General features: G+C 46.7%; 7 protein-coding genes across 7 annotated transcripts; 4 read left to right on the forward strand and 3 right to left on the reverse strand.

Moving 5' to 3' along the window:
- Window positions 1-3,911: 3,911 nt before the first annotated feature.
- On the reverse strand, window positions 3,912-7,110 carry PtA15_11A287 (uncharacterized protein; the record flags this gene model as incomplete). Its single annotated transcript, XM_053161179.1, has 2 exons — window positions 3,912-4,153; window positions 7,053-7,110. The coding sequence occupies 2 exons, from the start codon at window positions 7,108-7,110 to the stop codon at window positions 3,912-3,914; spliced, it is 300 nt and encodes a 99-aa protein (XP_053025152.1).
- Window positions 7,111-16,596: 9,486 nt separating this feature from the next.
- On the reverse strand, window positions 16,597-17,234 carry PtA15_11A288 (uncharacterized protein; the record flags this gene model as incomplete). Its single annotated transcript, XM_053161180.1, has 3 exons — window positions 16,597-16,946; window positions 17,020-17,073; window positions 17,147-17,234. 3 exons carry the CDS (start codon window positions 17,232-17,234, stop codon window positions 16,597-16,599), a joined length of 492 nt encoding a protein of 163 aa, XP_053025153.1.
- A 7,372-nt stretch (window positions 17,235-24,606) lies between these two features.
- Window positions 24,607-25,032, reverse strand: PtA15_11A289 (uncharacterized protein; the record flags this gene model as incomplete). Its single annotated transcript, XM_053161181.1, has 1 exon — window positions 24,607-25,032. One exon carries the CDS (start codon window positions 25,030-25,032, stop codon window positions 24,607-24,609), a length of 426 nt encoding a protein of 141 aa, XP_053025154.1.
- Window positions 25,033-26,000: 968 nt separating this feature from the next.
- Window positions 26,001-28,554, forward strand: PtA15_11A290 (uncharacterized protein; the record flags this gene model as incomplete). The annotated part of the gene is made up of 9 exons (XM_053161183.1): window positions 26,001-26,401; window positions 26,477-26,751; window positions 26,836-26,880; window positions 26,970-27,376; window positions 27,484-27,667; window positions 27,737-27,836; window positions 27,914-28,047; window positions 28,122-28,261; window positions 28,357-28,554. 9 exons carry the CDS (start codon window positions 26,001-26,003, stop codon window positions 28,552-28,554), a joined length of 1,884 nt encoding a protein of 627 aa, XP_053025155.1.
- An 18,128-nt stretch (window positions 28,555-46,682) lies between these two features.
- PtA15_11A291 (uncharacterized protein) lies at window positions 46,683-49,198 on the forward strand (the record flags this gene model as incomplete). Its single annotated transcript, XM_053161184.1, has 8 exons — window positions 46,683-47,080; window positions 47,188-47,507; window positions 47,583-47,983; window positions 48,080-48,266; window positions 48,349-48,448; window positions 48,529-48,662; window positions 48,749-48,888; window positions 48,962-49,198. 8 exons carry the CDS (start codon window positions 46,683-46,685, stop codon window positions 49,196-49,198), a joined length of 1,917 nt encoding a protein of 638 aa, XP_053025156.1.
- A 1,958-nt stretch (window positions 49,199-51,156) lies between these two features.
- On the forward strand, window positions 51,157-52,329 carry PtA15_11A292 (uncharacterized protein; the record flags this gene model as incomplete). Its single annotated transcript, XM_053161185.1, has 1 exon — window positions 51,157-52,329. The coding sequence occupies one exon, from the start codon at window positions 51,157-51,159 to the stop codon at window positions 52,327-52,329; it is 1,173 nt and encodes a 390-aa protein (XP_053025157.1).
- A 265-nt stretch (window positions 52,330-52,594) lies between these two features.
- PtA15_11A293 (uncharacterized protein) lies at window positions 52,595-57,866 on the forward strand (the record flags this gene model as incomplete). The annotated part of the gene is made up of 10 exons (XM_053161186.1): window positions 52,595-52,642; window positions 52,716-52,817; window positions 53,833-54,092; window positions 54,174-54,362; window positions 54,427-54,620; window positions 54,710-54,851; window positions 57,043-57,094; window positions 57,199-57,327; window positions 57,407-57,671; window positions 57,760-57,866. 10 exons carry the CDS (start codon window positions 52,595-52,597, stop codon window positions 57,864-57,866), a joined length of 1,488 nt encoding a protein of 495 aa, XP_053025158.1.
- Window positions 57,867-60,948: the final 3,082 nt, after the last annotated feature.

Consider the following 60,948-nt stretch of genomic DNA (forward strand, 5'->3'; position numbering starts at 1 on the left):
CTTCACGCGCAGTGCGCGAAGTGTTTGCAAACTTCGCGCACTGCACAGTGCGCGAAGAGCTTTTCGCAGTGCGCGAAGTAAGTCCGTAATTAAAATTGGTTTTTTTGGTATTCTGATTGCATGATAATTTTGTTCATCATTTTAGACAAATTTTTATATTACTTGCGTTGCGTAGAAATGAGTAGAAAAAAAAACGGGTACGCGCACGGAAAAGGGGGTATGCAAAAACCGGGTACAAACGCAGAAAAACTGGGTACGTTTAGTAACCCCCTTTTTTTACCTATTTTTGGATGCTTTTACAACGGCCATTGCAGTTGCAATGCAGCGCGTGGTACCCTGGCAGTACCACATTCTGCTACAGTATTACCTCCGGATTTGATCCACTCCGGGGCGGGCTAACCAAACTACAGGACCACCTAAGGCTGTGGCCCGAACCCATGCCCTGGAGATTGAACCCCGGGGTTCAGGGCGCGGGACGGCATTCTGGAATGCCCCGAACCCCGGGGCATGGTCAGTTTTTTAAGGGGGGGGGGGGGGGGGGAGCACGCAGAAATGGCATTTGGATGGGTTTTTTGAGTTTTCTTGGGCTGCTTGGATTTGTGCATCAGCATCAATGGATATCAAGGACTATGTACAATGTAACTCCGGGTGATGTGATTGAGAAAGATTGAGAAAAGAACAGGAATAGCTAAAAGAGCCCGTCAAAAGCCTGATACCAATCCTTGAGGCACAGGAGCTGCTCAATACTACTTGGTGCAAGGGCAGATCATTGCCAAGAGACAATGCGCCGGCCCTTTGAAAAAACACGCTCATACAATGCACTTGTGGCTGGAATGGCAAGGAAGTGTTGTGCCATCAAAGCCAACTTGGGGAATTTTTTTTGTCGTGAATACCAATAGTTGAGTATCTTGATGTCTTCAGGTTCGGGATTCTCTTTTAAGTAGCAAGAAATCTCTCCTTGAATTCCGTCCACTGACGCAGTTGTTTCATATAGCGATGTACCAAAGAAGCTCTTCTTTGTTGTTGAAGTAGCCGGCATAGCTTGTTGAGGAGCGGGTGGAGTTGGCGGCGGAAGGGTCTTCTCGAATTCAACTGCAGTTTTGTGGAATGTAGCTTGGATTTGATTGATTGAGAGATCATAGTGCTTCATCATGAAGGTAGCGTGAACGTCCCAAAACGCGGATTTAAATCTTGGGTCCAATATCATTGCGCAGATATAAACAGGTTTTTTGAGAGCGCTGCTGAAATACTGATCGATCTTCTCTATCATGTTGTTTGCTGGAACAACAAGTTGAGCTTGATCGTACTAACCGTTCCGAACCAGATGAAGATGTTTGACGAGTGTTATGTAGACTGGAAGAGCAGAGTTTAACGTTGGATATTTTGAAGCACTGAGCATAGTGGTTGCATTGGCTAGGGGTTCAAGCAGTTCTGTAATATTTTTTACTTGATCCCACTTGATGTCCGTTAACTTGTATTTGGAAGCCTCTCGACTGTCTTCACAAAAGTGCTGACAGGATTTTTGGAGAAGAAGCACTCGCTGAAACATTTCATAGGTTGAGTTCCAACGAGTTGAGACATCAATTTCTAGACTCCTGAACCTCTTATATTCAATTTCGGGTTGCGCAAAGCTGAACGCCTTTAGAAATCGTTCGCAAAATTGGGGAGAGAACCGCACATAGGTGCACAAGCCGTGAACTCGCTTGAGAATAGAATTTGCGTCAAAATTGGCGCCATCTGGTTCGGAAGTAACAAATGAGATCACCATTCGGGGATTAGGTGGATCCTGCGGGTGAGATGATCCCATATCAACCAAGGATCAATAGCTCCTTGCCATCCAAATCTTCTTCTTCATCCATTTTTCCAAGGGCAGAAATGCCAGCCTTGGCCGCAAGATTGATTACATGAGCGATGCAACCAAGAAGATTTGTTGAGGTATTAAACTTCGGGATTTGAAGGGCAAGATCACGCGCCATTGGGGGCATTGTTGGCGGTGATAGTGTTCAATTTCCCAACGCAGCCATAAGTGTCAAGAACATCGTAGAAGAGTTTGGCAAACATTTGTCCGGTATGACTTCCTGGAGAGATGAATTTGAGAGAAATCAGTTCAAAAATCCCAATTTAATTAAATAATATTGTATTGTACCTTGAACATGCGGGACTGCCAATGTCAAGTCCATCACTTGGAATTTTTTGTTGATGAAATGAGCCGTTACTGCCATGAAGGCGGTACAGTTGGGTGCAGTCCAAGCATCCTGAGTGAAACAGAGTGTGTCTTGTTCCTTCAGATATCTCGCTTTGATTGTTTCCTGAGATTGTAGATGCACACAGGCAAGGTGGGTAGAAATTCTTGTCCTACTCAACTTGTCAACTAGGGGCATCACACTCTCATTGAAGAGACGGATCAGATTGTGGAAGGAATTTTGTTCAACTAGCAAAAACAAAAGGTTGCATTCAGCCAAAAAGTAAACGACCACATTCTTCAGGGATTCACTGTTGAGTTGCACCTAGATTGAAGATTTGGGATTTAACAAGTTATCAACACCCTGATCTCAATAAATATAGATGATAAGAATCAGAAAGTTAAAACAATGTACCTTTGGCTTGCATTCACCTTTCTTGGCCCAACTTCCAATATCCACTAGAGTTCAAAGCGGCTTCGCCGCTGCAGGGTAACAAGTGAGTACACAGCCCAATTGAAAGGGCCCCAGTCATGGGTGACAATATATACTGTGGTTCTGTTCAAGCTTGAAAAATCCAAATTTTTCATTGAGCTCAAGTTGTGGCTTTTGAGTGCACAGCAAGGGCAAAGTTTTGGTCTTTTTGCCCAACACACCTCCAACATTGTGATTCCAACCTATCCAGCACTTCAAGCTCATGCCCCCTCCCCCTCATGGTTCTTGATAACCATTTCAAACCAAGACACATTTCCATAATGGTTTTCTGATCTAATCCCCCAGCACTCAAGGCTGTGGTGGTTGGGGTGTAACTTGAGGGATTTACCAAATCACACATGATTCAAAACCCAGGAAATACAACCTCTAGGCACTCCTTCAAGTGATGTATGTATGCTTCTACAATACTAATACCTTGCTTGTCTGCTGTGAAAAAATCTCAAGCCCCATTAGTCCAGTTATCCACCAAATATCTTGTTGTCTGAATCCTTTGTTTAGCCTAGTAAAAAATGTGTCTGTAGCCTGTTATACATACTTCTCTGAAAAAAACATCAGCTGCATTTTTTCAGCTACATGTACAGTCCCAAGAAAAAAATCACAACCTGTCTGAAGCTGTTTTTGAAATGTCTTCTCTAGTGCAATGTGGGTCTTGATATTCCTATTGGCACAGACAGAAATTCAGAAATTTCTCTGGCATTGCGCTCTGATACCAGGTTGTTTTTATTGCAAGATAATTAGCATGATATAAAATAATCACAAGCAACAAATGAGTAAATGCAATAAGAAAAATATTAAAGAAGTAGCATTGTTTTGGTCACCTATTGTGATCAATTTTGATGTGTAAAGGAAGGCAAGGGTAAGCAGTTTTTTATGCGTGAGCTTGTTGAGGTGGACATGGATCTCTACCAGCCAAGTTGCCTGCCACTCCCATCTCTGCCTTCTCCCTCCCCACCGAGTTTCCTGTCGAGTCTGCCGGCGAGGTCCCTACCGGGTTGGAGCGGGAAAAGAGACGCCGAGCTGGCTGAGACTGTTGCATTTTGATATCACCAGTATTGCCTGCCCCACGCTCTTCACAAGCCCCGCGTACTTGTCCAGCTCGTTGTCCACCGCCCGATAGCGTGTTGTGTTGAAGATGGTGTGCGCGACCTGTCAATTCTGCATGTCAGTGCCAAGACAGCCGGGCAAGACGCCGCTGCCAAGAAATCACTTTGTTGCCTCATCACTTCCTGAAGATAGCTATCTAAGGAGAGGGTCGAAGGAGAACAAGAGCTCTTTTTGGGCCAACAAGGGCTTGTTGAGCTTCATGTAGTCCTGGGAAATCAATTGAATATAGGCGAGCAAGATCAGCCGGCCAGGCCCAGAGAGCAGCTTGTTGTTGAACCTGGCAAGCAGTGAATTGTGGAGTTCCTTGATGAGGATCCAGCCGCTGACAGTCAGGTGTTGTTCAACATTGCCAGGACCCATCGGATGGCCGCCATCTGGTGTCAGTGTCACCAAAAAACAGATTGTTTGGTGTGCAGGGAAGTTTGGGAACCTGTATTCTTGTGATTGGTGAAGGGTGAGAAGGTTGATTTCAATGTCTGGTTTGGTCAAGGCTGTAAAATATAGCAACTGGACCAGTCGACGTACAGGAAAGGTACAAGGGGCACGGTATGGCGGTGCAAGGGTACACAGTGGTCTTGCATCCAATTGTAGTGGCTGGCGTGGTCGCCATGGGATTGGTCACATTTATGAGGGCCGCCGCGTGGCGTTGCAATATAGACGTGCGCGAGTGTCCTGGCCTGGCAAGGTTGACATTTTTGAGGCAAGTATGTATTTATGTGGCCATGAGCTTATAAAAGGGGGGGCTTGTTGTTGCAATTAATCCCCAGGTGATTGGAGATGCTGCACTTCCAGCTATCCATCGTCCTCAACCCCTCTGCTGTTGCGCGTGCGCAGTCTGAGGGGCAAAGAGTGGGCCCCCCACGGGTCTGCAGCCTTTGCTGCGGGCCGGGGGCCTTCACGTCCATCACTTTTGACCTGTGCGCTTGACGCGGGCTGGGTGTTGAACCTGGGGGCACGGCTTTGCCGCTGTTGGAAGGCTGGGTTGAGTGTGGTTAAATTTTTGTGCATTTTCTTTGTATGTTTGTTGAGAGGCAAAGTTGCAGGATTTTTCTTTTTCATTTTTGTATCTTGGGGAAACCCTTGATTTTTTTTTGTTGTGATTTGATGTATTTACAGGGGGAACCCTTGATTTTTTTTTTCTTTCAATTGTGGAAAAACGGTGCCTTTAATAAACTTGGATATGGCTAGACTTCTTGGTCTTCTTGATAATATTTGGATCTGCTAGATGGTGGATTGTCAAAAGGTGTCCGTGGAGGTTTTTTGTACTTTGACTCTTATCTCTCTTCAACTTCACCCCGCAGATTTTTCCGTTTTTCTACTCAACCTGACAGATGACCTCATTTCCTGCTCCACTTGATTTGATGAAGTGGTTCCAGACCCAGCTTCTCTTCAACACCTGAGTAGTGGTAGTGAATTGAACAGATTTGCTATCACTGACATCAACATACTCTTCTTCTTGGTCGTTGATTCCAATAACTTTGTGTTGGCCAGGAAGCTGGGAAGATGCAGACTTGGAAGCTTTTGAGGCTGGCTGCATGAAAATTTTGGGAATTTGGTAAAATATTGAGTTCCTCCTGGAGTCCTGTGCCAACATTCAACGCTTGCAGGCAAGTGCCTCCTGCAGAGGTTGCACTGCGCGCGACCTCCTTGGAGGGACTGTGTTAATTTTGGGCTAACCCTGGCTCAACAAACCGCAGGTTTGATTTCAGGCTAAGTTCATCTACATTTAGCTAGCCTTAACCTGAAATCTAGCCTCAGGCTAGGGCCAACGCTGAAACAGATACTATATCTGCAATGTATACTATAGGCATGTATCTTTTCACGTGTCTGTATCCCAATGAAAATTATTTTCTGACCTATTTATAAGATTCAGGCTCATGCAATCCAACAAAAATGGTTTTTTGCTGTGCAATTTGGCAGAAAACCCCATGATAATTTATGTGTACAGTATTTGTTTCAGTGTTGCTAGAGCCGTCTCTGGCTCATTTCAGGTCTGTGAGCCTGAGTCTCTATAGTGACAACAGGACACAAGAAAATGAGGGGTAATATTTGGATTTCTTGGGATAAAGAAACTACAAATATAAGAGAGAGAGAGAGACTGAGCAGATTCAAGATTAAGCAGATATTCAAGGTTATTCTGGTGGGAATGCACGTCCACTGGCAATGCTACCTCTTTAGAAGAGTGCTGCCAAGCTGTGCTAGAGAGTGCAACAGCCTCCTCTCACCAAAGAAACGTAGAGGGCTTCTGGATTAGACAAGTTTAATCCAGCCACAATTTTTTAGCTTCCTTCTGGATAGTCAAGGTTCTTTAAAGGGAAACCTCTGTGGTTTATTTCTTACAAAAACCACAGAAAAAGAATGATGTCTAGCAGGGGCAGCCCTGTGATCAAGGATAAGGCAAAGGCCAGCAAAAGAAGAGCAAATCAAGCAGACACAGAGTTGTACATCTGAGATAAACAAGGTTCAGTGAAAGAGGTTACCTACTGTCAATATCCTAGGCACCTGTGACGGTAGGTATACTAGGAGCGTGGTAATCTCTTTGGTGGTGATCCTGGGGTTATCGGGGGTGTGGTTCTGGTGTGCTGAAGTCTGTCGATCCTCCTCAGGCAAGGGAGATCCTGACTTCAAAAATTATCAAAGTTTGCTTACATAATTACACATGTACAAGTGGTTGGCACGCCTGGTAGCGCTGCCACGTCACAGCTGCACATGCGTGCCATAACTCTCATTGAGTCGCGGGACTCAATCATAATTTATTGAGTTGCGGGACTCAATTGCCTGGTAGCGCTGCCACATCACAACTGTGCATGCGCGCCATACCTCTCATTGAGTCGCGGGACTCAATTGTAATTATTTGAGTCGCAGGACTCTATTGTAATTCATTGAGTCGCGGGACTCAATCGTAATTCATTGAGTCGTGGGACCCAATTGGAGGAACTGACTCTAAGGCTGACACAAGAACTTAAGGAGAAAGTAGGGTTAAAAAAGAAATGATAAGTTGTAACTAGGGTTAAAATTGCATGAGAAAACAGAATATGAAGTCAAAACAAGGTTATCTCTTAAGATGAAAAAGATATGAAGTAATTCATATGTAAAAAGTAGAAAAATGCAGACTTTAGGTCAGCTGAGTTGACTCTAAGGCTGACAAGGTCACTTTAGCCTGAAACTGACCAATCAAATGTGTTTGCCCACATGAAGGCAACCTCAGTCAGCTAACCTAACCACAAACTCATCTGAACCGCAAATCTAGAAAACAAATCTGAATGCTCTAACTTTCAGCCACCTTCACCATTGAGCCAGGTGCTGGACCACCCACCTCCACATACGCCATTGCCAGCTCTGCTCACACACATGTCATTGTAAAGCCAAGCTCCCGCATTCCATCCTCTCAATCCTTTAAGGGGTCACAAGGGGAGCAAGGCCAATGCCTGAGTTCTAGCTCCAAAAGATGTATTTGTAGCCACCAAGGATCTCTGTTGCTGATCCCTGCGTTTTCTGGAAAACTGAAGGTGTTCCGACGTGGATCTTTGCTCACGTGGATGACCTAGTCATAATCAGCCGCGATCCCTCGACTTTCCGCGCCAGGATGGAGCAGGAGTTTCACATCAAGTACATTGGTGAAGCATCCTTTCTTCTCAGGATGAAACTCGAGAAGCATGACACCGGTTATATCCTCCATCAAGCCCAGTACATCGAACAAAAACTGGTTGAGTTCAACGTAGCCGAGCTGCCTCCCTCCTCATGCCCAATCAATCCTAAATTCCACCTGAGTCAAGCCACCCAAGAAGACATCAACCAACTCGCGCCATTAAACATCAATTACCGTGCCTTGATAGGATTGCTCAACTATCTCAGCATACTAACTCGCCCAGACATCTCCTACGCCGTTAGCAAGCTGTCTCAATACCTGGAAAATCCCGGACTCTCACACTACTCGGCAGCGATTCAATTCTTTTTTTACTTAAAAGGCACTCGCAACAACGGCCTGTTCTTCAGCAAAACATTGCCCTCACCGCTTCAAGCCTCTGTAGACGCGGACTGGGCCAACTGTCCCGATTCAAGACAATCTCACACTGAATACCTCATCACGCTCAATTCGCACCTCATGTTGTGGAAATCGTGCAAGCAAAGCACTGTCTCCCTCTCCTCGACAGAAGCCGAATAAAAAGCTTTGTCGGACGCCAGCAAGGAAGTGGTGTGGATCACAAACCTCATCTCTGAAATCACCCTGGACGACCAACAATTCACGCCAACCATTTCAATTGACAATCGCGGGGCAATTGATCTTGCCATGAGCCAAGTTAGTCAAAATGGATTTCGCACTAAGCACATGGACCTCAGACTCCATCACATTCGCGATCTCATCAAGGAGAAGCGCATCAAGCTTCGATACGTCCACTCGCAAAGCAACACCTCCGACTTCTTAACCAAGCCGGTTGGCAGAACGTCGATTCGAAGGGCACTCAATGGCCTGACTCTTCAAGCCTCAACAACCTCTGCTTCTCACGTTGCCGCTCCAAGCATGGCAGCCTGTCAGATTACGGATCCGGAAGCAACCCGTTTCCTCAGCTGTAAAGTGTTCCTCTTTGGGAAAGACCAAGCTGTGAACGAACCAGTTTGAAATCCCAAACTAATATGATACAACTCGTATCCTTTGTTACCGCAGCTTTAGAAGGCGTTGTTTCAGCCCAAAACCCCGTTGTTTTACCGGATGTGGCGCAATCAAACCCTGAACCCTGATTTATCAGTGAGAAAGGATGCTCGTCCTTGCGGACTTTGTACCTGTAAGCACAGAGAATCTTGGCTATAAAAGCAGCCTCTTGGTTTGGCCAATGAACTAACTCAAGCTACCATTCTCCATTGAATTCACCAGACAGCACTTAGCCAATCCCCTAATCGCTTAAACTCTGTTTGTGTCAATCAGCGATCACAATCTATCTTCCACTCTTTGTCCTAAACCAAGAATTGTCCAAACGCCATCTTTCTCTGAATAATACTTGTGCATTCACTAGCAATAATTTTCCTTGTCAAAGTTCCTCTTATAATACTTAACTCTAAAAACATTTCATTTGCGTTCCGCCCTTTCTCCTTTTACTCTTACTCGTAACCTCTTGCTGTTTCTAACACAGTCTAGTAGCCTATCTACCCTTGCTCTTAGTCAATTGAAATCTCACAGTTCTCACCAGTGCCGGTGTTAGTTGGGTTGCGGCGTGGGGGAGGACGCGCGGGGAGGACCGTTGCAAACCCCCTGACACGTTTCGCAAAACAAGTGTAATCAAAGGGTGTGGCTTCGAGGAGCTCGAAGCGGACGACGTCAGCATGGAGCTCGGTAGTTAATCCTAGCGTGATCCACTGCGCAAGGTCTTCGTCCGAGACTTCTGGCGGGTCGCAATCGAAGTTGATCATGCGTTGAAGCGTCCGGGACCGTGTTTTGAAGCTGGTGAAGGTCTTGAGATCCCCCATTTTCATAAGCCGGATCTTTGCTTTCAGTTCAAAACACCAGCGGAGAGGGAGCGCTGCTTGGACGAGAGCCTCCTTAAACTCCTTCCACGTCTTGCCGATGTAGTTCTTTGCTTCATTGGAGTAGATCAAGAGTAAATTTGTCTCCTTGATCATGGTCCCGGTCAGGCAAACCTTATTGTCATCATTTAAGACGCCCTTTGTGTCAAAGAAGATTTGGACGCCGTGGATCCAGGTCAAAAACGGCTTGATTTTGTGGTACGGCCCAACAAAGACGGGCCCGTCGGACGTTTGGAAACGCTGGAGATCAATACGCCTCCCGTCGAGCGTGGTCTCGGTCGGTGGAGTAACTGGTCTGGCCGCCGTGCGGATCAAGGCCTCTTCTAGACGGGCGAAGCGTTCTGCATCTTTGTGTGCCCGGAGCTCGGCTGAATCCTGCGCTGCGCGCGCTCGTGCTTCTGCGGCTTGCTGCGCTTTGATGCTGGCTTGTTGCATCTGGAGGGTGAGTTGCTGCATTTGGGCAAACATCACAAGGGGGTCGGGGGTCAACAAGGGTTTGGGTGGTTCCTGTAGGGGGTCCAGTGTGTTGTTGTTGGATGCCGAACCAGCAAACTTAACTAAATCCGAAGGTGGGGGCACGAAGCGCCTCCACCGGAGGGACTTGTGCGGTATTGGTGATTTAGGACTGAGAGCAAAGGCCAAAAACGCTGATTTTGACAAATGTTCCCATAGCTCCTTCACCTCCGAGGATCCCAACAATGTTTTTGGATCAGATGAAATACCAACATCTTGTCCAATTTTTGATGCATCAATATCATCATGAGTCCTCCTGCCTCACTCACAATGATACATCAAAGATGGTGGATGGCAAAAGCCAACCCGGAGACTGTTAAAACAGCATTTTTAGTGCAAATCCATACACTTGCCTCAAGGAAAAAAAATGACAGGTATCCAGGACTCACTGCTCTGAAAGATCTGAGAATGTCACAAAGCTGCAGGATGCGTGTGGGAACATGCATTTTCAGCCATTCACTCAAAATCCCAAGGGAGCCAGTTGGAAAAACAGTGATCAATTATCTGTTCCAGCCAGGACAAGTTTTTTTGTGTTTACATCCCCTGTATCTCAAGTTTGGAAAGGAGAAAAATACACCAGAAGGTGGCTGGAGATAGCCACACTTCTGATGAGTCTTAGTGAAAATGTACAGGGTGATCACAAAAACACACCACCGTAACCTTAGCACAAAAAGGCAAGGATTTGGGGCATAACTCTCAGGCCAAAATCACCTGTAAGGCATAAGTCCCTCCCGGAGGGAGGCCTTTGGCCTCCCTCGGGAGGGAATTAGTTAAGTTAGCCGAACCAGTTGGTCTTTCAATCTGGTTGTTGGTCGAGGCGTCCCGGTCTGTTGGGTCCAATGTGCCGGTGTGGTGGCCCCTCTCGTGGCCAGCTAGTCAAGAGCATCACTGCCGCCAGCAACATCAAGATCAAGACCCACTCTCTTCTCACTCCTCAAGACTCAAGAATCCCCCCCAAGATCCTCAAGACCCTCAAGAGTTCACCTTCTTCCCATCTCTCCTCATCTTCCACCCCTTCTTTCCCATACTCCTTCCCCTGTCCCCTGCCATCTAACCCTTTTATTTTTCTTGGTCCTAACACAGCATGTGCTGTGGATTTATTCCCTGGTTGTTTCTGGTTCTTCCACTTCTGTTTGTTTTTGTCTGTCTTGAGTGTTTCTGTCTCCTCTTTCTTCTTTTCCTTTTTCTTTCCTCTGGTTCTTCTCCTTCTGTCCCATCTCACTTTGATTTCCTTATTTCTTTGTGCTGTGTTTTCTCTTTTCCTGCTTCTTTTGTTTGTTGTGTGTGTGTGCGTGCGTAGCGCTCGGAGGATGTGATGAAATGTATGTGACATGTCACCCGGAGTCCAAGTTCAGCTTGAACTTGGATGATGGGTGGCCATGGCATTCTGATCCCCAGAAGACGGTCCATCATTGAGTATATAGATCCAATCCTCAAAGTTCAAACTTTCGGGCTCTGCCCGCCGATCACGCTTCATCTAAGGGCCTGTACCATAGGGCATGAAAATTGAAATTTTCCAAATTTATTTGCCTCAAAATTTCTTGGGACAAAAACTGAGCCTGGCCAAAATGTAGGCTTGAGCCCAAATGTGAAGAATTTCAACATTTGAACCCTCCACTAGTTTTCAATTTTTGTGTACAGGGCAAAAAAAGTTGAAATTTTTCAAAATTGAGGCCCATGGTACAGGCCCTAAAGTTTCAGATCCCTTCCTTTCTTCCTTAAGATCACAATCCCCGACTCCCTCAAAACAAAAAACCGCCGCCGTGGATCCAAAACCCCGGCGAACCTCTCAAAACCACCAAAACCCAACAGCTATCTCAGATCCCCCCTCCCCATTTTTAGCGCTCATCTCTACGGACCCCCAGCCACAAGGGCAGCCTAAACAGCAAGCATCCCCTCAACCGACTGCCACCGCCTAGCACGGACAGGAGTCCCTCACCGGCAGGGTTGGCCATTGTTAAGTGGTTAGGGGAGAGGCATGGCGGTCTAGAGCCGGGGTGTAGGTGGGGTGACTCTCCGGTTGTGCAGTTGATTTTTTTCACTGGATCCGTGGGGTTGGGGTTTGCAAAGGATGGTAAGATGGGACCTGGAAGCTGGGGGCCCTGCGGAGGAAGAGTGAGCAGGGCGGAGATTAGGGGGTAAAGGGGGGACGTCGGGGGGGGAGGAATCCGGATCTGGGGCTCTTGGGTCACCGTCCAAGCTTGGACGGCCGGGGCGTTGTCTTTGGTCCCGGAGAATAAGGACGTATCCAAAGATCCGCGGAAGCCAATAGCCGGTGGGAGACTCCAGAGATCTGCAAGGGGACGCAGGGGGGGTTGGGGAGCGGAGGTTTGGACGGACAAGGGCTGAGCAGAGGGGTTAGGGGGGCCACTGGTGTCCGAGGGAGAGTCTGTGCCCAACCTCACAGGTAGGCTTGCGGCTAGAGCTCTGGACTTAGCTTCCTTCGCGGCCGTGCGCTTGGCTTTGTTGGCTTCTCAGATGATTTTCTCGGTGTCGGTTAGTGGGAGCAAGCTGTTGGAGGGAATGTTGCTCCTCATGGACATGCAAGTGGTCCAGTCTGTAGAGCAAGTCAGAGAGGCGGGCTGGAAAGTCAGGGCGGATGGTTGGTAGACAATTGGACAGGCAGGGCGGGCGGTTTTTGGACGATAGGCGGGCAAGGCAGAAAGAACGGAAAACAGGGAGAACAGAAAGGTTACGGGGTTCGGGCGGAGGCGAGTGGCTCAGTGGCGTTGAGGGTTGGTTCAAGAAAAAAAAAGTGTAAGCGCTCCAAATAGAGGGGCGCTTCACTGGTTGGAAGCTGGCACTGGGGACAAGGATGGCTGGGCCTTGGGAGCTTTCTAGAACCAAAAGAGCTGTTTTGATTGCAAGGGGGGCGAGCTAGCTCGGGAGAGATGACAGATCAATCTCTGTTAGTTCTACTTACAACATCATGGGCAGAACGGACAAGGGTTGATACGGAAGGGAGAAAAGGAAATAAGGGACTGGCTTACCTAGCTTGGGAGAGATGACAGATCAATCTCTACCGAGCTAGGAGGGGCGGGGGTGTGGTTGGACTATAGGCTAGGACGAATGGAGGCTTGTGATCCTTCTTGTGACAGCCCCAAGGCGGGGGGGTCACAGTGTGGTTTGAAACCACCCCTTGGTCCTGCACTCAACACCTGTCAAGCTCTCTGACAGCTGCATCAATAAAGGGCTGTCTGTGTTGGAGTAAATATACAATCACACTACAGGCAGACACCTGTTGCTCCTGCGCGCAGCATCACCTAATTTTGGTGGCTGCAGTAACTGCATGTGGGAACTTCACCTGTTTGCCTGTAGTATCAATGACTCCCTTTTCATGCAGAATAAATATTTCAAGTCCAAAAAATAAAAAAAAATCCCAAGTCATTTTCCCGGGCTCTCAGCTGGGATGGAGCCTTTTGAGATGGTTGTTGGAAGCCCAAGGTGTAATTAGTCCCGGGGGCAGCATAGAGGCGGCCACGGGGCGCATCCAACCTTACAAGACCTTGCCGCCATTGCTATGTGGTGGTCACAATGGCGGCCCGGCCGGGGCGCCCGGGGGCCGACCGCTGGCCAGCCCCTTGGACGCAGGGTCGGTCTTGCTTGGGCCACAGGGCCGCCCAGGGGGCCACGGTGGGGGCGCCACGTCGCCATGGTGGCGCAAATTAGGGTCCATGTGGCGTCTTTGGGGCTCTAACTTAACACAAGTCCCTTCCTTCCGAGGAGGCGCAAAGCGCTAACTTAGCTAATTCCCTCCTTGGGGGAGCGAAGCGACCTCCAAAATAATTCCCTCCTCGGGGGAGCAAAGCGACCTCCAAAGGAGGGACTTACGCGCTATGTGGACCCCGCGGCCTGAGAGAATTATGACTTTTGGTGGGGACTTTTTTACAATCACTCTCCCTCATGAGCCTCTGCACCATTTTTGAAATTGTTTACATTTCTGGGATGGCCCAAGCTGTCCCTATCTTTCTACTATTTTTTCCCATCCTAAACACCTCTTGTTGAGCTGTAATCAGAGTTGTAACATCATGAATTCCAGATTCTGTACAGTGCAACATGTGTGATATGGGATATAGCCAACTAGATGAAGTTGCAAAAAAAGACGTTTGAATGTCATTACATATCCCTAAAACAGGACAATAGGTGGAAAGATTCTCCTTGATGTTCTGCATCTTTTGTTCCCCTACAACTCAATCACATAATGTGATGTTATGAAGCTACGCAGGATTGAAAAAGGCCAAGTTCCTGATTCTCTCAGGCCGCGGGGTCCACTTAGTGTATAAGTCCCTCCTTTGGAGGGTCCCTGCGGGACGGCGTCCCCCCTCAGCAAAGAGAGGGACTTAGTTAAGTTAGCGCGAAGCGCCTCCAAAGGAGGGACTTGAATATAATGTCCCAAATCTCGCGTGAGCGCAACCAGCCATTTGGCTGGGGAGGGCATTACAACCTCAATATCCCCCACAACCACCCAGATTCATGTCACGCTTCCTAGACCATTGAACAGCTGGCCTTTTTTTGGTATCTGTACAGCCCTCAAAAGTCCACATACCCATAGCAGCTGGCAACTAGGGGGATGGATAAGTGTGACAGCTTTGAAAAATCCGCCAAATTCAGGCCCAGATACAATCCCGGATAGATCCGGTCCTTAGTGCATGAATAGTATAAGGAATTGCACAAGTCACGTATCATTACATAGCACAACCATTAGATTCAAAATTGGCAATCTCAAGGAAGCCTCCTCCGATCAATCAGATAGACTGCTCGCCACCAAAAATTCAGATGCTGAAGCTCATGGAAGCTTCTGATAATTCCGCGGAAGGCTTTGGACAAGTTATCGAAATGATCATCAATCAAATCGGCCTAAAGCCAGAGGAGTTTTGCTCGCGAGTTCAGCTCATTGATGGAGACCTCGGGACATCTCAGAACTTCAACTCACTTCGGACGCTGCGCACCCCAAGCAATTTTCCTGATCAATGACTTCACAACATCTCTTTTCAGCTGGGGGCTTCACACACCCTGTGGAACATTGCACAGAGTATCTTGACAGCACACTTCAGAGACCAAGAGAAATCAAATGATCTTGGCGCGTGGCAGTACTTGCATGCACTGGGAATGCCTCCGGAGAAGGCTATTGCTTTGCCTTTATGGATGGAGTGCTTAGAGTGCGATTTGCCGTTGGGATGCGTTTTGATTTTCTAGTCATTGTTGGCAGAGTTCAACTGTGAAAGTAGATTGTGGTACCAAATAAAAGCCAGCAGATTCCCAAGATGGGCAGCTATAACCATGCCAAAAGGCGTTTAAAAATGATTTTTTGTTTAGTTGGAATTCTGTCTTGAGTTTATTTTTTATCATTTCCCTGCCAAAATTTGGCTGTCCTCAGGCCGCGGGTCTGACTTTACAAGTAAGCCTCTCCTTTGGAGAGCGTCCCTTTGGGAAGCGGGGTCGGGCCCCCCTGACCCTCTGATTGAGAGGCTTAGTTAAGCTTGTTTGGGGCTGAGCCGCGCGGTTGTGGAGCCAGGGCCTTTTGAATTGTCTATTCCGCTGAGCCTCTGCATCCTGAAAATAGCACTGTTCACGTAAGCTAAACATCAGCAAGATTGAAATAAAGTTTATCCCATTGTGCCAGCCAATTTGGCTGGGAAAGTATGCTGATGTATATCTCTCACATGGTCATAGATTTCTCACGTGAACAGTGCTAATAATCCGCCCATATCCGCAGGTTTTGGAACCTTGGGTTTCAGATATCTTGCTTGATCCACAATCCCTCAACTTATCTACCGGATATCCCACGCGGGAATCAGGGATACTGCACCTGTGGCCACCCCTAAGCCCCCCCCCCCCCCTATGTACCGACCCCTGTGTTCTCCTGGTGCCTACAAACCACCTAAATTCAAGTACAACTTGTATCACAGTAAAGCCTAGGACACCGTGCGCTACGCGCACGCGGTTTCTTTGATACTTTGACACACAACATATTTCTTTCTTGTACTTGTACTTGTACTTGCACTTTTATATCACGTGTGAGAACATTTACCCTAGTGAAGTATGGATTCATAAAACTTTAACTTTGGACTCTTGGTGTTCAGATTTCCAATGTTTACATGGTCAACTTTACCACAGAGTCCTCTTAAAACAGATTGTATGAAACAAATATTATAGCGGTAATTTTGAGAGTCTACATTGGCATAGCTTAGTGTTGGTGTGAGATGTCTGCCAGATGCCACCTCACTACTAATAAAAAAACTAGTCTTGAAATTTATTTTGGTTGCAAAATTGTATTTCACTTGCCATTCATATAACATTGAGAAGGAATCAAATAGTATTGTAGCACAAGAAGAGTTCAAGGAGAAAACAATACAAGAGATGAAAAACAAGTGATAAAAGAATAAAACAATGATACAGGAGAAAAATTTGAGCAAATAAGCAACCAGAAAGAGAGAATTTCAGAGCATTTTTCTCAAAAATCCAGTAGGTCACCATCATCTGAAGAATCATCGTCATCAAAGTGTGGGCCGGTTTTGTCTGATCCGTCCTCAGATGAATGCTTGGCAAGGTTGTTTGGAGAAACAGCCCTTCTCTTCGTCAATGCGCGCTGATGGGAGGTTTGAGCTGGAGCTTTGTTGTCTTTCGAATTGCTGATGACAACACGGCGCTTCTTTGCACTGGGCCAATCTGAGTAGTTTTCAGGGAGCTTCTTGCCGTGAGTTTTGCTCAAACCGCGCTGCTTTCCTGGAGCTTTCTTGGTTCGAGACTTCCTTGCATCACCCGCTCCTGGCGCCTTGTTAGCTCAAGACTTTCTTGTGTTGCCCGCTCCTAGTGCCTTCTTAGCTTGAGAATTTCTTGCGCCTCCCGCCTTGCTTCTTCCAGTTTCGTCACTATCCTCATCTTCCATGACACCGCCAATCTTATCCGCTTGAGGAGATGGTGGTCCAGTCATCTCAACCCAACCTTCCCCAAATGCACATAAAACTTGCTTCAATTGATCCTTGTCCATATTGGAGGGACGACCACAAAAATCCTGAGGGGTGACACCGTGACTATTATTTTTGACCTTCAAGACAACACCCAAGTTCTTCAATGTCTCACTGGTCTTTGTGCCAGGCCAACCACTATTATAGGTCCCATGAGTGGCATCTTCTGCAAATAAAATCAAGAGTGTACCGTGTTAGCCAAATTACCCTGCCAACTCAAAATGCCATAAGAAGCTCACTCAGTGCCTTGGCCAAAAGCCCACGCACCGCATCCAAATTAGCTGGCTTCTTACCTAGAGTCATTGAAATAAAAGGTCAGTGAAAATCTGGGACCACAAGCACCAAACAAAAATAGTTTGAACTGACCCTTGCTATGCAATTCTAATAATTTGTCTTCAAGACCTTTTGGATTCTTTGTTGGTTTGACCAGAGGGGAGGGTTCAATTCCCAACATATCTTTAATTGCAACATAGCCACTAACAAAGGAAAAGAAACTTTGGAATGGGTTTAGAGTTTTCCAAGTCATCATATCAATAAATTGCTCTAAGCTTAAATACAGGTATTAGTTCTGATCATATTCAAGTAAAGTGTGCAAGAAATACCTACATAGCTGTCTAATTCCCCTCTTATTGTGATGTGCCAAGCGATGTGCTAATGAGCCCAGCCAATGGTTCCGGGTAGCATACCGTAACGGACTGACTAGCTTTGACAGGTAAGACCACATTCTTTCCAACCCTTCCCCATTGGAAAGTCCCCAGCCTTTGTTGAAGCGGGGATAGTAGGCCAGCTGGCACATCCAGTTGTGGATGTAAGCATGGAACACTGATGTGCCAAACTTGATGCGTGGGCGGTCTTCCGGGAGGATATTTCTCTTAAGATAATTATATTAAAGCAAGCTGTTAGAAACTCAAATATTGAGTGTAAAATTGAAATTGGATTTGTATGCACCAGATCAATAAACTTGTCCATTGAACACCCAATGTCATAAAGTATCCCCACTGGAAGATTTGGTTCCACAACTGAAATCAATCGCTGGATTAATGCCAGTGGGAAGCATTGTTGTTCGCCAGACTTGTGGATGTTGGCTAAATAAATTGCTGAATCATGTTGGCAGTAACAACCCATCAAACCGGTGTTGTCACATCCTTTCCAAGTTGACTTGTTTCTCTTGTCATCCGCAGCTTTATGTGACTCAGCGCATTGGTCAACCTACAGTATTATTGATAAGAACGGTGCAGGATGAGCAATTTCAATTAAAAAAACATCATTGACTATCTATAAACAGACCTGCTCAGGAGTGTTTTCTAACATTTCCTTTTCTCTGATAAGTTCTTTGGCTTTATCCACGTCAGTTTGCTGGAGAAATATTCGTGGTGTACGGAGTTGTTCATGATTTCGGCTGGCGTTTGAGTGGTGGTGGTGTTGAAAATTTCCGTCTAGACAAACAATGAGGCAATCCCAAGTGGTCTCCCGATACATTGAACTGTCCAGTGGTTGGGGGCCAAAGCAAGCTGGGCAGGAAAGGGATGCTAGAATTTTTTGATCATCCAAACAAAGAACGGTGTGGATTAAAGAGTCTGATTTTTCCTCAAGTTGCCAATACAGATCCACTGCAGCACTGAAAGGTTTACAAATGTCCCAAGCCTTAAAGAATTGAATGCAAATGCTGTCAGGTAAGAATGTGCAGCAACATGAAAAGATGAAAAACATACATGATTGGCTTGACCTCTTCTAACATGAAGTCTTTGAGATCGTGGTTCAAGAAAATGGGTAAAGGCTGTTGTGAATGGCAAGGCATCAACATGGCAATTGTTCCACAAGTGATTGTGAAGTATTAGAAGGGGGACCAAAAAAGCCGTCTGTGGATAGACAGGTGAGCCGGCCAAGTAACCCAGGTAGAGTTGTTATGAGCTGTAGTGCGGGCTCCACAGCGCAGACTCACATGTACATAGACTACACATACATGTCACGGACCATACTCAAGGTTTGAGAGGCTGGAGATCCAAGCCTCTTCCTCATCCTGCAATCTACCATCTTGGATCCAGAACCCCCAGAACCCCAGAACCCAGACCCCATCTTCCTCTCCACAGAACAGACCTTAACATATTGCAGGATCTACTTAACGGAGACGAAGACCAAGAACCAGATCACTCCGACTCCGAAACCTTGAACATCCCGACTCCGAAACCTTGAATATCCCGCAATCCACTCCTAGAAACCTTGAATATCCCGCTCCGACATCACACAGCAATACGATGGCTGCCTCCGAAGCCGCCAAACTCCGACAACAACTGGCAGACATTACTAAGAAGGCCAACGACGAGGAGGAAAAACGCCGCCAGGCCGAGGCCAAGTTGGAGGACGCACTCCGCACTCCAAATCCACCCCCTCCCCCAAGATTGCTCAACCCAACAAGTTCAATGGAAAACGCGGAGCGGTGGCGGAGACGTTTGCCCGCCAGGTTGGCATCTATATGACTGTGAACAAGCACTTGTTCCCGACCGACACGACACAAATCCTTTTTGTGTCCTCGTACATGACCGGACCCGCGGGCGTGTGGGCAGCCCCGTTCCTTGACCAGGCAGCAGTGGAACCACCCACCCTGACCTACGCGGAGTTCACGGCGGCCTTCCGGGGCATGTTTTTTGACCCGGAAAAGAAGGCAAAGGCGGAACGAGCCCTCCAAGCGCTGAAGCAGACCGGTTCTGGGGCGGACTACACCCACACCTTTGTCCAGCACGCCTCCACAGCGGGATGTGAAATCCCCACCCTCCTCAGCCAGTACCGCCAAGGTCTGAAGCGGGACATCCAGATGGCGCTCATTGTTTCCCGCACCGCATTCACAACCATTAATGAGGTTGCTACCTTGGCCCTGGAGCTTGATACGGCGATGAGCGGAGCGGAGGCCGGAACAGCGCCGGCTAAACAGAAGATCAACCCCAACGCCATGGACCTATCGGCGTTAAACGGACAACTATCCGACTCCGAGAAGGCCCGGATGATGCGGGAAGGACTCTGTTTCTGATGCGGAGCGCAGGGCCACATCTCCCGCGACTGTCCAACCAAGAAGGGAAAAGGCCGCGGAAACGCCAGGATTGCGGCAATGGAGGATCAGATCCGACAATCAGTGGAAGGGATGGCGGCAATAGGTGGAGGCGGACCAGCGGATAAAGGCGGAAAAGGCCGGGCTGACTTGTCACAAAATGGAGGCGCTCAGGAATGAAGGTTGTGCCTTTCCTGAGCGCGGCGGAGTTGTCTTGTAGTATTGGTGCTAGTCAAACTTTAACCAGAAATGAAATTGACCCCAGATGTTTCATCTCTCGCACCATCACAACTCCCAGAGCCACACCCCAGAACCCCTTACCCCCTGCCTCCTTTTTGATTGATTCCGGAGCGACCCATGATGTGTTGAGCGAGTCCTATGCCGCCGCGGCGGGATTACTCCACAACGCCACCGCCTCAAGGCGGACGGTGTCGGGATTCGATGGATCCACATCCCAAGCGGCATATGAGATTGACCTGACCCTGAATGAAGAACCCCGCCCTTCAAAATTCATCATCACCCAACTGAAAGACACGTACAACGGCATCCTTGGGATGCCATGGATCCGCAAACACAGACACCAAATTGAGTGGACCACCCGCACACTCCGCTCCGACCACTCCGACATTGCAGCTGCCTCCGCAGCTTCGTCCACTCCAAAAACATCCTCAACAGAGGGCCAAGGGCCCATGATGGGGAAAGCTAGGATTTGTGACGAGGGGGTGTGGGTTTTACCGCCCCCGCAATGTGAGTTCGATAGACTACCCTCTTCCATACTCCCTGAAACGGCTGGCAAGCTTTTTGTCCCCGTAGATAGTACTCCGCACCCCGACTGGAATCCCGCCCCCCCGCAGCTGGAATGGAACCCCGCCAACCCCACCAACAATTTTGCTGACGCTTTGGCGGTATTGTCCACTCCGCAAACATCCTCAACAGAGGGCCAAGGGCCCATGATGGGGAAAGCTAGGATTTGTGACGAGGGGGTGTGTATTTTACCGCCCCCGCAATGTGAGTCCGATAAAGGTTCTCCGCAATCATTTTCCGAAGCAGCTGGCAAGCCCCTTTCTCTCCTAGAACTGTACACTGCAGAGATTAGCGCCGCCAAGACATTGTGGTCGACCTCCGCCCGGCTAGCAGCAGCGGGAAAGGCCGCTATTGCAACACGGACCGTCGAGGAACTTGTCCCGCAGTGCTACCATCGATTCATTGACATGTTCCGGAAATCCAGCGCTAAGAGCCTACCGCCACGAAGAAAGTATGACTTCCGTGTTGACCTAGTCCCAGGAGCTACACCGCAAGCAAGCCGGATCATTCCGCTTTCACCGGCGGAGAACCAGGCACTTGACACACTGATTGCGGAAGGACTGGCCAGCGGAACAATCCAGCGGACCACGTCACCATGGGCGGCCCCAGTTCTATTCACCGGAAAGAAGGACGGAAACCTTTGCCCCTGTTTTGACTACCAAAAACTCAACGCACTGACAGTGAAGAACCGGTACCCCCTTCTGCTGACCATGGACCTAGTTGACAGCCTGCTAGACGCCGACACCTTCACAAAGCTGGACCTCCGCATCGCCTATGGAAACCTCGGAGTGGCGGAGGGAGATGAGGATAAGCTAGCGTTCATCTGCAAGGCGGGGCAATTTGCTCCGCTCACCATGCCGTTTGGACCCACAGGAGCACCGGGATACTTTCAATACTTCATGCAGGACATTCTCCTTGGAAGAATTGGAAAGGACACCGCCGCATACCTGGATGGCATTATGGTATACACACAGAAAGGCTCCGATCACACGGCTGCGGTCAACGGAATCCTGGAGACCCTGAGCAAGCATCAATTATGGCTGAAACCGGAGGTGGAATATCTTGGACTCTTGATTGCGTGTAACCAGATTAGAATGGACCCCGCAAAAGTGAAGGCGGTGACGGAGTGGCCCGCACCGCGGAACGTTACGGAACTTCAGCGGTTCATTGGATTCTCCAACTTTTACCGCCGGTTCATTGACCACTTCTTGGGGAAGACCAGACCTCTACACGACCTGACCAAAGCAAAAACCCCCTTTGTCTGGGATGAAAAATGTAACTCCGCTTTCAAATGCCTAAAGACCGCCTTCACCTCCGCTCCAATACTTAAGATTGCGGACCCGTACAAGCCGTTTATCCTGGAATGTGACTGCTCCAACTTCGCGCTTGGAGCAGTCTTGTCTCAAGTCTGCAACAAAGACAAAGAACTCCACCCCGTCGCTTACTTATCCCAATCATTGGTGCAGGCGGAGAAGAACTACGAGATCTTTGACAAGGAACTATTGGCCATTGTTGCCGCTTTCAAAGAGTGGCGGCAGTACCTGGAAGGAAACCCGCACCGCCTGACCGCCATTGTTTACACGGACCACCAGAACCTAGAAAGCTTCATGACCACCAAGGAGCTCACTCGGAGACAGGCGCGGTGGGCGGAGACCATGGGTTGCTTTGATTTTGAAATCATCTTCCGCCCGGGCCGCCAAGCCACCAAGCCCGATGCCCTATCAAGAATACCGGACCTAGCCGCCGCCCCTGGTGAAAAACTGACCTTTGGACAGCTGCTGAAGCCCAATAACATCACGGAGCAGACTTTTGCGGAGATATCGGAGTTTGAATCCTGGTTTGAGGACGAATCAATTGACTTGGCGGAGGCGGAGCACTGGTTTGAGGTAGACGTACTGGGGACAGACGCGGAGCACGGAGTGGAAAATGAACTGGCAATGGCTGATGCGGAGATCATTGCAAGAATCAGAGAATTGACCCCACTCGATGCCCAACTGACCGGATGGATAGAATCCTTGAAAACCCCCACAGGTAACCAGAACAGATACACGGAGACTGATGGCATCTTGTACGACAAAGGGCGGATAGTGGTACCGGCGGACCAAGATCCTGAAGAGCCGACACAACACCAAAGCGGCGGGCCACCCAGGCCGATCCCGCACCCTCACCCTGGTCTGACGGATTTTTGTGTGGAACGGCCAGAAGAAGTTCGTCAACCAATACGTGGATGGATGTGATTCTTGTCAAAGAGTTAAAGCCTCGACGCAACAGCCATTTGGGACACTGGAGCCGCTGCCAATTACGGCGGGGCCGTGGACGGACATCAGCTATGACCTCATCACAGACCTACCTGAATCCCGCTCCCACAACAGCATACTGACTGTTGTTGACCGTCTGACAAAGATGGCACACTTTATCCCCTGCAGGAAGTCCATGAATGCGGAGCAGTTAGCGGACCTGATGGCGGAGCACGTTTGGAAAATCCACGGCACTCCGAAGACTATTGTTTCCGACCAAGGGAGCATTTTTGTATCCCAAATCACCCGGGAATTGGACAACAGACTTGGCATCCGCCTCCAACCATCTACGGCGTACCATCCAAGGACAGACAGACAGTCGGAAATCGCAAACAAAGCGGTGGAGCAATATCTCCGCCATTTTGTGAGCTATCAACAGGACGATTGGGCTCCGCTCCTGGCAACGGCGGAATTTGCTTACAACAACAACAATCACACGTCAACAGGGGTGTCACCATTCAAGGCAAATTACAGTTTCAACCCATTGTACAGCGGAATTCCATTGGCAGGACAGTGTGTACCGGCGGTGGCGGAGCAACTCCGCCAGCTTGCGGAGGTACAGGACGAACTGAAGCACTGTCTAGAAGCGGCGCAGGAGGCCATGAAAAGCCAGTTTGACCGCGGAGTGCGGAAAACACCGGAATGGAACAGTGGAGACAAGGTTTGGCTAGATGGGCGGAATATCTCGACAACACGCCCCAGCCCCAAATTGGAACACCGCTGGCTTGGACCATTCCCAATAGCTAGCAGAATTTCAACCTCCGCTTACAAACTGACCCTTCTGCTTTCCATGCAGGGAGTCCACCCAGTTTTTCACGTGTCAGTACTCCGCAAACACAAGCCCGACGAGATCGCCCACCGACAGCGGCGGACCCCGGAGCCAGTAACAGTCAACGGCGGAGATGAGTGGGAGGTTGACGGAATACTGGACAGCCGGCGGAGAGGGCGGAAGACTCAATACCTTGTCAGCTGGCGCGGATTTGGACCGGCGGAAAATTCTTGGGAGCCGGAGGCAAACTTGAAGAACAGCGGAGACCTATTGGCGGAGTTTAACTCAAAATTTCTGGAGGCGGCGGCCAGGCATTGGAGGACGCGGAGAAGAAATTGAGAGGGCAAGCTTTTTCCCACTGGGTTTTTTAATGCTGCCCGGGGACAGAATGCAGAGCCAAAAGAGGAGGATTTTTTTTTTTTTCTCATTGACCAACCAGAAAAGGGGGCGGCTTGGGCATTAAAGGGGGGATACTGTTATGAGCCGTAGCGCGGGCTCCGCAGCGCAGACTCACATGTACATAGACTACACGTACATGTCACAGACCATACTCAAGGTTCAAGAGGCTGGAGATCCAAGCCTCTTCTTCATCCTGCAATCTACCATCTTGGATCCAGAACCCCCAGAACCCCAGAACCCAGACCCCATCTTCCTCTCCACAGAACAGACCTTAACAAGAGTAGTCGCACAGGATAACGTGTGCATCTGCAGAATTCAATGTTCACACGGCGCTGGGCTAATTGTAAGTTCATGAAGCAAATTTGAGCCATCAGTTATAACACAGGCAGGAATCTCTTGGAAAAAGGGAAATTTACAGACCATTGATATCTATCAAGTCAACAGAACGTTGAGTTTTAGCTTGTGGTCCGCACTGGCAGGGAAGCCAAAAATCGTGGTACGAATTGGATCCGGCTCAATTAGATGTCTTGAATTTTTGAACCATATATGCCGGGTGGAGGTAATCAAGGAGTGACTTCCAGTTGAATTCCCTAGCTCGCTGTCGGTGTCTCTCGTTGCTAGCTTGGACCATGAGATCTATAGCATCAGGTTCCTCTTTGTCCAAAGTGACCCAGGTTTGCCACTGACCATCTTCACTGTCATCTGCATCGTCTTCAAGTCCTGGTTGAAGATTGAGTTCTTCATTGCAATCTTCAAAGGTATCATTGCGGTGGTTAAATAATTCGTCTTGGTGAGGGGGGATGGGTCGAGAGTCTTGGTCGGCTTGGTTCATAGAATCTTCCAGGCGTCGAAGAGCTGCTAGATCATCTGCTTCATTCAGTTGCCTTCGACGGCGATCCTCTCGGCGGATAGCTGGGCCCCGGATTCGCTGTCGCGGCATTCTGTCAATAGGATGGGTGAGTTGAAACAAAGATGTGGGTGTTTTGCTTGATGAGCCAATGCGCAGTGAGATGTAGTTTTGATGAGAGGGTAGGTGATTGGTGTTGTGTATGGACATGTGTATGTAAAATTGGACATGGTCAGGGGGGCGTACACAGCTATGTATTCGGACTTATGACTTGGCGTGTTTTCTGGGCCTTGAAAACATCCCCAGAGTTGGGGACTCTAGGGTTGCTGTATTTCAGCGGTATTTGGGTGGTTTGCGCGCATCAGGAGGGCCTGGGGGTTCTTTGCATAGGAGGGGGTTTAGGGGTGGCCACAGGTGGGATACTGGCTATCGGTGAAGTGATTGTGGCAACCACAAAACCTGGCACAGTTAATCTCAATTGTACATTTACTGTTCAGTCCTGCCGCCGTTGGAGCTGCCTCCGGCCATCTGGCCAGGGCTGGGCCCGTTGTAAACCTTCAGCTGCTATTCCATCAAGGGTGCGACGTGGCAAGTTCAAATGCTCCCAAACATTGAATTGTTGAAGTCTGAGCTTATAGGTTTACTTCTGCTTTGAGGTGGTCTATATATTGCTCTTTGTGCACATCCGCTGTCCATGAGGTACCTCATTCTTGATTTTCTCAACATCTGTATCGGAAATCTTTCTCTTGCGGCTTTTCATGCAAGGCGACTCACTCCCCCTTAAAGTTCATATTCATAACACCACTCCGTGATCAGTGCTCCTCCGGGAAAGAAAGACAAGCTTTTCATCAAGGCAACAAATACTTCCGCTTAGTCTGTATGTATTTCACTAATATCTCTTCCCTCCCAATTTTTTGATCTGCATGATATCTGTCCTCTTTACCTTCTCTGACTAGCCGGTCTCTTCTTTCGTATGTTCCTTGGCATCCGACAGGTTTCGCCATCAATCTCCTGCAAGCTAAATTAACATATTTATGTACATACATCCGATAACGAGAGAGATGCCACTAGCATATTATCCATTAATACTCGGCCTAGACCTGATTTTTCTCCTGGGCCTCACCGGCAAAGTATACTCGCAAGTCTTGACTGCTAGCCTGCCCTCCTACGCCCCCGTCAGCGTTGAATGTCCCGCGAAGCAACAGCTTTTGCGGCTAGCAGGCACCCCTACCGGACGGAATCAAAGCTTGTCCGAGGCCGAGACCAATTATCTTAAGGGCCGCAAATCTGTCATTAACCCACTCTGGCATACTTTTTTTACAAAAGGGCCAGGCAAGGATACCGGCTACCAGTCCATTTCTTTGCTGACCAAAAATCAGCAAGATTGGCCTGTCTTTGCAATTGCTCATTCTGGCGGTGGTCTACGCGCTTCGCTATACGCTGCGGGAGTCTTGCAAGCGCTGTGGGTATCATGCTACGCGTGCTTGGCAAAAATATTCACAGTTCCTCGCGCTCATTTTTATTTTCTCCGTTTCAGGGATTCAAGGTCCAGCTCTAGCCCCCTCCGGGGTGCTTATTCATTGTCAACATATGTCACTGGTCTGAGTGGTGGGAGCTGGCTGGTCGCATCCGCGGCCGCGAACAATTACCCGACCGCGCCGGAGATGGTGAAGAGCTGGCAGTTGGAGATAGATTTGGCAATTCCCGGAGGCGCCAACCCCTCGAGAAATGTACAGTTTCTGGACGCGCTCCACGACACCGTCAAGCTCAAACAAGCTGCTGGATACAATATCTCTTTGACTGACCACTGGGGTACCTATATAACATTCACCTATCTAACATGAACGTCTGCAAATATGTATCAGCACCAGTATTGATGTTGATATCCTACTCTAGGTCGCGCGCTTGGATATCATTTCTTGCCTGGAACAAGCTCTGAAAGTTAGTCTAGCGAGTCAAATGGCTGTTCTGAGTGATGTCAAGACTGACGGCTCTGTGCGTTTCCCAATATCTTGCTGCATTATCCACAGATTTCTATACCAATTCCCCAACTGCTCACGGGGCGGGGATGCTATTCTCGAGCTTGCGCAACACGCAATCGATGCGAAACCATCAGGTCCCTCTCCCGATCATTGTCAGTAATCACAAGCCCGTGAACGAAGCTGCCGCAAACCCAAGCAACCTGCCCGTCTCCGGAGCAACATACGTCCCGCTCTCCGCCCCGGTCTACGAATGCTCGCCGTTCGAGTTCGGGAGCTTTGACCCCCAGCTGAGCGCTTTCATTCCCTCAGAATTCCTCGGCACTAGTCTCGACGCCGGGAAGCCTTTCATCGCTTCATCCGTCATCAAAGCCGCTAAAAACGCCAAAAAATTGCAAAAAAACACCTGTGTTCAGGGGTTTGATCACATGAGCTTCATCATGGGAAGCTCAGCGACAGTTGCGTAATATTTCATCGTGATCTTACAAAATTCACTGCCCAAATTTGACTCATAATATCTTGATATTTTCGCCTTTTTCATCTGATGATTCTTGCCCCCAAAAAGTTGTTCAATACCATAGCTGGCCTACCTACCCAGTACACCACAGTTTTGCAGACAATGGCTCGAAAGATTTCTGGTAGTCTTGACAAATCCCTGACGGCACGGTACCCGAATGCGTTCAGAGGAGTAAATGGCCCCGCTGGCTTTGACCGTTCCCGTACCGACGAGCTTGTGATTGTTGATGGTGGTAAGTTTCCAATTGATGTCATGCATCTTTTCTGGAAGTTGAGTTTGATGATTTGTGATCTGGTCATAGGTGAAAATGGTGAAAATATACCACTCAGCCCGCTACTGGTTCCAGTTAGACAGGTTGATGTCATCTTGGCGGCGGATGCGTCCAGGGACTCGGATTCAAGGTATGAAAATGCAAGTGTCTCTGTCACATAGATTACATTGATCAAACACCCATTGCTTTGTCTTCCGGGAAACTCAGTGGCGTCAACGGGGATGGCTGGCCTAACGGAAGTAGCATGATCAACACTTTCCTACGAGTAACCAAGGTCTTGCCGGCTGGCACAGCTAACTTTCCACCTGTCCCGTTGAATCCTCAAGTCTGGGAGAAAAAGGGTGAGCGCATGAATTGTACTGACTGCGAATTAAAGAGCTAGAAAAGCTGACAAGGACGCTCGCTGCACTCGAAGGATTGACATCTCGTCCCGCATTCTTCGGCTGCGAGGCACCAACTAAGCAAGGTAATGGTGGATATCCCTTGGTGATTTACTTGCCAAATAGCCCCACCCGATCACCTCCATTCACCAATTACTCAACCTTCAAGCTACAAGTTGAGTCCGGAGCCCTACTTATAAAGCGCTTTTGGGGAAGAAACTCGGCCGAAGCAAGTCACATAACTAACAAGTTGCTTATCTCATGCTTTAGTATTCGAAGAAGGAGACCAGCTCGTTCCTGACCTCGGTCATGGAGTCGACGACCAAGCCGAGGATCAGCATCAGCCGCGGTGACGCCGACTGGCCCACATGTTTATCCTGCGCATTGATAGATCGAACCCGAAATCGGCAAGGCGTGCCTCGATCCGACCCGTGTTCAAACTGCTTTAAACGGTACTGCTTTAGTTAAACCTCATCCATCACAAATTACCGTAACATGATCAAATTCGCCCGACTGGACCACCAGCTTGTTATGTGAAAATATGTGTTTATTTCTGTTTTGATATTTTTCCATAGTTTCGTGTTCTTATATTCACATATTTTCTATATACACAGTTGATTATGGTTGTATTTCTCATCAACCAAAATATTTACTTGGAAAGCACTACACCAGGGTTGCAACAAAAGCTTCTTGAAACCATTTTCAAAAATTCTTGGTTTTAAAATGGTTTCTGAACACTTTTTGTTTGGTTTCGGGGCCTTTCTCACAGTGTTTTCAAAAACACTTCAAAAAACCTATGAAAACTGCACCAACAATGTTGTCTGCAATTGAGTTTGAAAAGGTTTGAAGTGGTTTTGAAAACCACTTCAAAACATTGGGCTGCAGCTGTGTTTTAGTATCCCTTTCCTCAAAAATACATTTTCCCTTTGGGGAATTTTTCTTCATCTCATTCTATACCTTGGGATTCATAGCTTCACGTGGCTGACCAAACCTATTATTATATCATTATTCCCTAAAGTCTGTGGTTTTCACCTCAAAATTAATCACATCATCCCTGAAAACTGTCTCAAAAAACAATATGCCACAGAACCATCCAACTATACTTGCAAGTTGCATCCCCTAATTTCTCAAAAGAAAAATATACCCAAAATATCTTGGCTGCTTTATCTACAATAACACCTCATCATGTCCCACATCAGTATCTTTTTCTGCACAGTCTCATTTCACTCAAAGTCTTAGAAAGAAGTTAATCAAATACAGTTATTCATTTGGTACTACAATTTGTTATCTTTTCAACAAGTTTTGTTTTGTTTTGTTTCACGGTCATGAAGAGTCTGATTTTTACCAAAGGGGAACTCATGAACAAAACCTCTTTGACACTTTGTCTCAATGAACACCAACAAAATCAGGAGCCCAAACAAAAGGGAAAATGGATATTCAGGACTGCTTATTTTTGATATGTCAAGGTAATATTATGTCAGCCCTTGGCTAGTCCCGACAGCGCCAAGGCTGACACTGCACGCGCCACAGAAGAGCTGTGCGCGCATAGTGCCACTTCAGGCACCGCACGAGCCAAAGGCGACAAGTGCGCACGCTAGCGCACTGAGTAGATATTCAACGACGTGTGAATACCTGCCCTTGGGTGTCATACTTGGCAGAGTAACACTCACGGGTTGTTGAGCTTGAGTGAGCACAATCCACGCGAATGTTCCACACGTGGATATTAGTTCAGAACATAGTGACGACATGAAGTCCATGTTGCCTTCATATTGGCTATAAAAGACCTGGGGCCTCCGCCCCACAAAAGTTTTGCTAGATTATTATTTAGATTACTGCGCCCGTCACCCTTGTTTGATACAAAACAACTGGGGCTTTTATCTAGTTAAATCTCAACCCTTTTCATATATTCTATACTCTTTTTCCTTTGACTCCCTTGCCTCCGCTTCCACCGCCACATCCGCCTAGACCGTTGACTCCTCCGTTCTCCACCTTCCCCTCTCCTTAATTCTCGCCACTTGCTACCTTACTAGGTAAGCTAGAGTTTCTGTTTACAAACCTTTTCAGGTTCAGGTACGACCCAGCTCTACCAGCCCCTCCACCGGAGGCGCGGCTTTCTCCTCCCGCACCGCGGTTATGTTGAGCGTGTTTTCCTCTTTAGGAACTCACCATCTGTTCTTGTCTATTCAGGACGTCGTCACTTTAGAGACGCGCCCTGACATATTAACTGAAACTCACTGCTAGTACGTACTGTGTTTTTAGGGTGAGGTTCAAACATCCTCTCACCAGGGGGGATTTTGACGCACTCTCCAGAGAGTGCCATAGTGTACCCTTTTTCTGTAACTGTGCTGGATGCCTTTGATGAAAGTAGTGTAAGAAGTAATGAAAAATTCTGGAACTAATCCACAAATGATCTGAAACTGATCCTGGATTCATGCATAAATCATCCAGAAATCATGCAGGAGTCAACTGGAACACAACCGGGATGCAGTTGAAACCACTAAGACACAATGGCCACAATCAAATCATAATTCAATTTGAACTGTTTTTTGATTGAGATGAATTCTTGGGGTTCAATTCATATTATTTACATGCAAATGAAAGTGGTCATTGTTTTCAATTTGCTAATTTAACCCTCATGTGCGCGTGTAAAAGGTTGTCACAAATTTCAGGTTGGGCCTCCCGCTGTGGTATACAAAATGGGAAAAATCAAAAGTTTTTCTCTCATTTGCGTAATTAGTCATAGAATGCCTCATGGTACGACCATATGGACCCCAGAAATGGAATCTACGGCCAAATTACCCCCTAGTCTCTACTGAAAGTGTAACTGTAGCCCCACTGCACTGGAAGTTAGACCCTCCGGACAACCTGTAGCACCCTGTTGACCCCTGTCACGCACCTCAAGCCACCTTTCCCTACTCCATGGTATCTCCACTGCATATATTATTTTGCCTTTGTTTTCTAGCTGCATGACATCATCCAGAACTGCCACTGCAGTCTGTGCCATTGTTCTCCGCATTCTAGAACTTTCACCTCCACTTTTGTTTGGTTTTATTGCATCACATGCCATTGTTCCCTGCATCATGCATGCACCCCTCGCATAAATTGTACACAGCGCAGGCCAGCTAAAATCCCTCACTGGGGCTGCCCTGGAGCTAAAATCCCTCACATTTGTCTATATAAGGGGCTCTCTCCCCCTCATTTGTAGCTCCTCAGTTTATTACTGATCAGTGATTCACTCACCACCTTGTACTCTCAACACTTACAACTATACTCATAACAACCCTTATATATCAATAACAAATCTTTATAAAGTGTATCGAATAAACTCATCTTGAGCATTCACTCCTATCACCTAATTAAAGCTTGCCAAGCTGAGCTTGGTGGGTCTTGTAGCTGGTAGTATAGAAGGGCAGAGCTTGCAACTCCTTCATCCCCTTCTCCATTCAGCAAAAGGGTTTCACAACCACTTTTGAGTCTTACAAGGGAGTCCCCAACGTGATTAGGATAAATTTGTTCGATCAACACCAGATTACCGATTTCAACAACTTGGAATAACGTCGAAGGATACCTACTTCTAGCGGCGAAAGGATCAAATTCTTCAACAAAATCTACAAACTCCACGGCATATTCACTTATTCTGTTGGAAAACCAGTCGAATACTAAAACATCATTTACGAAACGGATTACAAGCCTCTGAAGAGAACGTGTAACCACCAGACCTGAAAGGAGAATTTCGAAGAAAGCGGCTGATTATATACTGGAAGACGGTGTGTCGTACCAAAGGATCTGGATAATCAGATACTGCTAGAAGAAAACTCTGGAGTCCACTCGAAGGAAACAGCCAATTATATACTGAAAGACGGTTGTTGTACCAAAGAATTCAGATAATTAGGATACTGTTTGAAGAACACTCCCAGTACGGTAAAGTTATTTATATCAATTATTAAAGAAAAAGCCCCAATTAGCCCTGGTAAAGAGACCAGAGACCAGATATTATTGTTTCTTTTTCAGAGCACAGTAACCGTTAGCAAAAGATTGTGATATTACAAAACTAGGATTCAACAAGAACAAAATGAGTTTACCGTTTAGCGCACCAGATTTGGAGAATGGATTTGCTCCTCCATCAACCCCTTTTAGGAACAGACCTGCGGCCGGAACTTCAGCCTTGAATTGGAATCCGGATACAACAAACCCACCTGCACCACCCAGAAAAGACAAAGGAAAGGGAATTGACCTTCAACTCAGAGACCAATACGGAGATGAATTATCAGATTCGGATGAAACTCCTCAAAACACAAACTTACCGCAACGTAAAAATACTCCACATCAACCTATATTGGGGTACGGAATTCACAACACGGAAAATATTCAAGAAACTATGTATCAACCTCAGTTTCAACAACGACAACAGCCAATTCCACCCCCACCGATTCAACAACCACCCATTCAGCATCCACAAGCTTTTTATCCACAGTTCCACCAAGTCAAACCAGTCATTATTAAAGAGCCTGGACTCTTCTATGATGGCAACCACTTCATGAAGTTCTTAAAGCGTTTCGAAAGAACGGCCAACGCTTTCCAAGCAACGGATTACGATAAGGCGCTTCAGATTGGACGATTTGTGCGGACAGAGGAACTCAAGAGCGAACTCGAGGAGATGGACGGATACGATGACTGCGACTGGAAAAAATTACGGAAAGAAATGGTCAAAACATGGGGCGAATTAGATAATACTATTATGTACACCACCAATGATTTAATCAAAGTGGCAAAACAGCAAGCCAAGAACGGAGTCACAAATTATCGAGACTACAAGACCTATCTTGGGAAGTTCACCTCAATTCTCAAGTACCTTATTAAAAATGATCACATTAGCAAGGAGGAGGACGCGGCCCTGCTATTCCTAAGTGCATTTTCAAATGAAAGTCAAAGAAGCATCAAACGGACTCTAGTCAACAAGGGACAACTTCCAAAAGCCAAGGATGGAAGCAATAAGGCACCTAAATGGGATGACCTTGTGGCAGCGGCAGAAACTGAAATCCGAATTAACAAAGGCTATGTCAATTTCTCAAGCTTTTCCGAGTCAAATCAAGCTATGCAGAAAAATCTAGAGGCTAGGAAAGGTGACGGGAAACGGCGAGAACAAATGTTACAAGAAACCCCAAATGACAAAGCAGTAGAACAGAAGTTAAATGAAGTCCAACAGGAGTTGGCATCGCTTAAGCAGCAGCTTAAAAACACGGCACCAGTTTATCGAAAGGGACCAGTGGAGAGACAAGAATTTTCTCGCGAAGCGCCAAGACCATCCACCCCACTATATGAATCTACAATCTGCTACTATTGTAAACGGGAAGGGCACTCTACCGGACAATGCCCAGAATTCATTAAAGACAAGAGTCAAGGATTGGTGAAGAGAGAGGGGAAAGAGTGGTACTTACCGAATGGACAACACATTCCTTGGAACCCATCTCGGCCAATCCGTTCAGTAGTGGCAAGTGCTTCGGCAGATCCCGCCATGCAAGATGCGATTAGAAACTTAGCTGAATCAAGACAAAATAACGGAAGCACTCCCATGATGCAAAGCTCAGCTCAGACTGTCAAATGGGAACCACCTCAACTTGGTGCAGAAAACTATCTGAGAACTCATGCAATTACAAGATCTGAAGCTCAGAAAGGTCGGCGTAGCGTGAGGATCCAAGAACCAGAAAAAGACGGCATGGACATTGATGCGGAGGACGAATTAGCAGAAATTCAACAGGAAAATCCTAGAAAGGCACCAGAGAAAATATGGAGTCGAGAAAGGGCACCTATCAGTATCAAGAAAAATTCTCCGGAGGAATCACTACTACAAGATTTAGACCAAGTAAAAATTCCGACAACTTTTGCCCAGCTTACGGCTATTTCACCATCATACACGGAACAAGTCATTGCCAAACTTCAAGGACGCCTTCCGGGTAAAAACAGTGCTACCTACATTGCTACGGAATCCACCAAAGTTTCAGCTGCAATGACTACACCCCAGAAAGACAAAGATATCTCAGACCCGTGTTATTATAGTTGTGCTCTGGGATATGTAACTGCCGAAGTGGGGGGAGCAAAAGTAGACTTCATGGTTGATTCCGGATCTATGGTAAATGTCATACCCCGATCAGTTGCAGAAGACTTGGATTTGGAATTGGTTTCAGTAGACATACCCATGAAAGGAGTTGGCGGTGCTAGATGTGACATAAACGGTGTGGCGGAAAACTGCTCGTTAGCAATTGGTCGATTCTCCGGACCTGCTCACCTATTTGTTTCACCTAAAGCACAAGAATGCATTCTTGGAAGACCATTTCTTTTTGACTACGAATGTACGTTGGAATACCACGAAACCGGCGAGACACTCTCTTTCCAAGGATCAAAAGGCAGAAGAGTTTCTGTACCCTTGGCTAGAATTGGACAAGGGAAAGGCTGGAATAATCAGAAGGATCTGAGCACAAACATACTTATGCCAGCCACTAAACACGGGTCTACAGGAGAAGGAGGTGAAGAACATCGGATGTTTTCAAAGAAACCTACTCAATCTTTTTTATGATCACCGGTGTTCACTTAGGGAATAGCTTGCTACAGCTGGTCGAGCAGGCTATGTCTCGAACACTGGGTTTTTTAGACTGGCTCGAAACATCCTTTCTGTACTTATTGGAGAAACTACAAAAACAAACTATAAAATATTTCTCGAAGATTCTATCCATCAAACCGGGACTAACAAGGACTAATGGGACAGCTGAATCAACCAAGTTTCTCAAATGTATTCCGTCTATCAATAGTGTAAAATTATTAGCTTCACACCAACCTACCAACAATAGAGTTGGGAAGCTATTCGAAAAGGGTTTGGGCTTGGCATTTCAAGCAAAGTTATGTCAAAGTTGGAAGGATGGAAGTCTATGGTGTATGACCAAATACAAACCAGTAGCAAAGAAAATTCGGCCCATTAATGAACCTATTCCGCAAACGCTAAACCCGCCTCTTCAACGACCACCACTCTCACGAGATCCGTACAAGACACCACTCACACCAAATCCTCCAGAATTCAAACCCACTGCCAGGATTACAGAAGAACGCCTAAAGGTAGTCAATTTTGGACCGGAAGGATGGCTTTGGGAAGAAGAATTGAAGCTCTTCAAGCACTTAATTATAATTCGAGAGAAGGCTATAGCATTCACCCCAGAAGAAAGAGGGCTTTTGAAGCATTCCTACGGTTTGCCTTATATTATACCAGTAGTGGATCACCAACCTTGGCAGAAGAAGCCAATTCCAATACCTGCGGCAATTAAGGACGAATATGTGGAACAAGTACGGGAACGTATACAAAACAAACTTTACGAACAATCAACATCCAGCTATTCTAGTCCAGTTTTCTGTGTCCTAAAGCATGATGGAAAACTAAGAATAGTTCACAACTTACAAGAAATGAACAAGGTTACCATCAAGGATGCTGGGCTACCTCCTGCAACAGAAGAATTTGTGGAATCCTTTGCAGGACGCGCCTGTTACGGACTAGGCGACATCATGGGCGGCTACGACGAAAGAGAATTGGCCCCAGAATCAAGACCCTTAACCACATTTGATACACCACTAGGAAGATTCCAACTTACAAGACTTCCCCAAGGAGCAACAAATTCTGTGGCGGTTTACCAAGCTCAAATGATGTGGATCCTCCAGGACGAGATACCGGAACACGTAGGCGTATTTATTGACGATGGCGGTATAAAAGGACCTGTTTCAACATACAACAACGAGGCACTAGAAGAAAATCCGGGAATTCGGCGGTTTATTTGGGATTACGCTCAAACTCTTGAAAGAGTTTTATTTTGGATTGAAGAAGCAGGACTTACCATCTCAGGAAAGAAGTTTGCGTGTTGTGTACCGGCTTTGGACATTGTTGGACATGTGGTTTGCAGAGAAGGAAGGCGTGTGTCATCCCAGAAGAAAAACAAAATCTCAACCTGGCCTACTCCAAATAATGTCACAGAACTCCGAGGCTTCATGGGAATAGTAACCTATGTCAGAATTTTTATTAAAAATCTGTCAGAGATTGCTGCACCTCTCAGGAAACTCACACGAAAGGATGTCGAATGGGCCTGGGACAAGGACTGTGATCAAGCTTTCAACCTTCTCAAAAAGATCATTGGAGAAGACATCACCTTGAAAAGCCTTGACTATTCTGAAGATGCCGGACTTATTATCTTAGCCGTGGATTCCAGCTTCATTGCGGCAGGAGGAGTACTTTCTCAGCAAGAACTACAAACAGGACTTATTCGACCAGTTCTCTACGAATCAGTTGTCTTCTCACCGGTGGAATCGAAATATTCCCAGCCAAAGTTAGAGCTCTGTGGCGTAGCTAGGATCCTCAAGAAATTACAGACACTTCTTTGGGGTCAACACTTTGAGTTACAAGTCGATGCTCAATCCCTAATCCAAATGATCAACTCTCCTTCGCTTCCCAATGCACCTATGACCAGATGGGTGGCTTTCATTCAGCTATTCTCATTTGATATGGTACATAAGCCAGGGAAGACATTTACTTTACCAGATGCATTGTTGAGAAGACCTATAAGCGATGACGAGGACGAGTTTTATAACGATTCAGACGACTTTGATGAAGAGGAACCACTGATTAAAGTCTGCTCCCGATTTAGAACATGCTCAATGTCCACAAGTATTCTAGAATGGGAATCATCTGGATTTTGGAAAGATCTCAAGGACTATTTACAAACCCTGCGTAAACCACAAGGATTGGATCCTGAAGAATTTCAGAAACTCAAACGAAAATCAGCAAATTATTTTATTCAGGATGGACGACTGATGCGCCGGCACTCTCCAATGGCGCAACTAGTAATTTCTAACATCTTGTATCAAAGTAAGCTCTTACGGAAGGTTCACGAGGAACTCGGTCATCGAGGACTTGAAGAAACATACCAACGCCTAGTCTGCCGATTTTGGTGGCCAAGTCTGAAGAAAAAGGTTCGCTTATGGGTAAAAAGCTGTGAACCATGTCAAAAAAGGGACCCACTGGTACCTAGGGAAATTCAAAACCCAACTGGTGAAAACACTTTATTCGGACGAGTAGCGTTGGATGTCCGCCACATCAAGGCTGGAAGATATAAATATTTACTTGTGGCTCGAGATGACTTATCAGGATGGGTAGAGGCAGCTCCTTTGGTCAAACTCACAGCGGCAACAATTGGAAAATTTCTCTTGGAGGAATGGGTTTATTGGTATGGGGTAATCAAGACGGTTACGGCGGACAATGGACCCGAATTCAAAAATGAATTTATCAAAGCTGTGGAAAAGATTGGAGCAACTTTCAAACCGCCTACACCTTATTATCCGGAGGCCAACGGCATGATAGAAAGAGGACACCGGCCAATTAAAGACACATTGATCAAGATGTGCGGCGAGTCTGGAGGAAAATGGAGAGAATATCTACCTCTAGTGCTTTTTTTCAGACAGGATTTTGACAAAACGTACAACAGGTTACTCACCATTTGAACTTGTTTTTGGACAAAAAGCGGTGCTACCTGTGGATCTAGAAATGGACACCTATCTAGGAATTGATTGGACGGAAATCAAAACTACAGAACAGCTGTTAGAAGCTCGAACAAAGCAATTAGAAAGGAGGGACAAAATTCTGGAAATAGCTCACGAGAAACTAATGAAAGCTAGAGAATCCTCTGTTCGGTACTGGGACCGAAAAATGGCAGCAAGACTCCGAAACCCTCTTGATCCTGGCGAACTAGTTTTAATTTACAATAAAAGCTTGGAGGACCAATGGGGAAAGCTTTTTCTTAACCGATGGAATGGTCCTTTTAGAATCACTAAACAACTACCAAAGGGGTCGTATATCTTGGAGGAATTGGATGGTGTGGAACTTAAAAGGGCTTACGCAGCTTCTCATATCAAACGCTTTTACCCACGTGGACGTGAACTTGAGGAGATCCAACAAGACGAGGATCCAGATCAACCTGATTTGTCGGATGAGGACGACACTGGTGAAAATTTGCATGAAGATTCTGATGAAGAACTGGACAACAATCTGAATTGGTGCCCATCTCCAAGTTGGGGGAGAAAACAACATTCTATTTGAGAATGTTTTTCTCCCTAGCAAAAGTATTATATTTAAAATTGAAATTTTTCTCTTTGGGTTATTCTTGAACAACACATTTTCTCTATGTTGAAGTCATTCAGAACATTAAAAACTCACTTCTCAAGCAAGGTTGAGGACAACCTGTTTAAGTTGGGGGAGGGGTGTTGGTATATATATTTCAGGCTAATAATCAAAAGATAAAAAGAGACTAGCCTACTGTACAAGAGATAAAAAGAAAAGAATAATACATTTTTTAGTTTTACCTCATATAAGTTTTTTTTATTTTTTTTTTCTATTATCTATCGATTTTTTTTGGTTTTGTGACGATTTTACCCCAGGAAACACGCAGCATAGGCGACTAAAAGAAAAAGCAAAGCAAAAATAATTAGTATAAAAATAATAATGCATAAAAAAAAAAAAAAAGAAAGATAGAAACTCACTTTTGGTCAATTGGCTTGACGAACAAGATGGTCGGTGGTCAGATATCGATGGGCCCAGGCCTGAAAAAGGTCGATACGTTCCATGTGGTCGAATCCATTCGGAGAAGGGTTGCGGTTAGAGAACGCAACAAAGTCCTCGACCATTCCGACATAGAAATGAAAAAGGATAGCTGGTTCAACCGTGGCGGGAGTCGTTGGGACAATACCGTGTCGGCGGGTAAGAAGCGCTTCGATTTGATGAGGGCGAAGGAAGGGAAATTCCGTTATACCATAATCACCGCGAACAGACGGCGAAGGGATGCGCGGGAAGCCCTCAATGGGTTCATTATCGTGGTCAGAAAGTTCATCGATTTCGGATCTGGGATGGGCCGGCTCGTTCTCAGTAGAAGCCAACTCATCCACCTCGATAGCCTGCTGAGTTTTGGGCTGCAATGGAAGGCCGCGAGGACGAACTGTCCAAGCGGGTAGCGGTGTCCAGGAGTCTTCAAGAGCAACTCGGTTGGACGATAAGACCTATGTAGATATACAACTCAATGGGCATCAGCACAGTTCTGCGCTGAGAAAAGAATCAAAAGAGTAACTTACCGGCGCTGGGGAACTGTCAGGGGCTCTTGGATGGAAGATGGGCGAGTCAGGGTTAGGCAAGCGATCTGGGGTTCGAGGGCAGTAGACCGGCGATCCGGCAACAGGATTAATACCCTCAGGCGGGCTAGAAGTTGGATATGGTGTTGGAGTTCTGAATTGGGGGTGAAGCCCAACCAAACCGGGAGGGATTGCCGGGGCTGCGACCTCAGCTGCAGAGGAAGTCGAGCCAAGGAGAGTTTGGACGTTTGGAGGGGCCCAATCACTGTTATTAGAACCCAAGAACTACACAAGATAGGGTCAGATGGCAGTATGGGCAAAGATGACTAAAGAAAATACCTTACCGTCTCTAAAGTCTGCATGGTTGCATCGCCAACAATGAACGGTCGAAGAGCCACCGGGGACTCAAGACAGATGTCAGACATCATCAGCGAGTTTGAGAGATAGTCACGCTGGTCCTGGGTCCAGTTCATGTGATCAAGTGAAGAATGGGTTGGCGGCTCAGCAGGCGCATCAGCACGAGGCGTCTGGCGAACACAACGATCAGTTTCCCTTGAAATAATAAAACATCAGAGATACAGGGAAAGAAAACCTACCTTGGGGAATGGCTGCCCAAGAGGGTGGTGGTTTAAGAGGTTTCGATTGAAACCCATGGTATCAAGGACCGAGGAATTCATCTACAGAAGAGAGCATTGTTAGCAAGGATGAAAGTTGAATCTGAAGAAGGGAGGACGCACCTGTTTTGCAGCAGAACTCACACGAGGACGTAAATAATAAGGGTGTGAAGGTTGGCTAGAGGAGGTAGTCATAACAGGGTCGATGGGGATTGAAGGAACTAATGCAAAAGGGTGGTTGGACGCTGAGGAGATGATGGGGAGGAAACCTGAATCAACGGAGAGAAGGCTTGTTTTATACCCTTCAGAGAGCCTATCAGCCTTGCCCGTATGGCCGGACATCACCAGGAATCAGGATGCGAGTAGACGACTTACCTGGCTGCCTGGCGACAACAAAGGCTTGAGGGCCCTGCCTCATTATTTGGATCCTTTGATCACGGCTCGGCGGGCGATGGCCAAGGTAATATAACCAAACGCACCCGTCATGAAGCCAGTCATGACCCGGACGTCCCAACCGGAGCATAACGTACTGAGTAAAGGATGAAAGGGCTTCAGCTGGAAGACAATGCAGCTGAAGCAATATAAACTTAATATAAACAAATAACATTACATACCTTATGGGCTCAGCTTTGGCTGTCCGGAAGAACGAAGCGGGAATCGAATTCCTGCAGCTCAAGGCCGCAGAAGCAAGCTCGAGTTCAATCCTGAAGGCTGGTGACGGCGGCAGGAGGCGGCGAAATCGACGGATTGGCTCTGAGGCACTGAGTGCGCCTCAAAGGAATCCGCCCCGGGAGATGGAGGAGGTGGTCGGCGAAGTTGGCTTGTGAGTTGTTTGGAGGTCGTTTGGATCGAGAAGACGCCGGAAGGTCGCGAAGTTTGGTCCCATGCAGCTCGAGACTGCAGAAGCGAGCTCGAATTCGTTCCTGAGGCTAGCGGTGGTGGAGGCGAAGACAGCTTGATGAATCGTGGGCAACGAACTATGTGTCGGGAGGATTATCTATGATCCGAGTCGGACCTCAGGTATGGTCGGAGCCAAACACGATCGGCCGGCATCGCAGACGGGGGGATCAGACAGACTGGACAGGTAGCGCGCGCCCCCGATCACTACTCGACAACAGAACGGGCGGGCGCGATCAACACAGAGCACCCGGGCCCATGGCCCGTTTACTCAGGAACAGCGTACGGGTCCCCGATCAATACTCGTTGATCCGGGCTCGCGGCTTCAAGCGCGCGCACTCTGGAGCTCTAGCGCGGCAACTACGTACAACGGCGACACGAAGTCACATGCTGCGGCGCTGCGCAACTGCGCAGCTGCGGACTGCGCGCAGCACTTTGACTCCCAGACATGAAAAATTTTCCAGCTCACAAAGCACCTCAAAAATCACAAAATCCAATTTTTGTGCAAACTTCACTCCATGGTACTCCAGCGACAAAAGAAAGCCAATATTCCAGAATTCTGGAATGACAGCTGTGCAAACTCAACTTTCAAGCTTTCAAAAATCTAAACGGGGCACTTTTTCACGGCGAATTGTCTGGGGACAGACAATAAGTTGGGGGAGAATGTGGTATACAAAATGGGAAAAATCAAAAGTTTTTCTCTCATTTGCGTAATTAGTCATAGAATGCCTCATGGTACGACCATATGGACCCCAGAAATGGAATCTACGGCCAAATTACCCCCTAGTCTCCACTGAAAGTGTAACTGTAGCCCCACTGCACTGGAAGTTAGACCCTCCGGACAACCTGTAGCACCCTGTTGACCCCTGTCACGCACCTCAAGCCACCTTTCCCTACTCCATGGTATCTCCACTGCATATATTATTTTGCCTTTGTTTTCTAGCTGCATGACATCATCCAGCACTGCCACTGCAGTCTGTGCCATTGTTCTCCGCATTCTAGAACTTTCACCTCCACTTTTGTTTGGTTTTATTGCATCACATGCCATTGTTCCCTGCATCATGCATGCACCCCTCGCATAAATTGTACACAGCGCAGGCCAGCTAAAATCCCTCACTGGAGCTGCCCTGGAGCTAAAATCCCTCACATTTGTCTATATAAGGGGCTCTCTCCCCCTCATTTGTAGCTCCTCAGTTTATTACTGATCAGTGATTCACTCACCACCTTGTACTCTCAACACTTACAACTATACTCATAACAACCCTTATATATCAATAACAAATCTTTATAAAGTGTATTGAATAAACTCATCTTGAGCATTCACTCCTATCACCTAATTAAAGCTTGCCAAGCTGAGCTTGGTGGGTCTTGTAGCTGGTAGTATAGAAGGGCAGAGCTTGCAACTCCTTCATCCCCTTCTCCATTCAGCAAAAGGGTTTCACAACCACTTTTGAGTCTTACACCGCAGATCAACAACATGTACACCCCTGTTAGAATTATGTGAAAGGCCCATCTGAATTGGCATATTTCCCTAAAGAAGGCCAGTATCATCTAGAATTGAGCCAAAAAAGGATGAAAGTAGGGAGAAAATATGAGTCAAGTTAAGCTTGGAGGTTTGTGATCCCAGATTTCAGCTAGACATCCTGGCTTCTTAACATATATGAGCTTGTGAGTTGTTTTTGTGTTTCTTTGTTTTCCAATGTCTCCATGCACATGCTGCTCCATGCACATGCATGTGCTTTTTTCAAATTTCCACTTTGCCAATGTCACCTTTGTGTACGCGCGTACATTAGGGTGACAGATCACTGGAGGGGCCTTTCACAGCTCCATTACAAGTAAAACTTGGTCAGAAAGCCATGAAAGCCCCCGCAAGTCACATTTACATTGTGTGAAACCCCTTGTGAGCCTGTGTCTCTTATGTGACAGCAGGACACAAGAAAAATGGGTGGGCACTGTTTGGATTTCTTGGGATAAAGAAATAACAAACAGTAAGAGAGAAAGAGAGAGAAAGAAAGAGATGATCTGAGAGATTATAATCAAGGTTCTTTTGACCTGTAGGTGGGAACTAACATCCACTAGCAATGCTACTCCTTAAGGGAGTGCTGCCAAGCTGTGCCAGAGATTGCAACAGCCTCTTCTCACAATGGAAACATGGAAGGTATCTGAATTAGACAAGTCTAATCAGCCACAATTTTTAGACTTCTCTGTGGATATTCAAGGTTCTTTAAAGGGAAACCTATGTGGTTTGTTACTGACAAAAACCACAGAAAAAGAAAGGATATGAATTGATTTGATCCTTGAGAGTAGATGTCTAGAGGTATATGTACCTGTGATCAAAGAGGAGAGAAGCAAAAAAGAGAGGAGAGAAAGCAGTCAAAGAGACAGAGAGGAACTCCTCTGAGATAAGCAAGGTTCAATGAAAAGGGTACTAACTGTCAATATTCCTGTGGGTAATACTGGGAGTGTAGTGGCCTTGTTCTGGTGATCCTGGGTTGTCTGGAGGTGTGGTTCTGGTCTGCTGAAGTCTGTAGATTCTCCTCAGGCAAGGGGGATCCTGACTTCGAAAATTTTCACAGTTTGCTTATGTAATTACATATGTACATGTGGTTTGGCGCGCCTGGTAGCGCTGACACGTCACAACTGCGCATGCGCGCCACAACTCAAGAACTCAGGGAAGGAGTAGAGTTACAGAGAATTGGTAAGTTGTAACTAGGTTTAAAATTGCATGAGGAAACAGAATATGAATTCAAAACAAGGATATCTCTTAAGATGAAAAAGATATGAAGTAATTCATATGTAAAAAGTAGAAAAAGGCAGACTTTAGGTCAGCTGTGTTGACTCTAAGGCTGACACCCCTTTGACATAGAGAAATTGATCAGCGGAAATTCACCATAAATGAGTAATAATTGGGCATTGATTAACTATTATTTCATTACAGGTTGTAATTAAGTTATCATTAGAAAATTGAATGGTTCTATACAACATTGCACAAGGTCCTGTGAAAATTTGGCATCACTTCTGACACACTTCCCATTGACTTATGAAGAATTTATCAATCATTTCCTAATCCACATCTGACTCACATCAGACCCAGAACAACATAAAATTAGACTCTGGCACTCTCTGGAGAGTGCGTCAAAGTCTCCCCTGGTGTCTTGATCTCATCACATCTGTATGTTCCCTCCAGAGAAGTATTCTTGGTCAGATTGTGTGTAATCATGATTTCAGGGTGTGTAATTGTTAGAATTTCTGGTTTGACTCCTTTAATTTTCACCCTCAGAGGTTTTTGAAAAGAATGAAAATTCTGTGCTTGTTATATTTAGATCTGCTCAAGTGCAGTCTGAAACCCAAGGAAAACAAAAATCAATCTTGGGAACATGAAAAGAATTGCAAAGACCTATAAGAGCATTTGCATTTGTAGGGTTAAATAATAAATTGCTGATTTTTGGCAACTTAACCCAACTGGCAATCACAGTGGTCCGGGCTAAATCCTGGGTCAACAAGCCCAAGCTTGATTTCAGGTTTGAGCTTGCTATATTTAGCAAGCCTAAACCTGAAATTTAACCTCAGGCTACGGCATTTCTAATGTGAGCTAGCCTGCAGCTGACCCAACAAATGAGTCTGCCCGCCTTGGTCAGCTGACCTGCCCACAAACCCGGGATTGCTTAACCCAAGAATTTAGCGAACAAATGTGAATGCTCTAAGACTTGATCCCATGGTAGGCAATGATAGCTTTGGCTACCTGGTAAAGGGTACCTCTAATTCTGTGATAACCTGTGGAATAGAAATATAGAATAAAGCTAAGTTAATCTGAATACTACTCTACAAGTTGCTAAAACTGTACCCCGTGGCATGGGAAGGTTGTAGAGCAAATACTACCTGGTATGGCAGACCACTTGGATAGAAGATGGCGGCTAGAAGAGCGTGGATTAGCTGATAACTAAGAGGAAAATGAGCTTACCACAGACCAAGAATGGTCAAAGTAAGCTGGAGAAATAAGTAAAAGGGAGAGATTATAGGAGATAAGAAATGAATGTGATATCTAAAAGCCCCGGTTTTTATACACTTTACAGGATACAAGAAAGTTTGGTGGGCTGGTTAAAAATAAACAAAGGGAGCTCTTTTTCACAGAAAGCTACATCAGATTAACTGGATCCACCTCTTGGAAATGGCCCTTCTGTGGGAGTACCTTAAATAAGACTATTTCAAGTCTAAAATATAAGAGTAAAGCTTATCTTTTTAGACTGGGGAAGAGATAAATCTTCCAAAGGGGGTTTATCTTTTTTTCCAGACCATAACACAGTTTTCCAAGGCATCAAGTGACATGCAATAATACAAAGGCTCCTTTGTGATTTTTCATGTCAACTGGCAGCAGTTTCTTGAGTTTTTTTCACAGTGAAGGGCTGGCATAAACATACAGGGAAATGAGCACCCAAGCAACAGTGCAATAATTAGCTTAGTTGCACAGAATGTAAGCGGGCAATGTGGAAATTAAAATTTCACTTCTTTGGTAACTGTGCCAGCAACATATTTGACTTCATGTCACTTGCTTGTGGGCTGTGTTGGCAAAAGCATCACTCATGAAAATGGAGGTCACAGGTTCAAGTCCTGAGGTTGCACTTTGGTTTCTGACAGTGGTACAAAGATTTCTCTTTTGTGTTTTACCACCTGTTTATATAGGTTACCATAGACCATGTAAATATATTGAGAGTACATCTATAAACTTCTGGAAACAATTTCCACTTGATTCCTTTTGTGGAACAACAAATCACACTAAGTAGCTGAGGCTGTAAAGCAATGAAAAGTAACCATCAACCTGGATCATTGTTAGCCTTTTCCTGTTCCTCCAATTTGAAAATAGTTGGATCTGGTTGGCTCTTAAGGTTTAGGTTCTTTCCCTATTGAAATCTGAAGGCTGTGTAATCTTCAGACAAAAATAGAAGTAGAGGATCCTCATTGGGTCCAGTTTCTTGGATCAAACAATTATTGATAATTACGGTAAAGGGCTTATAATTATAAATTTTCACACTTAGTCTTACTCCTAACATAACCACCTTCTGTGTAATTCCAACAAGCTTGGATTAAACTGAATCGGTCTGTAATTCAATGTTAATCTGCCAGCTGATGGAAGGAAAGATGAGATCATAGGAGCCACTACACGAGTAGGGATTGGAGAAGCAAAGCTGGTATTATTGACAAACACAAACATGGATTTCCTGGAAGGACCGCGAGGGACCGCGCGATGGAGAATTTCCGTCAAGCCACATGTGCACGGCGGGATGCTTTTTTGTATGTACTGTATGCGAACTGGATCGCCGCCCCATGTTATCCAACAATCGGGTTAAGGGGGTCTCGGTCTGCAATGGAAGGATAGCCTGAGGCTTGTCGTCAGCTTCCTGCTGGAAAGGGCAACAAAATTCTGTGATCCCACACTCTTATGTAGCACTGGTGGCACTCCCTTAATGATCTGTACCCTTCTGTACCTCCTTCAAAGAATATACTTAGTTCAAGTGTTACATGCATGTAGTATGAACAATCAAGCCTTCACATGGATTGATGACTTGATGATCCTGGCAAATGAGAGCTCAGTGACTTGTCAGCAGCCTGGCTTTCGGGTCCGCCTTCAATACATGTGCTTCACTAACTTACGACTGATGATTCTTTATGAATGCTCTCCATTCCCCCCGAACTATTGCTTTGATTTAGCTGGCGATTTTTCCCAGTTTTCATTCGCTTAAGATAGCGTAATCGCTCTTTGATAGTAGCTTTTTCCACAAAGGCCGTCTCGGAACACCACCACAGGACGTGCAGTGAATAATAGTTTCTTGGATGCATGGTAATTTTCGACAGTGTTTTCCCAACAATAAGCCCTGATATCCATTTCCAGTCCCTCCCTCCTCAACCAATCTTTTACACCTACATAATACCTACCGAGACATGGCACCATCTTTTTCATCAATCCTCTCCTTTTTTTTCATACTCCTAGTGCAGCACGCCGCCAAGGCTACCTCGCAAGTTTTGACTGCCAGCGTGGCTTCATACGCACCTCTCAGCATTGAATGTCCATCAAACCAAACGATTTTGAGGCTAGCAGGTTCTCCGACTGGCAGAAATCAGACAATATCGCAGGGCGAGGCAGAATTTCGTAGAGGGCGGAAATCAGTTACAGCCCCACTATGGCGGGATTTTTTCACCAACGGACCTGGCAAAGCGACTGGCTATCAATCCACTGCACTGTTATCCCAAAACCAGAACGATTGGCCGGTCCTGGGTATCGCATGTTCTGGGGGTGGAATACGAGCGGCACTATATGCGGCGGGAGTCATGCAAGCACTGTTGGTAGAAGTTGTTTACATTTCTTGTTATCTTTTTTGCAACAATACTCCAGCATGAGAGAAGGGTTCTGATGATCTTCAAGTTATTTTTTTTCATTTTGGTCCAGTGACTCAAGGACGAGTGCCAGTCCAATCCGTGGGGTGTTTCAGCTTTCGTCCTATATCACCGGTCTGAGTGGTGGCAGCTGGCTGGTGACGTCTGCGGCTGCAAACAATTACCCCATGGTATCCGAATTGGTCTCAGGATGGAAACTGGAGATGGACATGGTACAACCCGGAGGAATTAATGCTTTCAGAAACGCACAGTTTATCGATCAGATACATGATACTTCCAAAATAAAAAAAGATGCTGGCTACAATATCTCGTTGACTGATTTGTGGGGACGAGCACTGAGTTACCACTTTGCCCCAGGAACGACACCGGATAGTTAGTTTCAGGACACAAGTGCTTTATCAACCTTCAAGACTGACGACTTACTTTTGTCGAAAATTGCATTGTTAGATTTTTACACGAATTCGCCATCTACGGCACATGGTGCGGGGGATCTTATTTCGGGGCTGCGCAACATGAGAACATTCCAAAAGTTCCAGGTGCCCCTTCCGATGGTAGTCAGTGATCACAAGCCATTGAACGAAACAGAAATCAATTCTAGCTCCGTTCCAGTCTCGGGATCAACATATATTCCACTTTCAGCTCCGGTATATGAGTGTTCGCCATTCGAGTTTGGGAGCTTTGATCCGCAATTGAGCGCTTTCATACCTTCGGAACTCTTGGGTACAAGTTTGAGTTCGGGAAAGCCCTTTATTCCTTCAAGTGTAAAAAAATCATCGAAACCTAGTGCCTATAAGAAATGCGTGCGAGGATTCGATCAATTGAGCTTCATCATGGGAAGTTCGGCCACAGTTGAGTACTTTGATCCAGGAGTCCACTTTTCCCCCTTCTAAAAATATTCATACTTCCATATTTTATCTCCATTTCTCCTCACGGAAACAAAACAGTTGTTTAACGCGGTAACAGGCGTGCCAGCAAAGTACAACGAAGTTTTCAAGAAAATGATCCAAAAGATTGCAGACACTGCTTTAGACCGGTCATTTACGGCTCGATATCCCAATCCATTCAGAGGTGTCAATGGCCCAATTAGTTTTGATCGATCGAATTCTGACGAGCTGGTGATCGTCGATGGCGGTAAGCCCAGTATAGTCATTCGGAAGTTTTATTCTGTGCCGTTCGTTTGATGACGGTTTCTTTGCTATATCTCTCGTGGTAGGCGAAAACGGCGAGAATATACCATTCAATCCTTTATTAGCTCCAGCAAGACAGGTGGATGTTATCTTAGCAGCGGACGCCTCAGGTGATTCCAAATCAAGGTGAATGAGTTTACTCCCGATGTGAAGTTCCACCAAATTATCATTAACATAAACAAATCTGCTATTCTCCAATGTCACAGTAGCGTGATTGGAGCCGGTTGGCCGAATGGGAAAGGCATGATCAATACCTTCCTCCGAGTTCACAAGGTATTACCGCTCGGTACAGCTAATTTCCCACCTGTACCGCTCAATTCCACAGTTTGGGAAGAAAAAGGTCGGTAGATCAATCTCGAACTCTATGTAAACTGCAAAACGTATCCTTCAAGTTAAAATTTAAATTTCGTGTGGTGGTACTGGCAGGGTATGCTTCACGCCCGACGTTTTTTGGCTGCAACGTCTCAAGTCAGGAAGGGAATGGCGGATATCCATTAGTGATTTATTTACCAAATAGCCAATCCCAGTCTGGCTATTTGACCAATACTTCAACGTTCAAACTTCAAGTTGAGTAGAAACATTTTTCAAGAGCTGTGCTCGCCGCCAGCATATTGCTAACAGGTTTTATGTCATTTGTAGTATTCGAAAGACGAGTCAAGCTCATTCCTTAATTCGGTCATGGACTCAACAACGAAGCCGAGAATCCAAAACAGAATAGACAAGGATTGGGCGACTTGTCTTTCGTGTGGATTGATCGATCGAGCAAGAAATAGATTAGGTATTACTCGTTCGACCTCATGCGAAAGCTGCTTCAAACGCTACTGTTACGCATATGATGCCAGTAAAGAAGACGCAGCCACAGCAGCACGTAACTAGCTAGTAGAAGAAATGAAAAAAATGATAGAACACTCAGATTGAGGATAGAATTAGTACAAGACGCTCCAGGTTGACGCGTTGTCTCTGAGAACGATGTGATTTTATACATAGTCAGCTTGTTAATATCTAGTCCTACTTGCGGGAGCGAAAAACGCGGGTATATCATTGTGAATCGTTCTACCAACAAACTTATTTTCAACATACATCTTTTTCCATTTATAAATAACCCTAAATCCTTGAAAATTTGTTCACAAAGTGGGCAAGCAGGCTCCGTCGGATCAGCCCTGCGTCCCTCTCAGAATTATGAGCTTCAAAATTATGAGTTTTGTACGGAACTGGCTGGGTGACGAGAATGGCATGCGGGATCACTTCATGCTCGCAGCGATGTATACTGGCTACAAGCTCGTCTGCACAATGTGCCCAGTTTTCTGAAGTAGACCACCCACCCCCGGACTAGGAACTTCGTCTTTGAATCCGAAAAGATGCACCAATTGTCTGTCCAGGTGAAGTCTATCGCTCCAGTCCACAGTACACATTTTGAAGACCAGCTTGCAGCCAGTATGGCAACGTCCGCAATTGGAACCGATCGCACAAAATCCCTCGCTCAGGAGAGACGTGCACTCGGGAAGGCTTAATAAGCGGTCTTATGTAGTGTTGACTTATTTTTCTTGCCCTTATGGCTGGAGTAGAAAGTGAGAAACGCGTACAGCTTGAGCCGCTGAGGTGCTCCTTGCGGCCGATTGCGTGTCCCACCGCAAATTTATATCGTCTCTATCCAAGATACATGCCACTATGTACTCACCGGACCCAACAGGTTCCAAACAGTTGAAGGCAAAAACTCACAGGGGCGGTCAGCAACAGATTCCAGAGTTTCTTATCTCCAAGCGCAGCCGTGTCGATTGGACTCGAAAACAGCACATCCTCACAGTGCTGCTATGTGGGCTTTCTGCGGCCGCGAGGAGGTAGTGATTTATTACAGCCCCAGAATTCCCTTCGCTAAAAACAACGCTCAAATTCTGGGCGGCCAATATTGTGTGTACCATAGTAGTTGCGGAGGTTCTTTGGACAAAATACGGTGGATTGTAATATATGGCTTTCCAGTCGAGGGTGCAGTGTCCCAGCGATGGCCTGTGTAGCTGAGGAGGAAGCTTTCAGGGAAGCCAGTGCCGAGTATGTAGAGTGCGGCCAATCGACCCCGCTTCACGGCATAATGGGTAGGCAACGGAACGAGGCCGACCATGGTTGACCAAGATGCTCGGTCCCAGTGGCTCCACGGGTGGTATTCGCCATCTGTACGAGTTTAGTGAGCATCTTAATGTTTACTACTAGTATAAATATGTAGTGACTATCTTCGTGTTACATAAGTTTCTCTCATGTTAGGTGTCGTCTTATGGCGAACAAACACTCCGCCAGTCTCTTGAGGGTTCATCCGTCTACTAGTCTACGCCGAGTCGCAGTAATCCAGAGTCCTGTCCTCCCATTTCTCCCCAGCCTTCAACAGCCTCCTCGTCTATATAAAGTCGAAGCAATGCAGCTTGCTTTCCTCCCACTTCTCTGCTCAAGATTCCTCTTGTATACCTATTCGAACCCATCCAGCTCCATTTTCCCCCACCCGTCCTCAGCCTCCAGCAGCCTCCTCGTCTGCATCTAATCAAGACAATCCGGCCTCCCATCCTCCCAATTTACTCCTCCACTATTCTCCATCGCAATCGCTGCGCCTTTCCAACTACCAATTTAAAATCCCAACACTCGATCCGCGTTTTCATCACTCCATCACTCGGATTAGTTACCTTATATTTAGTACTTCATTGAACCCTATAACTTCGAAGAGTTTTCCACCTCGTCACGACAATAATGGCAGCTATTGAAAGGAATGGTAAGCTTGCTATCGTAATATTCAACAGATTATCATCAGAAGATTGACGAGCCATGTGAAAATATGTTCAGCTATGCTCCAGATGGCTTTTACCCATTTGATTTGGTCTTTAGATAATCCTCAAACAGTTTATGATGAGCACAGAGACCCGGGATCGACCGACATGGTCGAGATACACTCGAGTCTCTTACCTTTGCTGCAGAAGCAGATCGATGAGCTGGTATCATCGTTCGAGATGATCGATTTTGAAAATGGAACGGTTCCGGAACTCTCGCTGTTTCCGAAGGTTGCAGTATTCCAGCACACTTGGGAACGGACCATCGCTGCTGTTGTCTCCATCGTTCTACGTCCTGATCAACCTGACTTCACCCAGGACCACGATTGCAAAGACTTCAAGCAATTCAGGTGTTCTCGATTAATGGACGACATCGACGATCTACGGTTTTCGCACTTTGGCTTCCTCAAGTGCTGTAGGGAGCTGGTTCAAGGCAGCGCAGCCCACCCGCAACCGATTCCAGAGAGGACACCCGAACTTGACGACGAGGACATCGAAAGCTCTCAAGAGGACGAAGACTGGCAGGCCGAGAAGAAGAGAGAAATGGTGCTAAGCGCGGATCGATGCACGGTTGCGATCGATAGCATCGTTCAAAGACTCAAGCGATCCGACCTCGGGCTTCTCCAAGAAAAATGGCAAGGCTGGATCGGGTCACCAAGCGAGATATGCTCAATAAGCCACATGATCTCTCTCTTCTCTTTATACTATACCGAGCCAACACCGCAGGACCCGAGGAATCCGGAGTTGACTCCACTGATGAGATCGGCGAGAGCCCTTTTTATCGTCTACCGAGTGTTCTGGAAGAAGCTATCGGACAGCTCAACGAAGAAGCTACCCTTCGCTCTTAAGACCGTGAGCAGCGACGACATGGAGCTGATACTCTGGAAGACGAAACCTCCCCTCGATCTTCACGAGGACTTTCTGGACTTGATCTCCGACGTCTATTACCAAGATGCGATCGAAGAATTCCAGAAAAGCCTCTTCCGACAAATCGCTGCGATCCTTCGCACAGAGTTTCAAGACGCATTGGATTGTCTGAAGGCCTATCTCATCCCGTTGCCTTCCGATCAACCCGGCCACTCGGATCCTTCGTTCGACGTCGAAGCTTATTTCCTCGATGTGAAAAATCAGTTGCATGCCACCCTGGATAATTTTGTCAAGATTTCCAATGCGCTTCGACCACCGGATCCCTCTGAATGAGAAATATGTCTATCATCTTCGTTATTTCTGTTCTAACTTGTATCATATGTGAAATAGTCTTAAGCTGGAGGAATCTTGGTCGGTGGTAAATTTTGTATCAACAGTGTTCGCGTTTCCTTGCTCTGTAATTACTTGATTGGTGAGAAAGCCTGGATATAGCCAGTGATTTTAACTACTATCACAGACAAATCATTGGGCAGATCGAGGTGCTGGCTGAGACAATATCGCCCAGACTGATATTAACCTGTTGAAGAATATGATTTCAATGGACTTTGCCCCGGCAGCTCTCTTCCGGCGCTCGAAGCGCATGACCGTTCGGTGTTGGCCCTGGAGGCACTCTCGACCAACATGAAGTCTGATGTGCCGATTGCCTTGGATGAGGGAAGGACAATTCGTTGACGGCCGAAGAAGCTCCATCCGATGGGTGCGCGACGGGGGCCGATCCGAGCCGAAGGAGGATGAGTGGAGCCGAAGGGAAATCGGAGGCTGTGCGCACATCCAAGCTGGCGAGTATAACTCGTGGAGACTCCTTTGAAACCTGCACACTTTCCACGGAGATGCATACACATGGAGAGTCAGAACGTGACCTCGTAACGGGGGACCTGTCACAGGAGACAAGTTTCATCGCCACTTCACAAGCGGGTCACTCGTCAAACAGTGGTGGTGCGACAACACCAATGACGCACCCTGCCAGACCCACTGTTGCCTCTGATAATTCTTCAAGAAAGTGCTAAAGACTTTGGGATGACTGCCTGTCTTGCCCATTCAATGGTGGAATATATGGAACCATGAGATCAAGCTGGCTTAATAATTTGGACAGAAGATAAGTAATGTCCAGTTGTGGTTATAGCTTTCATAGAAATTAACAAAAATTTAAATCAGCCCATTTCTAGGACTTTTTTAAAAAATAAAGAGGTTGGTCTGATTGCCGAGAAATCCCCCAATCTGGATGTCTTTTTAAAAAAAAATGTTAGTAAGGGCCTTCAAATTGGCTCTAAAGTTTTGTATGTATTGTGAAAGTTTTCCTATGACTGAGGGCTTGTACTGATAAGCGCAAGAGCCAATAGTTTCTGGACATCCTCCTGATGACTGGATCTTGACAATGGGTGACGTCCCGTGAAGTTCTGAGGGCCTCCCAGAGGTGATTTGGAGCCCCAAAAGCTGCATAGATTTCTCTGCAAAAATCTAGACTTTGTAGGTCTGTAACCACAACTGTGACTCTGAGGGTCCCAGCTGTGATATCCAATTCTGGGAGGCAGGGAGAAAGCAATTCTTCCCAGTTTTGCTGGAGGGTGATCCTTGCATACTTTTTGGGAAGTTTCCCAGCCTACAGCCGGTGGAGTCCCAGCAGAGCGACAACCCCCATCACCACGAAAAACCAGCGGACAACCACCACCTCACCAACAACCACCACCTCGGATGCACTCGACAGCCACCACCGGCACCACCACCGCCGCCGCCGCCGCCCAACGCCCGAGCCGGACGCCGCACCCCCACTCGCAGCCAGCAGCCGGCCAGCGCTCGGCCTCCCACCAGTCCTTCCACGCCGCGAAGCCCGTCCGGCCCTCGGCCTCGCTCAACGACACCCGCAGGTCCGCTTCGGCCGCCGCCAGCCCCTACGAGCTCGTCGACCAGATCAACCGCCACGACGACCTCTACCATGTCCTCGGCCTCTCCGGATACAGCTTCCACAACCGCCACCAGATCAAGCTCGAGGACATCCGCAAGGCGTACATCTCCCGCTCTAGACTCTGCCATCCCGAGTACGTCTCCTCATCCCACCCTCCTCCGCTCCTCTCCTCCCGCAATTGAGTTGTCCGTTTTCTTCTCGCCCGCGCGGATAGTAAGCTGCCGCAGTACGAACCCTGTACGGCCGCCTTCCAGAAACTTAGCGCCGCGTACGAAACACTCTCGAAGCCCGGAAGCAGGAAGCTTTACGACCTGAGCGGCACCGTCGACCCGTCATTCAACTTCAACTCCAGCTGCGCCAGCCCTCCTCCTGCTGCTGCCAAGTCGCACAGTCACCGCAAATCGTGCGTCTCTTCGTACCAGCCTTCCACCCGTTTTCTCTCATCTGACCATTTATTTCGGGCACAGAAATTCGCATTTTTCTGGGCGGGCTCAACAGTCTCCGAATCCCTCCTCAAGCCCTTCTTCGCCCCCCGAAACTCCTTCCAGTAGCAGCACTGACAACCACGCATTCAATGCTGACGAAACCCTGAACGGCGTGCTGCATGCGACGTTCTGCGAGTTCATGGACGGAGATTTCGAGATGATCCGGGTGGTTATCAGTCAGTTCCCTCAACTCCCTTGCCCCGCGAAAACCCGCTCTTCCTTCCCCAGAAAAAAGCTGAGATGGACGTGTGGGATGGGGGAACAGATGCCCTAAACGAGGGGAATCCGGGGCTGAATCTGGGCGAAGAAGTGGTGACGAGTCTCGAGAGCACGATGGGCAAGCTGCGCCAGCGGCTGATCACGGGGCAGAAGTATCTGGGGATGGTGCGGTTCGAGCTGATGAAGCTGTACGAGCTGCAAGCGAGTTTGCGCGCGCTGAGCTACTTCAACCTGGTCGGCCGGCTGCGTCTGTCGCTCGCCCTGGTCCGCGTCACGCTCTCCATCCCGATGCGCATCGACCAGGCTATCAAGGACGGCGCCGGCGGCTCTGACGACGAGGACGACGAGGAGGACGAGGACCCCGAGCGGGACGAGGACGGGCGCGCGGGCAGGGGCAAGAAGAGCAGGAAGGGCATCTTGCCCGTCAAAGTCGCCGGCTTGCTCGAGGCTACCGTCGCCGTTCTCGAGCGCGGCGAACGCGTCTCCCTCTGGCCGTACTCCTCTTCGCCCGCTCCCCACTCCTCATCCTCATCCTCATCCTCATCTTCGTCCTCTTCATCTTCCTCGCCTCCCCCTTTCTCGGCCTCTTCCTTCGCCTCTTCAGCCACCACAACCACATCCTCGTCCACCCTTCCTCAAGACCTCGCTCCTTCCCCCCATCCGAACATACCCTCACTCACGCCGGCGCATGCTCCCACCATCCTTCTCACATAGAAATACCCCCCCCCCCCCCCCCCCTTCGCCTCATCCTGCACGGCCGCCTTCTTCCTTCCTGTCTCCACCGCTCCTCTTGCATTGTAATATCCTTCTCTCTCTCTCTCCCTCCCACTCTTTTGCTCGTTGCTGTTGTCGTTTAGAAAAACCATCCTTTCGATCCTTTCTTCCGGACTGTTTCCTGCCTTCTTTTCTCGAGCTCTTTTTTTTTTGGTTGCGAATTTTGGGGAAGGATTGGGGAGGAAGGGAGATGACCGTACACACACACATACATATATCTATTCATGTAAATATATACACTTTTTCATTATTGCAGATATACACCAGTGGTCTCTTTTCATTTTTTTTTGTCGATGAACACGTCTAGCCTGCGCAGATAATAACCATGTAAAAAGTAGACATATTGGGTCCAAAGCGCGCTTCGTGTACACAGCTCTCTCTTCGCGTTTGGTTCTTTTGCTATCTTGGTGTTGATCATGATTGGGACATGAATGCAAGCTTTTTTTTACTTCTGTATGGTTTTTTGGGTGAGCGGTGGGCTTCAGTGCTTGTTCAACTCGGATTAAACAAAGCCTGGTGCATTGTGCAGCACATCAAGGTCTAAAAGACATTGTTAGAAATCTATGATGGTTCTAGCCTCGACCAGCTCCAGCCCCTTCTAACTCCCAACTGTTTGTGTGGGGTAGTTCATGGTCCAGACAAACCCTATCTAGTTCCCATCTTTTCAACCCCATGCACGCTCATGAAAGGTTCTAGCCAATGTTGGCTGGCTTCTCAATGGCCGGAGCTGTCCACCAAACCGTGGCACTTTGGGAGGAAGCCAGCAAGCGCCCAGGTCTGATTGCTGATTGCGCAGCTCAGCAGAACATCAACTGTTGGCAACTCGGCATCCACTGGAAGTGGGGACCATTGGTGCTAATGCAGAGCTTGGAGGGCTGTGCTGGCATTGTCCAGCTAGTGAGGCTCGAAGAAGCGGGCTGCAAGCTGAACCAAACCACTTCCTCCCCATGAGTACTGCTTCGGAGTCTCCATGAAACCTGGGGATGACGTCTCTCTCCCCCTCGTAATTAAGGATGGACTTGATTAAGCTAAGGCAGGAGAGGTGCTCTTTCAAGAGAGAGCAACACCTTTCCGAGAACTGGGGAGGCAAGGTTCTTTCCCCGCCGCGACGGTCACCGCGGCGTGAATCACCGTGACGCAGTTTAGTATAAGCTTCGGGGCATGTCGGCGATTGAAAACCGGACACCCTACAGTGCCCGCAAACTCAAGACATGTCTGAAATGCTGAGGCCAGATAACCTTCTCGGTTATCACGGGGACTCTACATGCCTTGGCCGGACTTGATAACTGTGTTTTCATGGAGTCACATACTGATTGCTATCTTACAGGATGGAGCACATATTGCACTCGTTGGAGTACATTTTGGACATAGAGCAAAACAAGAATTGACTTTTTTGCGGGGCTTTCAAGACAACTTGCAACTTGATAAGCAGTTTTGGACTCATATTGTGATAATTATCACACCTTTATATTGCATAGGATCCCACTCTTACTTCTTTGCAATCACCCCTCCATTTTGTCCTCAGGAATAGGATACCTTTTGGAACGCCCTTGGGAATTCACATAGATTGTGCTTTACATTTAGCTGAACTCGGGAGCAAATCAGCTCCCAGACAGTCTATTTTATCATGTTTTCACGCGCACTTCTTCCTCTGCTTGTTAAGTAATGCTTTTCTCAATAAGGTTTATGGATGAAAGCCTGTCCGAAAATCAGCTACATTATGACTAACAATCACATTATATTCTGATTTGCTTTATCCAGATGCTCATTGAAAGCTCATTTTCTATGATGGTTATGTTCAAGAGACCTGGCAATGTATTTCCTGCACAAGCGCAAGCAAAAGTTGATGGATTGTCACCATTCATTGTATTGAACAAGCCAGATCAAGAAGTAAGTTCATAGCTACATCAACTAGTTTTGTTTTTTTCAATAATGTATTTTTAATAATTTGGGCTGTTAAACTACACAGTTGGAACATTTCAGTTCAAAGGAAAATATTGCATTTGGTAAGCTAGAAGACCCAAAGCGTCCTGGAATGAAAAATTCCGAGAAGAATGCCGGATCAAAGGGGAAAAATCAGTTTTCAATCACTGTTGCCCAAGAAAATAGTGAATCTGACCCCAAGGTTGGTGATGATGGGAAAGAAATTAAGAAAAAAGAGAAGAAGGATCCAATGAAACAGGATATAATGTGGCAAACCCTCATGGGACACACCACTTATTGTGTGGAAACTGGTGAGTAACAAGTCTACAACCCTTGGAAAATTCAATTTCTTTATTTAGGAAAAATGCTGAACTTAACTATGGCTCCTTTGAATATTAGCCAAAAATGAATTAACAAATTTTTTCAATGAAGTTGAAAAGAAAAGGGAGAGTGATAAAAGTAATAAGTCAGATGGTCAATTTTTTGCTAATCCTCCTTATTTTTGACATCAATCATGTTTTGTATCTCTGGAAATGAATGAAACAATTAGTTCAAGCGGTGATTCATCCTAAAAAAATGGTGCTCTGCTCACAAATTTTATTTTGTTCAACTACTTCCTGATACTCTTGATCTCATCAAAGTTTTTTGTGCATCTAAGTTTAATAAAACCTTTAACTCATGGGTTTCCCCTGTTTATTGAACCAAAAAACATGAGTTGATGTTTTTATCCTACTCAGGAGGGCTGGTGCAAATCCTGCTAACCAGTACCCTCAGCCCCTGTTGACATTGAAACTCCCCCGTGGCTTTAAAGCGCCCAGGTGGGGGAAAATCCATTGTATGAGGCCTTCTTTATATTTGCTTTTACTGGAAGGTCTTACTTCCAGTTGGTAGGGTTTACAGCCTCTTTGAACCAAAGGGATCTCCTCCAATCAGAGAGGCTGTAGAGCTGATTGACTTGAAGAGATTCCTTCCAGTAAACAAGGCTCCACAGCCCCCTCAACCGGAAGGGAATCCTTCTATTCAAAGAAGCTCTACAGTCCCTTCAAATGCAAAGGAATACTTCCATGTAATGACTCCAATTTTTTATTACTTCACTCTTGCTAATTATTGTGCATTGATTATTCAGATTAATTTGGGTTGATTGGGGATTGAGATTCAATTTCCTTGGAATAATTGGTTTTCATCATTTCAATTATCATGTAAAATGATGTGTTCTTAACTATGGCATCATATGGGGTTTTCCAAAGTTTGTAGCTATCCTTTCTGATTGTAACTTGTGTCTGTTTTTTTCTTTCCTTCTTTCCCTATCAGGATATTCTATGTCACTATTATGCAAACCTTACTTATCATTTTTTGTCCAAGTAAAACTCATTCTTGGAAGGGTCAATCTAAATGCACGCCACTTTTTGACTAGATGCACGCCAAAAAAGTGGCGTGCACGCCTGTACGCCAAAATAAATGGCGTACAGGAGCAGTGCACGCCATTTGTTTGGCGTGCGTAGCCCTGAACGCCAAAAATACTCCTTTTTGGAAGAATTTTGGCGTGCTCAAACCCTCCACGCCATTTTGTTTGGCGTACAGGCGTTGCACGCCACTATTTCGGCGTACAGGCGTTGCACGCCACTATTTTGGCGTGCATATATCAAAAGTTGGCGTGCACCGTTTTACATGCAGTTTTTTTGGCGGCACAGTTGGCCACTGCAGTCTGCGCCCCAACGGCATGATGAATAGTGCCTCGGCCACTATGAATAGTGCCAGGATGAATAGTTTTCATAGTGGCCAAGCTTGGCAGAGTCACTATTTATAGTGGCGGGGCTTGGCGGAGGCACTATTCATAGAGGTGGAGCTTGGCAGAGGCACTATTCATAGTGCGGAGCTTGGCGGAGGCACTGTTCATAGTGCAGATCTTGGTGCAGGCACTATTTATAGTGCGGAGCTTGGCGGAGGCACTATGAATAGTACATGAAATATGTCATTGGGCCGCAGTGGTCACACCCTATTTTGTTGTGCGCAACTGTTCCTGCCAAAAAAAATGCATTCAACATGGTGCACGCCACTTTTTGACTAGATGCACGCCAAAAAAGTGGCGTGCAAAGCCTGTACGCCAAAAAAAAATGGCGTGGAGGGTTTGTGCACGCCAAAATTCTTCCAAAAAGGAGTATTTTTGGCGTGCAGGGCTACGCACGCCAAAAAAATGGCGTGCACTGCTCCTGTACGCCATTTATTTTGGCGTACAGGCGTGCACGCCACTTTTTTGGCGTGCATCTAGTCAAAAAGTGGCGTGCATTTAGATTGACCCTTCTTGGAAACCTTACAATAAAAAAATTATCATAAATCATAAGCAATAGTATCATCTCTTATCTACTAATGATCAAGCACACAGCAAACTATCCTCTTGGATAAGTTTCATAGCCACTTGAAAAACTGGGTAGTAGGCTAGACCTAACATTCCAGTCAAAGAGGCTCCACAGCCCCTTTGACTGGAAAGGAATCCTTCCAGTCAAAAAGGCTCTACAGCCCCTTTGACCGGAGGGGATTCCTTCCAGTCAAAGGGGCTGTAGAAGAGGCTCTACAGCCCCTTTGACCGGAGGGAATTCCTTCCAGTCAAAGAGGCTCTACAGCCCCTTTGACCAGAGGGGATTCCTTCCAGTCAAAGAGGCTCTACAGCCCCTTTGACCAGAGGGGATTCCTGTGAAACTCCATAAAATATTATGTGTCCTATCGGAGTTGAACCCATGTCTCTTATATCCATGTCAAGTGTACTAACCACTGTACTAAGGACGCTTGGATATGAATGGCTGCAGGTGGGTGAATGAACATCCACTGGTGTCACATGAAGATCCCTAATTGAGGGTAAGACCTGTAAATGACAGGTCATGAATAAGTGACACCAGCAGGTATGATAAAGCTAAGAGTAGCAGAACCACAACCTGACAATTCCTTCCAGTCAAAGAGGCTCTACAGCCCCTTTGACCGGAGGGGATTCTTTCCAGTCAAAGAGGCTCTACAGCCCCTTTGACCGGAGGGGATTCCTTCCAGTCAAAGAGGCTCTACAGCCCCTTTGACCGGAGGGGATTCTTTCCAGTCAAAGAGGCTCTACAGCCCCTTTGAACGGAGGGGATTCCTTCCAGTCAAAGAGGCTCTACAGCCTGTCAGCCTTAGAGTCAACACAGCTGACCTAAAAGCTGCCTTTTCTACCTTTTTACATATGAATTACTTCATATCTTTTCCATCTTAAGATATAACCTTGTTTAGACTTCATATTCTGTTTTCTCATGCAATTTTAACTCTAGTTACAACTTCTCATTTCTTTGTAACTCTACTCTTTCCCTAAGTTCTTGTGTCAGCCTTAGAGTCAGCGCAGCAAACCTAAGATTCTGCCTTTTCTACATCTCAAATTATTTGAGCATGATAACTCTCTAAACTAAAAGTTTATCCGCAAGCTTTAAGTTCCTCCAATTGGGTCCCGCGACTCAATGAATTACAATTGAGTCCCACGACTCAATGAATTACAATTGAGTCCCGTGACTCAATGAGAGTTATGGCTTGCATGCGCAGTTGTGATGTGGCAGTGTTACCAGGCAATTG

This window comes from Puccinia triticina, chromosome 11A, assembly GCF_026914185.1.
Source record: "Puccinia triticina chromosome 11A, complete sequence".
In the NCBI taxonomy this organism is placed as follows: domain Eukaryota; kingdom Fungi; phylum Basidiomycota; class Pucciniomycetes; order Pucciniales; family Pucciniaceae; genus Puccinia; species Puccinia triticina.